The sequence below is a fragment of the Sciurus vulgaris genome (genome assembly GCF_902686455.1).
Source record: "Sciurus vulgaris genome assembly, chromosome: 5".
NCBI lineage: Eukaryota > Metazoa > Chordata > Mammalia > Rodentia > Sciuridae > Sciurus > Sciurus vulgaris.
Window position 1 is genome coordinate 47,913,422 of NC_136465.1, and position 72,089 is coordinate 47,985,510.

The 72,089-nt window shown below is 37.3% G+C and overlaps 1 protein-coding gene across 1 annotated transcript; it reads left to right on the forward strand.

Annotated features, from left to right (window-relative positions):
* Nucleotides 1–24,940: 24,940 nt before the first annotated feature.
* Nucleotides 24,941–59,812, forward strand: LONRF1 (LON peptidase N-terminal domain and ring finger 1). The gene is made up of 12 exons (XM_079142730.1): nucleotides 24,941–27,240; nucleotides 37,878–37,996; nucleotides 39,539–39,661; nucleotides 43,221–43,370; nucleotides 43,864–44,104; nucleotides 44,236–44,299; nucleotides 45,857–45,971; nucleotides 49,244–49,365; nucleotides 51,927–52,085; nucleotides 52,195–52,357; nucleotides 55,850–56,002; nucleotides 58,477–59,812. The coding sequence occupies exons 1-12, from the start codon at nucleotides 26,415–26,417 to the stop codon at nucleotides 58,633–58,635; spliced, it is 2,394 nt and encodes a 797-aa protein (XP_078998856.1). The 5' UTR covers nucleotides 24,941–26,414; the 3' UTR covers nucleotides 58,636–59,812.
* The last annotated feature ends 12,277 nt before the right edge of the window (nucleotides 59,813–72,089 follow it).

The window sequence follows — 72,089 nt, forward strand, 5'->3', positions numbered from 1 at the left end:
CTTATTTCATGAACTTTCCTGCATATATGCAAAACAGCACCTTGCAGCGTTCAGGAATTAAACTCTGTTAAATTCAGCTGCCAGCAGAAAATCTCCCCCTTTATGTTTATTTTTATGATTGAAGGGGCAGCAAAATAATAACTATTGGCATCAGATCTGCTATTTTGCTGCTGCCATTATTCTGCCTCCCACACACCACTATACAACCCAGATTGTTAACCCACGAACTTTCTAGCCAGTAATTGGTCCAGATTGTTAGCCCATGAACATCCTAGCAGCCATTGGTCAGTTGTTATTAGCCTAAGAAATTCCACTATTTAAGAATAGCTACCCCGCCACTCTCTCTCCCCCTTGCTCTTGCTCTTGCATGCGCTCTCTTGATCTCACTTTCTCTCTCTCTCTCTTCCTCCTCTCACTTGCTTTCTCTCTCTCTCTCTCTCTTCTCCTCTCTCTTTCTCTCTCTCTCTCTCTCTCTCTCTCTCTCTCTCTCTCTCACCTTGCAGGCAGACCCTCTGCCTGTCCATTTAATAAAATCTCTTGCGTGAGTTCCCACATCCAAAGTGGTTTTGTGTGCTTTCAATAACTATGTCAGTCTTTTAACTGATAGGATGTATTATCTCCTGGTTAGGACTTGGTTTTTATTCTCTAGCCAAACATGGGAAGATACTAGTATTGGAGATGTTTTTGTATGTTTGTATGTTTTCAGAGACACAAAGAAGTTAAAGGAGCAATACAGAGGATGCCCGCACACCCAACTCCACACAGTTTTTAAAATGTATTATTTCATTGGTGGTTGTTAAATGATTTTTATTCTATTGTTTCTTCAACATATATTAGCTGTCATTCTTTTGAAAAGAAAGTTTCCTTTCACTTAGCAACTGATGATGACTATAATTCCACTTAATAGGATAGGATATTTTCTCTTAAAAAAAAAATCTCAAAGTAAGATGTTAGTATAATAGTTTCCAATGTTGGTCACTTACTGCCTTTTCTTTACTCTCTCTTTTTTTTTTACTTTTCTTTTCTTTGTTGTATCATGTGAACTCATGGATTCCTATTTATTCATTATGTTTTACTCAATTACATTCATATTCTGAACTTCAAATAGGCCCACATTTTTTTGACCAGTAGTTGGAGGTCCTTCAAATTGATTGTTATTTTTATTATTATTTGTCCTCCTTTTTATTTTGAAATAATTTCAAACCTTCACAAAGCTGCAAGAATAATATAAAAGACTTGTTTATTTCCTCACCCAGTCATTAATGTTATGCAACATTTGATTTATCCTTCTCTTTCTTCCTTTGCTGTTCTGGTTTTGGTTTGGTTTTTATTGTAGGTTTTTTTGCTGAGCCGTCTGAGTGCATTGTACATCTGATGCCCATTAACCCTGAACACTTCAGAAAGCATTTTTCAAAAACAAGACATTATCTCATCTAACAGTGGGACAGCTACCAAATCTTGAAATCAGCAATGACACAATGCTGCCGTCATCCTCCAACTCAACTGCTCCATTAGCTACCTCCCTAAGAAAGAAACGTAGTGACCTATTCTTGGTGAGAAAGAGGCAGCCCCGAATGTGACAGTACGCAGGCTACAAATAAAATATGTTTCTTATTCAGTGTCGCAATTCAAACAAATTTCCCTAGAACTGGGACATTATTCCACTGAATATCCTTGGGTGGAGGACTTGCTGAGAAAAATAATTGAGAAAAATTAGCTATAAATCCAGTATATTATTTTTGTTTTTCTCCAGGAAAATGCAATCTTTTTCCATATAAGCATACATATACAAATAATTATTGAGATTTCCTTAACAACAGAGTTAAAAAAAGAAAGAAGATAGGAAGGAAGGAAGGAAGGGAGGGAGGGAGGGAGGGAGGGAGGGAGGGAGGGAGAGAGAGAGAGAGGGAGGGAGAGAGAGAGAGAGAAAGAAAGAAAGAAAAAGAGGGCTGAGGGAGGGAGGGAGGGAGGGAGGGAGGGAGGGAGGGAGGGAGAGAGAGAGAGAGAAAGAAAGAAAGAAAAAGAGGGCTGGGGAGATAGCTCAACTGGTAGAGTGCTTGCCTTACAAGCACAAGGCCCTGAGTTCGATCCCCAGTACTGCAAAAAAGAAAGAAAGAAAGAAAAGGTCAATTAGCATATGCTGGGCCTTGCTGACTTTAAAATTGTCCTTGACAGTACTGGTTGATCTTCAGAGCTGAAAATGTAATAACAACTTTTGTTTAGGTTTTCAGATATCGTAGATGGGGCTCCACACATTGGTCGCAGAGCATAGCTTACTTTACAACATCCTGGAAGTTTTGGTGTTAGAAGTTGTTAGAATAGCCTTTATCTCTCAGAGGTCTGCAAATATATGAATATTGGAATTTGCTTTATTTCCCCTTCCCCTTAATGACAGTTTTATTATTTTATTTATTTTTAACCTCCTACATGTGCAAGTTGTGGAAGGTTTTTTTAATTTAGTTTTTGAAAATAGTATTTTTAAAAGACAAGATTCAATCTTGAACTGAGATGGTTTCATTATTCATTAACATATTCTTACGAACTTCTTAATTTATAAATGAATTGTTGAAATACATGTGGAGTATGATGGTGACTGCTATCAAGTTAAAATCTTCATTCATAGATAAATTAGTTCCACGTCATCAATTCTAGGACTTTATTCCACTTAAAGCCTCTCACATGATTTAGATAGTTGGTGTGAAAAAGACATTTACATTATCCTTAAGATTTAGGGATCTGTTGGGTTTGTGACCAAAAGACATTTGCCTTCTGTTTTTAGTTGCCATAACAAGAATACACCAGAATTTTGAACTACTTCCTCTTCCTTCATACCTTTCTTTTCTTCGTAACTTGCCCAAAGATCAAAAGCACAACAATATCTATCTAATTTCTTGACATCTAAGAAGCAACTACCTGACTAGCTTCTTTTCAGGAGTCTCTCTCTTCATCAGCTTGTGAGTTTAACCTTCCATGAATAGATCCTTAAACCTCCAGACCCTTAAACTCTCAATGGGGATAAGAGAGGCCCAGCTGTCTCTAATGGCTTGTTGGCTGCACCACTTTTAGTGTGAGTTGACTTTGAGCTTTCTCCTTCTGGTTCATAAACCATTACAGATTTTATGACCTTTTCCCAATCTCATACCTGTCAGCTAATTCTTTTCTCTATTTAGAAAGTATAAGATAAGTCAGATTATTTTCCTTTACCAAGACTTTAAATACGTATTTTGAGCACACACATAAACAGCAAATAATACCTTTACTATAAAGGACAAATATTTCCTCAACATATGTGTACATATATGCATTAGTCAGCAATATAATTTATTTGCACTCCACCAATGAGGAAACAAGTTTAGGCCTCTGTTTAGGAAGACTTGCAAATTGTTCCTCCACTGTGAAACCTAATTTTTGTAGGACATACAGACCCATTAAGAAAACAATCTATGTAAATTCTAACCAACCAGCTCAAGTCATTGTGAAGTTAAATGAGTTTGCATCTTGCGAAGTGTATTAGTTTTCACAGGAGACCCTTAGGTCACATGCTTTTTACAGCCCTTGTCATCCCACAGAAGAGGGTGATATATAAGCTGTATATGACCCATGTAACCACAGGGAAGTACCATTAACTCCCAAGTGTATGATTACACCCCAGTCATGCTGTCTTGCACGTATACAATCTTGCTCTTCTCCACTTCCGGGATGAACCAAAGATTATTTTTCCTTATTTATGACCGCCTATCTCCAAAAAGAATTTGAGGCAGTTTACAAAATTGATTAATAGCCATTGGAAAAATAGAGTCTGGGGCCAAAGTCAGGTTTTATCTGGAAGAAAATTTTACCACACTAAGCATAGCAGTTGATTGGTGCCAGGAATAAGCTAAAAATTGCACGGGAAGACTTATTAGTGCTCCTTATGTAGTTTTTGAGCTCTGCAAATACAAATGCACCTTAAAAGCTACATAATATAGCAGGTTACATCAACCTATACAACTTACAATTGTGAAAATGTTGTTGACAACTTCAAAGATGAAGGATATCCGTGTAACAAAATATACAAAGCTTGTCTTTGAGTAGGAGCCACTCCTTGTCCAAATAGAAATGCAGTCCAGCTATAAACAAACTTTTCCTACACAGGAAAATATGAGATTAGTTGATTAGTTTCTTCTGTCAACCCTAAAGAATTTTCATGCCAGGAAAAATTTTTTTGAACATGTATGTAAACCAGCATAGATATCCTAAAATAAGACTTAGAACTTTGGGGTAATATTATGTTTCTCAACTTGGAATCTTTTATTATGGAAACCATGAGCTGTTTTGTATCTTCAGAACAGTATATTTGAAAATATATCCAAAATCTAAACTTCCTAGCGCAGCCCCCACCATTTCTTACTTGGACCATTGCAGTAGTCTTTCCATGGGCCTACTTTCTTCCATGTGATGGCCCTACTGGAAGCAGAGCACTCACTGTTGAAGGAACAATTAGGACAGTTATGCTTTCCCACAAGCTGAGATATGACATTTACTTGCTTTCAACTGACCAAAATTCCACTAATTGTTTTGACTGATGTATTAAAGCATAAAAATATACATAGTAATGAGGTTCCATGTGATGTTTTGAAATATGTACATATTTTGTAATGTTTGGGTCAGGTTAAGCATATCTATCTCAGTCAACTGTTACCATTTCTTTATGGTAAAAACATTCAGAATCTTTCCTTCTAATTTTTCAAAATCTATAGTACTTAATTGTTTTCTGCAGTCATCCTACTTTATAAGAGCACACCAGAATTTCTTGTTCCTATCTAACTGTAATTTATTGATCATCGATCAACCTTTCCCATCCCTCTCCCCCTTACTGTCTTCAGCTTCTGGTAACCACCATTCTACCTTCAACTTCTAGGAGATTCACTTTCTATGCTTCCACATATGAGTGAGCACTTGTCTTTCTGTGCTTGGTTTGTTTCTCTTAGCCTAATGGTCTCCTGTTGTATCCATGTTGTCATGAGTCACAAACGACAGGATCTCATTCTCTCTATGACTAAATATTCCATTGTTCATACAAACCACATTTCCTTTATCTATTTCTCTGCTATTGTGAATAGTGCTGCAATAAACATGTAAATGCAGATGATTTCATTTCCTTCCTTTGGATATGAACACAGTAGTCGGATTACTGAATTCTAGATAGTTCTATCTTAAGTTTTTTGAGGAACTCCTTGCTGTCTCCCATGATGGTCGTATTAATTTACATTCCCACCAACAGTTATAAAGCTTCGCCTTTCCCCACATCCTTGCCAGCATTTATCTTTCGTCTTTGTGATAATTCTGACTGGAGTCGGGTGATATCTCATTGTGGTTTTCATTTGTATTTCCCTCATGTTCCATTATGTTGAGCATTTTCTCATATACCCGTTGGCCATTTGTATGTCTTCTTTTGAGAAATGTCTATTTAGATCTACTGCCTGAGTTTTTAATCTGGTTATTTGGTTTTGTTTGTTTGTCTTGCTACATTTCAGAGTTACTTATCTGTGTCTTACACATGAAAAGAGAAAGATGTTTTCACCAGTTCCACAAGAACTGATTTTTGCACCCATTGAGAATGCATGATCTACAACCGCATTGAGTAGAATTGGGAACACTAATTTATTACTTAAAATACCAGTTAGTCTGATGGAGAAAAGCTTCCTAAATATGGGATGCACAGGAGAAAATTAAGACCCTAATTAATGTTTAAAAATGAAAACCACTTGAATAGCTATTAACTCTCATGGTCACCTTGTTGGGTTATCTTCTTTATACCAATTGTATTCTTTCCTCCAAGCAAAGGACAAACTATGGAAAATGCAGGAAATACACTGAATTGAGAGTCCTTGACTTTATTCTTCAGTCTGCCGAGCTTGCTGGATATATTGGTTTTAATTATAAGCTGGCTCTGTGTGCCTACTTTATATTGCACAAGATATTTAATGCTTTATGATAGTTTCTTCTGTGGCCTACATGAAGGGGTTCAGATCACAACCATGCAAAGAGCAATAGTAAAACAACACAAAGTGAAAATATGAGAAGATACAAGGCTCAGAAAGTATATAATTAAGGGTCAGATGCTTAGTCTCAGTCAATGATTTTTGAAGAGTATCCTAAGGATCCTCCAGAGAGGTGCACCAGGGGCTGCCGCAGAGAGAAGGGGAAGGCTTTAAGGCCATGGGTTGGCCAGTTCAAGTTCCCCCATCTTTTTGTAATCTCAACCAGAACATTTCACTTTCAGATGTGTCTTACTTGGCATTTGTCATGTTTTGCTTTAAGAACAATGAAATGATTTAATCTGTTCTGGAACATTCTTTGGATGTTTGAAATGGTTGAATTTGGAAAAATTGCCTCCAAAGAGATATAATTTTAATACTGTCATAGTTAATATAAAGGTATGCAATCAGAAGATGGTTAAATGTCAGAATCAACCTCTGTTGTGAAAACCAAACATCATACCAGCACTCTCAAGGAAACTCATTGCATTCGTCAGAACCACCTGGAGGGTTTGTTGAAATAAGATTTCTAGTTCAGTGGTTCTGGGTAGGACTCATTGCTGTACTAGGCAGTGGGACTTGACACCGAGATAAATAAAAGTGGTTTAAAACCACTACAATAGAAGTCAAAAAGCCAGGCTTATTCTTCTAAACTCAAGTTTTATCTGGTCCACCTGAGGATCCTTCCTGCTCATGCCTTAATTTTAGCCATGGTATTAAAATTGAAATACAGATATCATATAAGCATCAATAACCACAGTCTATTTTGGGGTTGTGGATCTTAGATTGTGGATAATTCATAGAAGCTCAATAAAGCTGCAAATAAATGTTCTGTTTCAGACACTTTCCTCTGCAAGAATATAGAAAACCTATTGGCGTGGTGGTGAATGCCTGTAATCCCAGAGGCTTGGGAGGCTAAGGCAGGAGAATTGTGAGTTCAAATCCAGCCTCAGCAACTTAGCAAGGCCCTAAGCAACTAAATTTAAAAGGGCTGGGGATGTAGCTCAGTGGCTAAGCACCTCTGGGTTCAATCCCTGATACAAAAAAAAAGTATTTAAAAGGTGTATAAAAAGCCAAACTGCACCAGCCTATGAAGCAATATCTTCCACTTCCATCACTCTTTGTTCCTTAATTTCCTACATGATGTTATCAAATGATGATGTAGGCTCTTATATTCACTTATTATCTTTTTATCCCTCTCTCCAGAGTATGAGACCCAAGAGGGCATTTTGTTCACTACTTTTCTTCCAGAGTCGAACAGTGTCTGGTACCTAGTACACCCTATAAATACTTATTAAATAAATGTAGGATTGTGGCATTGATTTTCCTGGTTTTCTCTTCCTAGAAAATATTGATGAAAGCATTATTTTTACAAAAAATAGAATTTGTTTTATTTTTCTACATATAAGTTCATGTTAGAAATGAAAAAACGAAATTCAGAGAAGCAGGAAGAAAGAAGCTAAGATCACTAGTGAGTCCATGATTATTGGTTTTTAATTTCCAATGTGTTCTCCCTCAACTGTACTCTGTGTGTGTATGTGTTTGTGTGTGTATATTTAAACAGCCGACATTACAATCCATTTTGTGAGCTCCTCTTTTGGAATCTTAATAGATTAGGAATATTCCCTTTGCTGTTTGGTATATTTCTATGATACTGTTTTATTGACTGCATCTTTTACTTGATAAGGATGGAAAAGTTTATTAAATTATAACCCCTGTTTTGCAAATTTAGTTACTCATAATTTTTTATGATAAAAACAATGTTATGAGGAAACACATAGGCAAATTTCACACATCCACAGTAGCAAATATGTGAATTTTAAGAGCCAATCTGAGCTTGCATCAGAGATGATACTAAAGCATTTCAACAAAAGAAGACTGCTATAGTGCATTATTGTGACATATTTGGACACCTGAAGTGAATTCAACATTGGTTGATATGGATTTAGAAAAGTATTTATTTAGTTCCTCGGATTTTTTATTTAAGAACTTCTTGTGTAAACACCTATACATTTTACGAAATTCGTTAAGATGTAATATATTTCTGCTGTCCCATTAATTAATTTCTGATTCTATCTTTATGAGTTCTGATGGAGTAGGGATGAACCATCGCAAAATATGCTGAACTGGCATATTGATTATTTCAAGCAGAAATCAATTGACAACTGTAAATTTAGAAAGGGCTGTTTGGCTTGTCTTTTTCCTACTTGCAGTAAGCCATTATAATTCTTGTAAAAGGGATGTTTTTCACATACCAAAGCCAGGAAGTAGCCTGGATCACCAGACACTGATAAGTGGGCCTGCAATAAACTTGAGTACACAAACTCTGAAGTAACCCTTATCTTCCACTAGCTTCTATACAAATTCCATGTATCTTTTCATAACACCCTAGAATGTATCACCCTGGTGCAGAGATCCGTTTGTACTGTCATTTCTTCACAAATTTATCATTCTTTGTCTAAAAAGTATAAAGGCATCATACTTCGATCATTTCTTTGTACTTTACTCTTATGAGAATCTCCATGTACATGCAAAATTAATAAAAGGCATACTTCTGTTTATTGACTTTTGTATATGTAAATGTTGGATTCCTAGATCTAGTCAAGGAGCCAACATGAGACATAAGGAGGGTAGGCGGGATCTCTCTTCCCTCTACAATTCCATACCTCTGTGTTGCATGATTTTGTTTTGTGACTCTTTTAAACTCTTATTTGCAAGTTTATTTATTGTTTAAAAATAAATTTATTTCAGCATAAGAGGTTATGCTCCTTTCCCAAGTTCAGTTTAGCCACATGCTACAAAATTTAATAAGTAGTATTGACGTTGTCACTATTTTGAACTTAAAAACATAATTGGAAATTTGGTTTCCTTTTAAATTGAAGAAATTTTAGGGTTTTAAGGGCAATTAAAATGACAGATTTACATATATAATTTATAGACACATTACATGTATGCAATGTGTACACACACACATTTAATCTTTCAATTTCTAGTTCTATTGATTGGGATTAGCCTCTGTGGGCTGTGTGATTTCTATTGTGCAAACAGTGGACAGACATAGAATTTCTTAGCATTTAAATATGGGATCAATTTTTACAAATGCTGAAAGCCTGAAAAAGTAGTTTTCTTTTCTCTATATAAGAAATTATGTACACATATACATGATATATATTATCTCACTTTTCTCTGCTCAATGTACAAACTCTAAAGAATAGTGCCTCTTACTGATACATTTCCGCTATGTCTCTTATCAGTTTTTTTTAAGTTGGCAGTGTACTATTCAGTTCAAAAAGATTCATAAATTCCACACCTTCTTTGCCACATGTTTCTTTTAGTACATTTTGCCCATTACTTTGCAATTCCACATTATCTTGTAAATAGTCTTGTAACAGTTGCTTTTTTATTTCATCGTGGAATTCCACCTTCAATCTGTGTATTTTCTACCAGTTCTTGATACTGCGTGATGCAAGTGTTTTAATTTTGGGTATTAGAACAGACACAGTCCACTTTAGAGATGTGCCCCTTCTCCAGGAAATGCCTCTTTGATCCCCAGCAGTCAAAGAAGAATTGAGTGGTTCAAATAAGATGGAAGGAAAAATGTCAACCTTTGATGGTAAAAGAATAATCAATAATTCAGGAACTTTTTTTTTTAGCCAAAGAAATATTGTCTAGAGTACTTTTATTATCTGATATTAAGTGACAGCAATAGAAACAGTTTACCAATGGCATTGTCATAAACTATCTCATTGATCAAAAGAAATCCGTTATATGTTCAGGAAATATACAAAGGAAAAGAAAATTAAAGTGGGATAGAATAGAAAAAAAAAAAACAAGGAAAAATTTTAGTCATATAAAGAATCAAACAAGAACTGATAGATAAAATTTGTATTTAGTTCACCGTAAATGGATCCTTGAAAAATAGTTTTATTTTTAAGTCAACTTGTGTATTTAGAAGAAGGGAAAGGGCTGAAATAGCTTCTACTTGCTTCTACTCTTCCCCCTTCAACCCACTCTCTAAACTGCAGTCACCATGAACTTCCAGAAATGTAAATAGGATCATATAGCAATCTCCTGTTTAAAATTTGCAATGACTTTCATATGATTCCAGTAAAATCCAAATCTCTTTTACCTGGATGATCTGGATCCTGATTCTTCTCCAACTTCTTTTCATTCCACACTCACCTCTGCCCCCTAGATTTCTTCAGCCACTCCGGCCTTCCTTCAGCTGCTCAAACACATTGACTTCTTTCCCACCTCATGTCCTTGGCTCCTGCTAATCCCGTGGCCCAGAACCCCTTCCCTGAATGCTTCAGATGGTGAAACCTGCCTCACATCAGCATCGCTTCTCCAGGGCAGGCCTTCTCTGTGCTGGTCAAACTGCCACTATGGGGTTCTCAGTCACAGCAGTGTATCTTTCATATCCTGTGTCCACATTTGCTGGATTACTTGGTCAGTAGACTAGACTATTCCACTAGATGGCAAGCTCCATGTGGACCTTGATGATATCTGTCTCAGTGCTGTGGCCCCAGCACCAAGCACAGTGCAAGCCCACACAGATGCTCAATGATAGATACTTTTAAATTATGGTAAAACATATAATTTACCATCTGAATTATTTTTAAGTACTTCCCATATTGCTGTGCTGCCGTCACCATCCAGAACTCAGAACTCTTTCTTTCCTTTTGTGGTGCTGGGGATTGAACCCAGGGCAAGGACAAATGCTTTACCACTGAGCTACTTCCCCAGACCTTTTAAAAGTTTTATTTTGAGACAGGATCTAACTAAGTTGCCCAGACTGGTCTCAAACTTTCCACCTTCCTGTCTCAGCCTCCTGAGGAGCTGGGATTTTCGGGCCATGAGCTATCACACCTGGTATAGAACTCTCTCCCTTTGGCAACTGTGCTCAGTAATGTTTATAGAAAGAAGAGATGAGTAGTCCCTTTTGTAAAGTGATGAATTCTTTGTAACATAAAATAATATCTCTCCTGAAATAATCATTAGGGAAATTCAGACTTTTCTGAGTCTGATTTTCTTAAATAAGAATCACCCACAAGGTCACTGATGGATCTAGAAATACCTGGGCTGGGACAAGAAAGTATTGCTGATGAAATTGAGTGAAAAGTCTGGGAGAAAAAAAAAGTGAATAGGAAAGCAGATAAATCAGCATAAATCAGAAATAGAACCTACATTTAAAATCTATTTAGCCTTTAGGTATGGTAAGATCTTTCACCAGTGAATGCTGGCTAAGACATTGTGTTTCCGTTTCCATTTTTAAACATGGATTAGTTTGTAATAAACAAGTAATAGAAAGTGTTTTACTCTAAGAGAAGAAACTACTCAAGAGAGTGCAGGTTCTAGGAAAAGTAACTTTATTCCTATGAGAGACATCCAAAGCTATAATACCGTATTGTTAATTGCCTTGAAACGCACTGTCAGACAAAAATCCTGTTGGGGGTGTGTGTATGCTTAGAAGGTTCAGAGTACTCTACTAAGATTTTTGAGGCTTGTGGAGGCAGAAGACATATCCACCCCCTCAAGTTTCAATGTAATAAAACAGGAACCAAAGCAAATTGGAGGCCACACAATAGATGTGTGTATATGATGGCATGTTTATGTAGTGTGCTAATTACAAAAATGCTGCAGTGGTCAGAGACACCAAAGTAAGCTGGTCTGCCAATGAGCAGGTTTAATGAAAGACGGTGTCTCCAAAGCACAGTGACTTAATGTCAATATAAACACTTTTCCTGAACTAACACAGTTAGCATGAATGGAACTCCAATCAGCTTAATTTACAAGTGAATCTTTGAGACCTAACAGTAAGCTCTATACATGCCATTATAAGTCACTATGTCTAAAATCCCTCAAACAACAGATTCTACAAAGAAATCTTTAGGAAGATCAGCCAGGATTCATTCAGGTTAGTTTTTTGTATTTTGAAATATTTTAAAAACACAATTCCTTAATCAAAACTTAATAAATGAGGATGAAAAACAGGCCACAGTCAAAACAAAACGTGAAGTGAAAAAGTAAATGAACTGATTACAGATCTGCAGGAAGTGCGTTCTCAAGGTGAGTAGCTTCTTATTACTAGATACCATCAGTGCTGTGGTGAAGTGCTGAGCTCTGCAGTATTTTCCTGTTCCCATCAGTTAGCATAACATCATTTGGCTACTGTGCTAGGTAGGTATTGATGTTATGTAACATAAACACGCTTATGTAAGAATAGTGCTGGTTGCTGATCAATACCTTCAGAGCACATGTTTCAGATTGTGCTTTCTAAGTACTGCTGCAATAAGTTTGTACAACCAATTGTGAGCTACCTGGAAAGTGGCATCAAAATGCACAATGTGAATAAGTATTTATTTTATGTTCTTTAACTCTACTGTCACTTCCTATTACATGGATTGTATCACAACCAGGTACTAATGGTTTATATGTATGGAATACCTGGTTGATTTTTTTCTGTGTCTAAAACGAAATAATCTTTTTTTTCTTTATTAGCTTTATACCTGGAACTGATTGTCCTGGGTAACCCCCTTTCTTTTGTCACTTCTCCCCAGAAATACCCAGGCACATCTGGGTTGCTTCTAAGAGCCTTGGATCCAGACTTGAATGCAGGTTCCCCTTCTTATTAGCTTTGCAACTTGATTAAGTTACTTAATACAGTTTCCTCATTTGCAAAATGTAGATAATAGTACCTGTCTTGAAAAATTGTTAAGTGGTTAACAGTCCACTACAACTAGCTTAATATTTATAATTTTACTGCCAGTCTAATATAAGGACAGGCTATAACAAAAAGAAAATATCCAAGTAGATTACTTCACTGATTGTCTTGATATGGGTGAAAAAAAAATATGATTTCTAATAGTTTCTAAAATCACATACAAGCTTAATTTATTTAAACATATAGAAAAGTATTTCAACAAAGATTCTATTTAAATGGGATTGTGTTTGGATCTGGAATGTCCCTCAAAGCTTCGTTTGTTGAAGGTTTGGTCCCCAATGCAGCAATATCAGAGAAGCCATTGGATCATGAGGGCTATAATTTCATTAATGGATCAACCCAGTGGGGATTCATAGTTGCATGGATTATTGGGAGGTGATGGAAACTGTAAGGGCATAGCTCATACCTGACCCCTTACTCACTCTCTGCTTCCCCAGTGCCCTGAGATGAACAATTTTCCTTGCCACATTCTCTTGTTGCCATGATGTTCTGCCTCACCTCAAGCCCAAAGCCATGGAGCCAGCTAACCATGGGCTGAAACCTCTGAAACCTAGAGCCAAAATAAATCTTTCTTCCTTTAAGTTGTTTATGTCAGGTATTTTAATCACAGCAACAAGAAAGCTATCACAAGAGGCTAAAACATATCGATTTCATCACCTATTCATTCCAGCTGTGAATTTGGGATTTCTGCCCTAGGGTTATGGGAATGACTGAAGAATCCACAGCTGGGATGGGACAGAAGAGATACTCATGGATCATGGAAAGAGGACACTACCTGTTGTTTAGGGTGTTACACAGGAACACAGGGAACCACCAGGGCTTTAGAGTATCAACAGGGTAAGGTATCTACTGGTTCCCACAGAGAATGTGACAGGATTATTGCTTGACTAATTCTGCAAGCAGGTGGGGGGAAGGAACTACTTCTGGTGGCCTCGATAAGGAGGGTTATTCATCTAGGGCACCTTATCCATAAGAGCACAGCAGGGAGGGGAAATTGGACTCAGAATGTTCAAGGCCCCATTGATTTCACTATGTCAACGCAGTGTGTAATACTAACACTTAATTTAGGACTTACCCTGGGATGTCAACAGGGTGGACATTTCATTCTCTTGGTATGTAAACCAGAGCACATAAAAGTTCCAAAGGTGACCATAATTTGCTAAAAGCCTTTTTTATTTTTTCACTTCTACGTACTACACAAGGCTAAAGACTAGATACTATTGAGAAAGAAGCAATTATTTGGTATTTTTAAGGCAATGAAAGATCTTATTTCTTTTCATGAAATATGTATTTCTTTCTGCTCCTAAAACCTAGTTCCCAGTCTTGCAGTGTGTCACTATGGTTATGATCACTGATTAAAAAGAGAACAACATAGGTTTGGCTGTTGTTCAATATGAATTCCATCAAAACAGAAAGAGTAGTAATTTTCTTAGGCACTGTGTAGCCACTGCTTCATGACCCGACCCTCCCCCATTATTGAAAAGTACCTTTATTTTCTTATGTTTCATAGAACATTTATCTATATTTTAATTTTTGTCAATATTATAAAGTCTTTGAAAGTTAGTAAAGGCTCTCTAGATTTTAAAGATTATTATCATACCCTCTCCTGTGGGGGTCCTCTCTGCCACATCCCGCATGGAGGAGAAAAGGGTTAACTGCCGGAGGAGGATGTAGGCGGTTTTTCTATTACCCCAAAATTTTATCTACTCAATAAACACACAAGAGCCAATACTCTTTTTATGAGAGAGGGGGTATGATGGGTCTGGCCATACCAGCTCTGGCCTCTTACAACAATAACTCACCCAACTCTCCTTTATTTATAACATACAGATAAAGGGGGCCAGGACTGGGAGGAGCTTCTTCTGTGATGGACAGGATAGGGTGGTTAGGAGAGCCATTCTCTTAGAGAAAAAATTCACAAAGGAGACAGGGAACCACCCCCCTGCAGTGCTACATGCTTCCCGGCAGTTCCTAGAAGCCAGGCCTCTGCATCCCATGGTTCAACCTAGTCTGATTCTGTTAAATAAGGATGATTTCCCACACTCTCCCTTAGAAAGAATGGTCATACGCTACCCCTACAATGTTGTCTTCCTCTGAGGAGACAGTTAAAAAGAATAAGATAAATCTGTAATATTATACGAACCATATTTGCAAGAAGTTGATCCAACTAGCAGAACATCTAAAACAGTGCCTGGCACATAGTAAATACTTATTTCAATATTTGGTAATGAATGTCTACTGCAGGTATGAATAAAATGAACCACCGCATGGTCCAAAGAGATGAACACACTTAAATAAAAACCCACAGGGGGTACTGGCTGACTTGCAAGGTCAGTTCTTCAGTTGGACCACCTCCCAGTGTTAGACTTGAGCCAGATCTTGGATCATCTCCATCAGAATCACTTAAAATGGTCTCACTCGGTGATAACCTGGTTTAGTTTATTCAGGCACAAGAAATGGCATTTCAGAAATGCACCCAGATGTTTCTTAGACCCACTACAGTTTAAGAATCATTAGGCTAAATAATGAAATGTGTAATTTGAAGAAAAAGAAGGTGGGAGACTCTTCAGTGAACCAGCAGAGGACCATTGAGTCTGCTTATACTCAAGGTACGAATGCAGGTGTTGGAGTCTTTGTCTGCCTCAGGCAGCTCCTCTTCCCAACTCGTTTGAAGGTTTCATAATGAGAGACTTAGGCCTTTTGATTGTGCTTTACAGGCTTCTTTTGTTTGGCTTTTCATTCTTAGAATGTATTTTTGTTTTTCTTATATCCAAGTCCAACCGAACTGGAAACACCTGGGTCTCTGTCCATACTTGGACACCATTTTTGGAGTTACTGACCCTTTGATCTCAAATATGGCACCAGCAATCCCCAAGCCCTGCTGACATCATGGTGGCCTTCTGGGGAGACACCAGCAGCTCCTGCTGACACCCTGGGCATATTCTCTGAGAACAAACAAGGACATGCCTGCAAGCACTTGCTCCAACTACATGAAGACTGGTTCCATTTCCTCCTGGATCCTGGAAGGCTGCTCCTGCTAGTGCTGTGTATGTACCCTGAATTGGTAGACTTCCGTACCTCCACATCCACAGCACCTACATGGTGCCAGATATTATCTTGGCTGCTACCATCTCCACTGCTGCCCCTTTGTCTGGAGATGCTGTGATTCCAGACAGAGAGTACTTCCATGAACACACATGTGCTGATGGCATACTCCTTGAACATGTTTAGGAGGCCTAGTGAATTTCTTTTCCCTCAGCATAATCAGAAGAGGCGGCATCATACAACTCAGAAGCCCTGAGGTGACCCCTTCTTCATGGAGTTTGATAGTCAGCAAGTTCAGCCTCGAACATATATATCCATTGTGTTCTTAGCTGGGGTGGTCTGGGTACAAATGTAAGCCTCCACAGGTGGGTGGTCTTCAGGTATAAACTGGTGTGCTCAGAGAGCTAAAAGACCTTAAGTACGTGAAAGGGAAAGAGCAGAGGGTAAAGAGTCACTAACAGTGAGATTCAGGAGGAGTTGTTGTACTAATTACTGAGGGTGGCCATCTTCATAAACTTAGAGGGAAGCAGCCTAGGGAGCTCTACAGTCTTTTGTAGGCTGTGGACCCTTCTCTGGGTGTCTCCACCAGTTTGGAGGGGCCACCAGCATGCCATCAGGTATTGTAAGGCTAGGGCAGGTGGCTACCAGGCCCACAGTTACCATTCACAGGGTATATATACAGGAATCACATCTCCTCTTGCTGACTGTACAAACTCAAAGATCAGTGTGTACTTGACTATGAAATACTTTCCTTAGTACAGTTGTAATTGTGGTTTCTCCACATTTATTGAACATACACGTTGCATGTTTTGCCTGCAGTGTAATATGGTAACACGCTCAGTGCTCATGGCTCTTCATGGCTCTTCCATAAATCATAAATTGAAGGCAGCCTCAATTCCCAGGCCTCTAAAGCACTTGGAGGAGCCAAATGCTTGTTGCTCCAGCGCACAACAAGAATCCCCTAGGAAGCAATGGGAACACCACTTATGGGTCAATCCTTTGTGTAGCTGGAGCGATATCCTGGCACCGGGATTCTGACAGTGACCATCAAAGGAGCAGAGATGTATAGCACATTCAGGTAGACTCCCTAGCCTGTTTGGCAAGACCCTGTTCACCACCGACTCTGCTTGTCCATCCTCAACCTGAGCCACAATCAGAAACTGGCCCTCCATAGCCTCGACCTGAGCATTGTAACCTATCCACCTCACTGCCCTTTGACCACATCATCTAACAATGGCTCCTCAGAGCAGGGACAACAACAGGGATGCTGCCCCAGCAAATTGGCAACCCAACGAAGGGCCTGGGCAAGTAGGAGGCACACATGTGTATTCATGGCCTCTACCGGTTTGGCTCAAGGCTTTGCAGCCTCAGTCAGTAGATTTTCTTTTCTACTTCCTTGCCTGCCCCTCCCCTTCCAGTCTCCCTTCCTTTCTTCTTACTCAAAAATAAAAGATTTCACTTGAGAACCCAAAGGACTTAATTTTCCACTGGGAAAAAATGTATCAAAAGGCAGGAATGTACTCAGATTATTCTCTGAAACAAAAAGGACTTTAGAAATAATCTCTACAGCCCCTGGTCATAAATAGACTTGGAGAAATTTCTCCCTTAGGTGTACAGAACCAAGGTGGCTTACCCTCAGGTAGGACGACTTTTGGCATCACTATATGAACACAGTGTCCAACTCATACCATGGTGGCAGTTGCTAATTTTCCCTGTGTGCTTCAAGGGTCTTTTGGTTTTGTTTTTGTTTTTTTTTAAATCACATAAACACCAAACAAGTTTGGTTTATCATATAAAGAACTCGAAAGCATTTTTAAAAACAAGTTATTTATGTATATAGATAGAGAAGGAAGCTTAGTAAGCTCAGCTATTGCTGGCTCTATTTGAGCTATCTAGTTATATTTGGAGTCAGATAACATGGCGACATCGAATTTAGGAGAAACAAAATTGCAGCTGTTTAGTTACTTAGAATGCCTGGAGCTGCTCAGAAAGGTTGGATCTAAATCTGGAAAGCACTTTCTACCGCAGAGGCCTGAGTTGATGTAATAGGGGACAATGATATGGTGACATGTGGATTAATAAATTCTCTAAGGGCAAAAAGCACTTGAAGTAAAGTTGGCTTGGGAATAAATGCGCTTGTAGGAGGCTCTGGTTCTCCCCACGCTGGGTTAAAAGTACTGTCAGCTAAGAAATAAGGATCAGAGTCTGAGGTCTAGCATTTTCACAAAGACCAGATTCAGAATCAGATTATACTGGTGTCCAGAATTCTGGGGGCTCATATGAACTGGTCACCTTGAATGGGAAGGGTCTTTAAAAAGTGATACCTGTAAAAATCTTGGTTTTCACATATTTCCATTTGATAGTGGTTTTTTACTTTGAAATCTGTGACTGAAGAAATGTAAAGTAATAAAATATTTCTATTAACTGACTAGAAACAAAGTAACAACAAAACCAATACATGTACCAGAACATATTCTTCATATCACATTTTATGCCGACGTCTCATAAGATAATACTGATGGTAAGACATTTTATTCAGTTATCATGTGTTTGTGTTTGGTTTCATAAGGAAATTGATGGGGTTAAACAGAGTTGTGAGAATACGGGAACCAACCTCCAGCCTTAGTTCTCTGGACCACCTACTCTAGTCCTTCCTTATCGACAGAAATGTCAAAGGTTGGATCATCGAAAAATATCATTGTCTTTTGACAAACTTGAAGTTCAGCAGAGTCTGGCTTCCATTAGTAGTGTTTCATTGTATCCATTTATTCTTAAACTTGTTTAGAACCCTATAGTATATTTTATTACTTTTAGTGATAAAAGTTGCTATGGTCTGAATGTTGGTATCCCCTCTCAAATTCATATGTTGGAGGCTATGCATATGACAGTAATAGGGGGTAGGCCTTTTTAGGAGGTGATTGTGTCATGAGGATGGATCCTTCACAAAACCCTCATAAATGGGACTAGTGGTCTATGAAAAGGAAGGGGAAGCTTTCTGCCATGTGAGGACACAGTAACGAGGTGCCATCTATGAAGCAGGAGAGCACGCCCACATCAAATCTGCTGGCACCTGGATTTTGGACTTTCCAGTCTAAATCTGTTGTTTATAAATGATGCAGTTTAGGGGATTTTTGTTATAGCAACTGAATGAACTGAGATGTTAGAGGAAAGAGTTATTTGTGTTGTTTGCTTAATTAATTTCACTTAAGTTTGAAAGTATGTCCTCTCATTTACGTATTTTAGTACTGGAAAAAAGATGTTTGTCCTCTCTTTGGTCCAAGGCTCTAACCAATCCTGACCTAAAGCATGCACTAGATACTGACTGAAACTTACTTGTAATGTTCATTGTTTTGATGTATCCCATATATTCCATTTGCTTGTTATCTTGTCTCTTAACTTTACCAACCACTGACCTACTTGCTTGTTTTATTTATCATGTCCTTGTCTTGACTCTCTGATCTGTACATTTTCATCTCTAGGTTATGAACTGCCAAAGATTTTTTTTTAAGTACCAGGGATTGAACCCAGGGGTTCATTTCACCCTTTTAAAAAATTTTTTAAGACAGCATCTTGTTAAATTGGTTAGGGGGTCTTGCCAAGTTGTTGAGGCTGGCCTTGAACTTATGATCTTCCTGCCTCAGCCTCCTGAGTTGCTGGGATTTTAGACATGAGCCCCCATGCCAGGCTCATAGATTGGATCTTAAATGTTCCCCAAAGGTCCATGTGTTAAAGACTTGTTCCCCAGGGTGGTGTTATTGGGAGTTGGTGAAGTCTTTAAGAGATAGGGCCTAGTTGGAGGTCTTTAGGCCATTGGTGGCATGCCTTTGAAGGGAATTAAGGGACCTGGACACCCTTCCTCATTTCCTTTTGCTTTCTGGCCATGAGGTGAGAGTTTTCGCTCTGACACATGCTCCTGCCATGATGCTCTGCCTTATCACAGGCCTAAGCAACAGAACAACCTACCGAACTCTAGAACCTCCAAAATTGAACTGAATAAACCCTTTTTTCTTTATAAGTTGATTATTGCATGTATTCATTATAGTGACAGAAATCTAACGAATACATGAACTCCTCTATCTGAAGTCATCGTCTCTCCTTTATAGCAGTGAACTTCTGGACCCAGATCATCGAGGATAACCCAGTCACAGGTGTCTTCCTCCTGAACGTGCATGACCTTCTCATTCACTAAACTCTTTCCCCACCCAACTAATCTACTCTAGTCTTTCAGACAAAACTACAGAAATAGTCACCTTATCCATGTCACTCATTTTATGAATTGCAATCCTGAATCCTTTATGATTTATCTAATAACTCAGATTTTTAAAATTTCACACTGAAACTGAAAATATGGCAAGTAAAATTACTGTATGCCTTTATCCTCTACACTAGGAGACAAACTAACCAATTTCTATAACCTTGGGGAATGTATACACCAAACAAAGTCACATGGGAGGAAGATAGTGGCAGGAGATTCTCTATACTGAGGGGCATGAGGGAATTTTTTGAAGGTTTACCTTGTGTTGATCACTAGTACCAGAGATTCCTTTTCAAGTAGGCTGATATTACAACTTTATTTCTACTTATTTCTCTTAGGTATATTTATTATCATGTTAGTTTTTGTCCTAGGAAACCATGTTACAGTTTCCATTTCACATGTTTAATTCCATAGGCTTCACTTTCCCCTCTCATGGCACAAGTGACCACAGCTATCATGAGCAGTTGAGCATCCAAAGAAACCTGTTTCTGTGTGTAGCACGAAGTCCTTTCTCGATCTTTGATTCATCAATATTTTATTGACAACTCGTTATGTGTTCTAGGCACTGAATATAAAGAAGGGAGTAAAGCAGATACAGTCCTCTGTGGCATTTACATTCTTTGGAGAAGACAATAAATAAATAAGATAGAATAAAACATGCCTTACTTTAGAGAGAATTGCTAAAGGTTGAAGAAGTGAGATTGAAGGTGATAAACAGAGCAGGCAAGTCATCACAAGAGAGGTGACATTTACAAAAAAAAAACCTATAAAAAGAGAGGAGGGTAGCCCTGAGGATATCTATGAGAAGAGCATCCCAGGAAGAGGAGTGGAAAGGACAAAGACCCTGAGGAGTCAGTGTGCCTGAAGAAGAGACAGGACTGAAGAATGGGGAGACCAGCAGGAGATGAGGTCAGAGAGCTTGGAGGTAGGGAACCGATCAAGTGCTGACTTGAGTCAGGGCCAGGACTTAAGATTGTCTTTGGAGTGGGTAGGAAGCAAACACTGTGCTTGGAGGAGCTTGAAGTTTATGTTTTAAGAGGGTGTCCCTGGTTGCTGTGTTAATAACAGAAGGAAGGGGTTCGATGACAGAAGCAGAGGCTGAATAAAAGGCTGTGATAGTAATCCAGGTGAGAGAGGCTGGTGGCTGGGGCCAGGGTGGTGGCAGGTGATGGTTGAGAAGGGATCAAATTCCAGATGTATTTGGAAGGTAAACCAAAAGGATTTTAAGGAGAACAGATGGGAAATGAAGGGAAGGGAGGAGTTGAGGATGACTCCAAGATCTTTTGACTTATCTGAGCATCCCATCAAATCTTGACATTCCCAGAAGTTTAGGAAATATTTTAAAATAATCGTGTTGATAACAATACCAAAGTCTCTATTCAAATTGTTATGCTTTGTTTTCTTAATTCATATGTATGTATATGCATATGTATTTTTCACTGAATAAAACTAACTTTATATTTGTCTCCACTTGCAAAATTTTCTTCCAACTAAATAATACCAAACTGTCTTAATTTCAATAAATCAGATGTTGATGGCTTAGGCTAGGGTGGCAGTGAGGGCTGTTGGATAGGGGGGACAGTGAGAAGAATCAATTCAGGATACATCCTTAAGGTAGATACAGAAGAATTGTCTGGCAGACTAAATGGAAAGCATTAAAGAAAAAGAAAATGTCTTAGCCATTTGGGTTGCTATAACCTTGGACTAGGTAACTTATAATCAACAGAATTTATTCCTCACAATTCTGAATGCTGGATATCTGAGATCATGGTCAGGTTCTGGTGAAGACTCTCTTCTTGGTTGCAGACTGTCAACTTCTTGTATCCTCACTTCATGATAAGAGACTAAGTTAGCTCTCTGGCTTTCTCTTATAAAAGTAATAGTCCTGTTCATGAGGGCTCCTCCCTCATGATCTAATTATCCAAACTCCACCTCCTTCTATCATCACATGGAGATTAGATTTCAACATATGAATTTGGGGACAATACATGGAGTCCATAACAGAAAAGAAAGGAAGGGAATAAATTGTTCTAGTGTATTAATGGTGAATGGGTTTGGTCACTCACAGAATCAAAGAATATCAGATGATATCTTTAATTTCTGGGTGAGCTCATTCAACAATGATTATCTAGTGTCTTCTCAAGGCCTTGGAGCTAGAGACACATCAGTGAACAAGATGGACAGAAAGTCCTGATCTCAAGGAGCTTACATACTAGATTTCCATATCTATAAAGATAGTAGTAAATGGTAAAGGGGGGCAAGGAAGAAGAATGGAGAATATAAGGGGAATACATATGTAGTTAATGCTTAGAATGTGTTAACTAATGTATGAAGTTCATTTCTTTTCAATAGCTTGATACTAGAAAATGCCATTGATTTTATCAAATTGACTACCAAGAAAATAGAGTAAGTGTACACATTTTAAGATTTCTGGATTCTTTGGAGTATTAAAAAAAAAAGAGAGAAAGACTCTTGAGCACTTGAAAAATGTTCCTCATAGGGATAACAGGTTATTTTACTGACAGATAGTAAACTGTACTTGGTTAGACAGTAGTCATGGTAGTCATTGCAGCAACTGGGTTTAGACATCTACTTAGGATCACCTCTATTTAACCTACACAGGTTGTCCTCATTAGGGCTTTTTACTTAGAACACTATTATAGCAATCATATACTGTATTTTTAGCATCTTATATAAACTTTCCCACAAATGCCCAAGTTATATAATCAGTCCCCCTCCCCCCACAGGCTTTCCTCCAGCCTCCCCCAGATCTATGGTAGGGGCGAGGAGGTGTGTGTGGGGTAGGGAATCTCTATCTGTGACTGCAAATGTTCATGTCACAAGGTTGGTTCCCCCTCCTCTGAACAGGGCTGAGCGTGCACCATCGAATGTGTTTTTTGATACCCTCTTCTTCTATTCTCAGCCTTCAACTTCTGCTGTTACATTTTCATCAGGTGTCACATTGCTGTGTTCCTGAGCCTGGGAGACTCTTTGCCTTCTCTTTTTGTGTTCAAACAGTCCCTGAGGACTTGGCTCCAGGGGCAGAGGCACCTTAGAGCTAGTTCCAGTTCCCTTTTTACAGAGGCCCAGGGAAGCCAGATGACTTCTTTCCAGGCACATAGGCACAGATCCAGTCAGTACCAGTCTCTGGATTCCCTTTCTAGTATGACTTCTATTAAACCAGCAGCTTCTGGGATCTTTATTTAAAAAAAAAAAAAAATGTAATAAAGTGAGAAATATGAGAAGTGGTCTCTGAATCCTCTTCCATCTTTTTATCATATATAGAAACATTATGGGATATGTGTTGCTTGTGTGAAATTTTATGTTTGACTATTTTCAACGTAGTACTAGAACATTATCAACTAAAATCAGGTAGAGGTCATCATTTTGCTGGATTCTTTATTTAGCTGCTGGGATCGAATCTATGGCCTTGTTAAGCACAAACTCCACCAGTGAACCATACTCTCAACCCCTGCTTGGTTCTTCAATGTTTAAATTCAGTCTCTCTCTCGCTCTCTCTCTCTCTCTCACACACACACACACACACATGCTCCCTCTGATAAGAATGTGAAGAAACAAATGGCAAATTCACTCACAGCAAAAAAAAAAAAAAAAAAAAAAAAAAAAAGGTTCAAATACACATCTTTAGCTGACTTGTATACAATATAAGCACAGTGTTCTGTTATTCTTAAAGAGGAGTTTACCTAACTATATCAGGAAAAGTCTTATGGTGTGGCAGTGGGTGGGAGGATAAGCAGGGAATGATGGTGATAAGCATTTTCCAAATTAGGAAACAGATACGCTTTTCTTCTTACTCTCTTACATAACCGATCTATTTTAGAAGACAACTAAAAAACTGAAGTGAAATACAAATCTCATGATTTTACTACTTTGTTAGCAAAGAATGACACAAGCAAGTAATGCTCGAAGGAAAAAAGAAAAGGAATCATCATATCCCTCCTAGTGCAGGGGCTGTCTGCAGGATTCCCTCTTTTTCCCTCACAGCCTACTGGGTGAGTCAGAGACCAAAGTCTGAATTTTAGAAAATGAATGAAGATACTAATTTCTCTCTCCTTTGAATTTGAAAAGCAGTTGCATCAAAGTGCACATCCCTTTTTGGTGGCACTGAGTGATAGAAGAGTGACCTGTTACAGTGCTGGTGATTGCTATGCCTAGACTTCCTGATTCAGAGGGAAGTTGTGCAGCCTACAAAGGCCACAGTGGCAGTACAACCTCTTACATAAATAAGTTACATAAATGAGAACAAGTTATGTAAATGTATAAACCAGCAAACAAGAATTATAACCATTCACAAATGCCAAGGAGAACAGGGCAAGATTCTTTCTATAGTTCCACTTCTCCCCTCACATTATCATAATTGTGCCATTTTATTTCACATCAGAATCAGATTTCTTTTAACTTTTTAGGGATAGAAACTCCATATTATTTTATGAACCATATACTTTTTGGGGAAATCCCATAATAAAATCTGATTTGATCTCTATTTGAAATTTATGAATGCTTATCAATTTCTTATACTCTTTGGATAATCATGAACAGACTTATGAAATTTTACTGAGGCTGTTGAGGATAAGAATGCATCTCAGGGGCTGGGGAGATAGCTCAATTGGTTGAGTGCTTGTATTGCAAGCACAAGTCCCTGGGTTCGATCCCCAGCACTGCAAAAAAAAAAAAAAAAGGCGTCTCAAAAGTTAATGTGCATGTGCATATGGATATTTGTTATGCTGGTTGATTTTCAGATCTCAAGTACATGGTTCTGTCTGAGGGAAATTTAGGTGGTTAGGGTTAGATTTAAGGTTATGCCCCTGAATTAATCCCAATGTTCACTAGCCCAGATGATTAGGAAGTGCTCCTCAGATCTCCCTGCAGCTTGCTTCAAGTGCAAAGTGAATGATCATGACTTGTCTCTGCACCCTATTAGAACACATAAGCCTTGGATTTTTTTGTCAACTCTTTTTTTCTCAATTCCTTAGGGGTATATGCATCTTTTCTGAAGTTACACAATTTGCTCATTGTGTAATAAAACCACATGTATCTCAAATATTTTTGAGCCTTAATTGCCTGTTCTGTATAAACAGGAATATTAATGAAATGTTAGCCAATTTCATACAGAACTTAACGGTTAATATTCCATTTAACAACTTCCTTTAAAAATCTTGATGTTTAAAGAAATATTACATATTTTATTAAAAATTACATATTATTACTATCACAGTAACATTATAGTGGAAGGTTACATGAGATTAAAATCTCTACATAATATTGGTTGGGTGATTTTGGACAAATAACTTTCCCTGTTTCCAAACATTTGAAAAAGAACCCAAAGTTCTCTTCCTACATTGACAATCTAGTACCCTATAATCAAATCTATAAATATTTTCAACTGAGAGCTTTAAACTCGCTGCTGACAAGTTTAAAGGAAATGAAACCCATTGTATATAAGTCAGATTTTTTTTTTTTTTTTTTTTTCTCTCCCGTAGGCAAAACTGCAGAGCTTGAGCTGTGGTAGTCTGGTGACTGCCATGTGAAAAAGCCTTATTCTTCGTGTTTTCTCTATTAAAATATCAAATGCAGCACCATGGGGCAGTGCTTGTAGTTTGGACAGTATGTGAGGAACTTGGGGCTTCCTCCCTCGAAAAGGGGCGGGGGGAGTGAGTTTTAAACAGGAAAGGCTGCACTGACTTGGCACCAAAAAAACCTCTTGCCCTCTGGAGGAAGTCGGCTCAGGAACAGGGGTTTTTCGATTTGTGCCTGAAGTTGACGGATTCCAGACCTGAGGCGTCACGGGGTCTTCGGATTACGCATTCCTAGTCCGGGTGCCTCTACTTGTCCAACTGTAACCTGGGGCATCCAGTACCCACCTAACACCCGAGACTCGATCCCCGGCCGCTCCCACTTGCCGGGAGGTGGGGGCAGGTCCCACCCGGGTGGTCGGGTACGTCATTTGTGGGTTGACATGACAATGTGGGTTTCACTTCCGCGGGGCGTTTTGGGCAGAAGAGCCCACCTTGAAGAGGCCGGGGAAAAGGCAAAGCCTGGTGAGCGGGGTCCGGCGGTAGGCTACCGGTGGTGGAGGCTCAGGGTTCCTCCGGGCTTTGTTCAGTTGCAAGCCGTGCCCTCCTTTCCCGAGAAGCCAATTAGATCCCTGCTGGGGGATCATCTGACCTCGCGTCCCTTGCCAGGAGGGGCTCGGAGAGGGCGGGGCCGGGCGGTCGGCTCCTCGGGAACTGGGCCGCCGGTGGCGTAGGGGAGTCCGGGGCGCGGTAGCTGAGCTGGGCCCCGCCTCGCGCCCTCCAGGCCCCGCCCCCGGCCCCGCCCCGGGGGCTTCCCGGGCGCGCGCCGCCCTGCCATGTCCGCGCGCCACGCCCCCCTGCTCGCGGGCCGCGTGCGGAGCCGCGCGCCCGGGAGGCTCCGGGACTGTGGCGGCGGGCGGCGGCGACGGCGGCGGAGCAGCCCTCCGCCGGCCATGTCTTCTCCCGCCGTGGCGAGGGGATCCCCGGGAGGGAGTCAAGAGATGGCCCCCAGGCCGCGGAGTCCTGGCCGGTTTTGGGAAGTGGGCGGCGGCAGTGGCGACCGGTTGGAGCGCGCGGCCGCGGAGTCTGAGCGCTGGGAGTTGCTGCTCCGCCGCGGCGAGCTGCTGGCTCTGGGCGGCCACCTGAAGGGAGCGCTGGAGGCGTACGCGGCGGCGTTGCGCCGTGGGGCCCCGGTCAGGCCCGAGTGCCTCGGCACCTTGGTGGACTGCCTGGTGTTCAACTACCGGCTTCGCCACGGGCTAGGCTGGAGCACGGCTCCGGCTGCGGGCGCCGGCGGGCTCCTCAGCTGCCTGGGCTGCCGGGGTTTCTTGAGTGAGCCGGTGACGGTGCCCTGTGGCCACAGCTACTGCCGCCGCTGCCTGCGGAGAGAGCTCCGTGCCCGCTGCCGACTCTGCCGGGACCGGCTTCCGCCCGCCGCAGCTAGTGCCACTGATGCTGAAGGGACCAGCCCGCGGCCGCCGCCTCTGACTGCCGCCATCGCCGCCTCGGACTTCCGAACCAGCGTTGTCCTCAACCACCTGGCTGAGAAGTGGTTCCCGGGCCAGCGCGAGCGGGCCCGGGCGGCTGGCCGGCTTGGGGAGCTGCTGCACCAAGGGCGCTACCGGGAGGCCCTGGCCGCCGCCTGCGAGGCACTGCGAGCAGGTGACCGCCCGGGGATGCGACGCGGGCCGGGCGACTCCACCCTCATCTCCCCGACGGGCCGGGTACCCAGAGCTCGTCTGCGCCCGGAGAGGCATTTCTCCTTCCCGGGGAGCCACTTGGCCCCCGGTGTGTCGGATCTCGGGGTGCTCGATGGTGTGGGAGGGGGCGGCGCCCCGGGGTGCTTCGGTCACAATGGGGATCGCCCTGCGAGCTGACTGTGACGCGGCGCGGGGAGGGGCGCACGGACGCGGGGTTCCCTCGGCCACGGATTGTGGGGGGTGCACGCGTCCGGCGCGGAGCGGGTGACCCCAACCGAGGCCACCAGGGCGCGGGACGCGTGGGAGAGGGGCAAGCCAGAGGGGCGGCTGGCTTCCTGCCGCGATCTTCCCGGTAATCGGCCTGGCCGCCGCGGGGAACAATAGTCAGGTCGGGGAGAGGCTCCCCAGCCGAAGCTAGGTGGGCAACATTTACCTTCCTCTCGCATAAAAGTCACCGGGGCAATTGGAAGCCGCGGGAGGGCAGAATTGCATAAGCTGGGGTGGGGGGAGTGTTGTGTAACGGGTGACGTCCGGTGGGCGTGTCGGGAGCTCGGCGCGGGCACCCAGCACCGGGAGGCCCAGCCGGCCGCCGCTCTTCGAGCGGGTGTCAGGGCGCCCACGGGTGGTCACCTCTTACCAGAAAATGCCTGCAGATTTGATTGTTCTGGTCAGTTTCAGCCTGTTTCAAATCATACTTCACATATACCTATGTGCTAAGTTTCAAATGCAACTAGTTTTTGTAAAGGTGTAGAGGGAGTCTCTGATCCAGAGTTTTTAATGCGCTTCTTTTTTTTTTTTTTTTTTTTTTAAACGTTCCTGATCAAGCTGTGGGGAAAGGCTTTGTAGGTCTTTTATCTGTTTCTTCCTGTAGAAGTCGCAGCAGCTTTGGCCTAACCTTGGTTAGAACTTCTCTTAGTTTTAGCTATGAAAAATGGCAATGTCAAACTTCAGTAAAATGAAGAATTGTTCTTTAAACCGGTAGTTCTCTACCAGATGGGGAGTGGATTTTACCTTCCCGTTCTCAGGGACATTATATAGAGACATTTTGGGTTGCCACCCCTTGTGGGAGTGGTGCTGATAGCAACATTTGGTGAAAGGTCCAGGGGTCCTGCTAAACTCAAAACGCACAGGACAGCCTCCTACAACAAAGAATGATCAGGCCACAAATGTCAATCGTGTCACTATTGGTAAGCCTTATGTTAAGCATATTTCAAGATTTTAGTATCTGTATTGTCATGAAATAATTCCCAAGAAAATGGACATTGAAAATATAAACACTGTAAGTATTGTTTTTGAACTGTGTAATTGAAAATATCATCCCGTGGGTCTTTTACCTCTTAGTGCTTAGTCATATTGAAGTAGTCACAGTATTTTGGAAAAATACCTTTAGAGTTCAAAACACAAACCTGGCATATTTTCATATTCTTTTGCTGTCTTTATGAGGAGTAGTCAGTTTAAAATAAAATGATAGACCCAAAACAAAAGAAGACTATTTAGTCTTCTGGATGAGTAAAGTCAGTGTGGAGAAGCTGGACTTGGTGGTAAACCATCCAGTAACTGACCAGTCTCATCTTCCTCTTTAGAGGAAGCAGAAGCCAGGACGGGAAAATGACTTGTACCTAATCACCCCTCTGGCTGTTTGTACAGTCAGCTCTCTATATCCTCTTCTTCTATATGTTGATCCAGAGTTCATTCTGTCTTTATGTTTAATCTAAGAGGATTGTTCAGGGAAGTTTTGTTATTGTGTATGTGTGTGTTTTATTGTTTAAAGTATAGAAGATGACAATGCTATCAATGTTAACTTCTACAATATAGTTCTTTTACCTCTTAAAGTCAGGTCCTAGTCCATGGAAGGATAGTGAGCCCATTTACAATTAAGATCTAGCTTAACATTCTATGACCAGTATTTTAATTGAGGAAATACTGGGTCTTAGATTGGAGATAATTATTTTTAACAGAAAAAGAATCTGAAAGATTGACTCTTCTTTTTTTACAAATGGCTTAGACAGCACATGGGAATTTTACCCACTTTAACCCTACTTTTTCAGGACTAGAACTCATGTCTCTTCACTTTTACCCCATTAGCTTATTTTTTCCTTTGTCTTTTAAAAAAACATTAATTCTGTACTTGAAAATGTGTTTCAATGGCACTAAGATACAATATTTAGTTTTGTTAAGATGTTTTGTTTTTAATGTGAGGTAGAGAAAAAATTTTAAACCAAATTTTAGTTGATAAAAGATGGTTTATGTTTCATAATTTTGGGGCATAAATACTGGGTTGGTGGTATAGTTTAGTGGTAGAGCACTTCCTTTGCAAGGACCTGGGTTGGATCCCCAGTGCTGCAAACAAAACCCACAATAAACAAATGTTATTAAAATAACATAAAAATATTAACTAATAGAGTCCTAAATGTCTTTGTACAGTTGTTAGATTTTAACTTCTTGGGAGCTGGCAAGTTAGCTACAAAAGAATCAAGTGTATTTATATAATTGTACAGTTGTAGTTATTAATGACATTGTCATGTTAATAATGAAAGAGATCGTCACTATTTCTTCATATATTTCTTATAATGAAACAAATACTATTAAATAGAAAAAATAATCTAGTCTACAGTTAGCCCACACACATCTAAACTTATCCTTGTCAACAGAAAAGGAAAGCTTGAAAACCTTTGCCAAAATCAGAAGTTTCCCATTGAGATTACATAAGTTTCTGTTGCATTGAATATATTTAGATAACATTTAATCCATTGATCTTTTGATATTAACTCTCAGATGTTTCATAACTTTCCTTTTACTATTCAAGGATATTATGTAAAAGTCTCTTCTGCTGGAGTCTTTATACTTGAGTCTGTTAAAATGATCTCACTATATAATGCAGTCTTTTTGTTCTTAATGGAGTGTTACACTGACTTGCCTGTTTCCTGTGTTCACCCTTCTCCCTCAAAAGGAGTCAACAGATCAGTATAATTTACAGTTTGAACTGATTTTAAAATAAAAAGGTCATGGGGGGCATTAAAATATTGGGGAAAGGAAAATTTTGTCTTTAATATTAATTCTGTAGTCCTTGACTGTTACCCAGTACTTTTATATTTTATAAATCATTTGATCCTCATAGAGAATCACTGGAGAGTGCTATTATCCTGAGAAGGAAATTGAGGCAGCTAGAGACGGAGATGCAGTATAGGATGAGGAAATCTCTGCATGCTGGAAGCAGATTACCTGAGTGCTGCGCTCCCCTTACTTTTTGACCTTGGGCATGTTGCCTGACCACTCTGTTTTGGTTCCCTTATCTGAGAAGGGAGCACAACCCTCATAGGGTTGTTGTGAGAATTAAATGAGAGAAAAGATGTAGGGTTTCAAAAAAGTGCTTCACAGTGAATTCCCAGAAAACAATAAGATATTTTTAGGATGTAGAATGTAGAAGTTGTATTATGGTTAGGTGATACAGTACAAATTGAAATCTAAACCTTGTGATTTTAGAACTATTCTGTTCTAGCTACCAAATTAATTTCAGAATCAAGGTTAAATTCTCATTCCAGTTTGCACATGTTAATTAGTGGTAACATTTTAGCATATATTAATTAGTCACATCATAGATAAATACCGAATACATTTAAAGAGAATGTGAAGGATTTTTAGTATTTTTAGCGACTAGGGTAAAATGAAAATATTTGAATTTAATCAGTTTTATATCCTTACTGTGCAAAGGACTTGAAACATTGACATTTATATGGGGCTTTATGGTTTACAAAATATTGTTACTTCCACTATCTTAATTAATCCTCACAAAAGATTGTGTGAGATAAAAGGGCAGATACTAGTATTTGTAATTCACAGATTGAGGGGGAAAAAATTCAAGAATTTTAGGTGACTTTCTTATGTAAGTCACCAAATTAGAAAGAAAATTGATAAGTGGTTGTTACTTCTGAGCATAAAATGGATTAAAAAATAGAATGTATGAAAGAAATCTTAAGTACACTTATTATTCATTAAGCAAATACTATACTGTATGCCAGGTATTGTTTCATGCTCTAGAAATACAGATGTGAGCAAAATAAAGTCCTTGTCCTTGTAGAGTTTGTATTTTTTTGTTTTTTTATGATTGTAGCAAATTGATACTTCATGAAAATCTCCAGAAAATGGGGTTTATTGCTTAATTGACTTCTACTTAACTGAGCCTATATGCAGAATATCTGGTTCATTTCTTTCATTCATAAGTCACCTAAGGATCTTTGCAGTGCCTCAGGGTTACTAAAAAGGTCCCTTATAATGGCATGTTCTTATTGAGGTAAGAGATAAAAAAACTGGTTAGATAAAAAACTATGAAGTGACCTGTTTTAAATGAGTAAGTTCCATGTTTTACCTGTTTTTTGTTCATCAAATAATACAAAGTATATCCAAACTTATTTTAGATTTTTAGGTACTTGTACATTGACTTTTTGTTTATTCAGAAACTTTTTTCTTTTTTTATTATTTTTATTCATTCTTTTTACAAAAGCACAGAATACAGTTTGCTCTAATTCAGCCCCAGTACTTCTCCTTTTCCTCCCCCGTTCCCTTCCCTCTACTGATCTTTTTGCTATGTATAGTTTTTTAATTACTGCCTTGTAGATACACATAATGGTGAAATGTACTGTGATATATTCACACATGTACATAGAAAAGTTAGGTCAGATTCTTTCCACTGTTCTTCCCTTATGCCATTCTTCCTCCCTCCCCCTCAATTCCCTTCCTCTACTCTATTGATTTTTCTTCTATTTTGATGGAATTCAGAATCATTTTTCTAAGCAGCTTGGAAATAATTCAAGTAAAATTTGAGATTAATTTGTATAGTAATTTACTTTTTTCATTGCAGAGGTATTTTTCAAAATTGGAACTGTGTTTTATTATAGAAGATGAGTGATTTCAGAGAACTCTAAAATGCAAGACAAAAAGCTTCTGTTCATTTTTTTTTCCTTCAGTAAGATAGTATTGTCTCTTGTTTCCCCTCCTTCTATGGCCCATTCTGGTCCTGCTAATCCCTAAAGATGTTTCTCCTCTAGTCTAAGGTTTATGTGGTTACAAGGTAGAACATACTCCTGTATGCCTTGTCTCAAGAGGTAATCTTTTTTTTTTTTTTTTTAATGGATATACTCTAAAATATTTTGTAATGTTTTCAGCAACAGTTACTATTACAAATTGAGCATTTGTGTGTCAGGCAGTATATTGACTTTACATGCATTATTTTAATCAGTCTTTACAGCAGTCTTAAGATGTATTTTTTTAGGTGAGCATTTTATAGGTGAGAGACTGAGATTCATCTAAGAGTTATATAAACTACACAAAGGGAATCCGAATCCAGATTTTTAACCTAGTGTTTATGATCTTAATTATTATGCCAAACCTACTATTCTTGTAGTATAAATCATTAATAACATCAGTTGACATCTTTCAGCTTAACTGATAACCAAGTTCTACCCTACTGAACTTTTTTTTTCAGGGCGAGGGGAGTGCGAGGGGACTGAGAGAGACATCTCCAGCATCTCCTTTTGAGACAGGGTCTCACTAAGTTGCCAAGACTGGCTTTGAACTTGCTGCTTCAGTCTCTTGAGTAGTTGGTTACAGGTGTGTACCACCACACCTGGCTCTCTGTCCTTTTTTGCCTATTAAGCCAAATTCTGCCCTGCACATCAGAACACTCACTCAGTGTTGCCTGATTCTAGAATTATAAATAAAAGCCATTTAGCTCTTTAAACTAATTGTGATAATTTTGTCTTTTGATAATACCAGCATTGCTTATTTCTTTGTGATGGGGAAAAATGCTTTTTAATTAATTTCTTATATTTTAAAATTTTGTGAATAAATATTTTAGAACTTCTGCAACGTGAAAAAAATTCTGAAAAGATAGGCCAAAGAAACAACTTTAGAACTCCTATTACTCTAGTCATGGATTCCTAAGGATTGGCACAAAGATGGGGAACAATGACTCTAGAAAACTCTCTTCAGCCCATGAAGAGTTCTGGGCAGCTCAGGACTAGTTTTCTTCAGTTGTACAACAGAGCTTTTTTTGCCTACTGATATACATAAAATACTGGGTCTAAGAGAAAAGAAAATGGGAATATGACTTGAGGATCTTAAAGGAGTCAGATTTTAATATGTTTCTCCTAGTTTAAGATACATGGTCAGAGCCATTATCAGAGGATACAAAGACAGGAAATAATGGAACTCAAAGCAGATATTCAAACTACTCAAAAGTGCTGTGCATGTGCAGTGAAGAAATATAATAGCAAACAAATAGTGCTTTCCATGTATTAAACCCTATTCTAAGTACCTTACATATGTGAACTGGCTCTTGTGAATAACTCTGAGGTAAATATTGTACATAGCATAAATATTAACATAACATAGAAGTAAACAGAACTCTCCAGTTGAGTCTTGAATCCATCACCAGCTGATCCCAGGCAAGCTACGTGAACTCAGTGCTGTTTCCTTACTCTTTAAAAATGTCTATAATGCTGGATCCACGTAGGACTGTTCTGAAGATTGTTAAGTCATTTAGAATAGTACTTGGTGGTATTTCTTAAAAGTAAGTTTTTTTAATACATTAAGTTTTATAGCTAAGGAAACTGTTAAGATGATTTGTAATTTGCCTCAGCTTATAGTCAGTGGAGGGACCAGAAATTGAAACCAAGGCTCATACTCTTGATCTTTAGGAGATCTGTGTTAAAGGAAAGCATTTTGGGAAAAGATTGGTGAGCTGAGTCTTCTTGGATAGAAAAGTTATCCAAAGATGAGGAAGTCTGGGTTAGGAATGGTATAACTATAGAGATCTGTGAACAAAGGAAGGAGGCTTGAAATACGGCCTACCTGGAGCAGGATGAGTGGTAATGTATTATTTGAGACTTGGAAGTGGGAGGTTGATAATGATAGGAAGTAAGGCTGGAAAGAGAGGCAGGAGGCAGACGTGAAAGAACTTGTATGCTGAACTAAATAAGACCTATTTTATCTTGTAGGTGGTGAAGATGTAGGTAAAACTGGAGGCAGGAGATAGTTAACAAGCTATTACCATAGTACTAAAGAGAGATTTGGGAGCCTAGTTTCAGGTAGCTACTAGCAGGAGGATTGGAAAGGCAAATTTGAGAAGTATAGGAGGTGAGACTAACAAAGTTGAGGATGATTTTGATTTGGGGAGTCAGTGATGTCACAAAAAGATTACAGTGAAAAAAAATTTTTCAGAACATACTGAGTTTTAGGAAAAGTACAGCAGAGCAGTTAGAAATTTGAGGACTTTGGAGTTAGGGTAAAAAAAATCAAGATTGAAGATGAAGGTCGGAGATAAATCATGACCCAGAACTAGAACATCTGTCCCTAGTCCTGGTAGACAGGAAACAAAACTAGAGCTATTGAGTGATTTGGAGTAAGATCACAGAGTTAAGAACAATAATCATCATATTTAGTACATTAGCCCCAATCATGTCATCTTTCTATATACCAGGCCTTTGTTGGTACTGTAGACACTTACAACAGTGGACTGAAAGGATCTTCCCAGATGATGTGGGCAAGTGAAGTGACCTGTTTACTGTCCTCAAGTTCAGGTGGAGAGCAGAGACTGAGTAGTTACTGACTCCTTCAAACTTGAGATAATGACAAAGTCAGAGTTGATTGGTCTTTTTGCCTTTCATGAAAGTTTTCACATGGAAGACAGACATTCTGTATGCTTTGATTGTTTAAAGGGGCTCAATTAGTGCATTTTGGGTCTTTTTTTAGAATTAAGGATTTGAAATAAGTGAGGTGAGTATATTTGCCAGCTTTTAGTATCTGAGACCAAAATATATAACATAAACAATTTAAAGGAGGAAAAATTCATTTTGGCTCATAGTTTCAGAGGTTTCAGTCTGTGATTGACTGACTCCATTACTCTGGGCCTGAAGTGAGGCAGAACATCATGGTGGAAGAAAGCTGTTTAGCTCATGGCTGCTGGAAGCAGAGAGAGAAAACGACTGGGGACAAGAAACCTAGGGCATGATCACAGTGACCCACTTATTCCAATTGGTCCCCTCCTTCTGACAGCTTCCTCTACCGCCCAGCAGTCCATTCAGCTGTCAATGAATTAATCCACTAGTGAGGTCAAGTCTTCATGATCCAGTCACTTCCCATAAGCTGAACTTTGCTTCAGTGGCAGTCAAGCCTCCAACACAGTTGTTGAGGGTCACTTCCAAACCATATCAGTGATTCTGATCTCCTAAAAAAGTAATGGAGCTAGGTGTGGTGGAACATGCATTAATCCCACCTGTGCAGGTGGAGAAGGCAGAAGGATAGTAAGTTCAAGTCCAACCTGGGCAATAGCAAAACCCTGTCTCAAAATAAAAAATTAAAAGGATTGAGAATGTAGCTCAGTAGAAGAGCATCCCTGGGTTTGAGCCCCAGTAATGCAAAGATTAAAAATTAAAAATTTTGGGAAATTTAAATTCATCTAATGGGGTTTTCTTATTTTTCTATTAGAGTTATCTAGGATAATTATTCAGTTGACATTTGAAATTATCAGTGAAAACATTCCCTATAAGGAGTTTTAAAATATGGTTCTCTTTTCAGCATATACCTTTTCATCCCAATACACACTAACTTCTTAGGACCCTTTTTAAGGGGGCGTTTAAGCCTGAATGTTTCTGTGTGGAGTGGAGATTTGTTTTGCCATGTATTTTTTAATTGATACAATAATTGTACCTATTTATGGACTGCATTGTGATATTTTGATACATGTATACATTATGTAATGATCAGAGTAACATATCCATCAGCTTTATAGATGGGTTTAATTGGGTTTTTCCAAAGATGGGTCTTCTCAGTCACTTTCAGTACTACCCTAGAGAAGCTGTATAAAGGTGAGGGGCAGATGTTCCACAGTTCTGATTGTGCATTGCCCCAAGTGTAGAGCAGTGAGAACTTGCTGTACAAGAAAAAAATTGAAATAAAAAGCCTAGAAAAGGGCCTAAACAGGGAATGGGCTGCTTGTTTCTGGAGTGAGCTCCCTCTTGGTGAAGAGTCTGTCTCAAGAATATCATTGGAAGCCCTGGAGCTGTGGATGGAAAACTGCACTTCTTATGCTGAGTTTTTGATGAAGTTTTTCTACACATCCTTAGACTATGTTGGCATGCACTGCTTTGTTTTCTCATCTCCAGTTGTGCTCGTCAGATCTGTTAAGTGATGCCATTTCAATTACACAAAATTCTCTAGTTAGATTGTAAGCTCTGTAAAGACAGGAATAATAAAAGATAATTTTGAGCACCTACAGGGTCTTGCTTTATGCTGGGAACTCTTAATTTTTGATTGCTTAGTCATGTGGAATTTTCAATTTCTGTATGTTTTTGTTTATAGAGGATGATTTTCTATATATTGCCTCGAGAAGTAAAAAACAAAATAATCTAGGCATGTCTTATTTAGGAAGCAAAACATCTCATGAAATATTAATTCTTTTAAATTTTTTCATTGGTATAAATTTGAGGGAACATTATAGTTCCAGTTCTCAAGCACCAGCAATTGAAAAAACTGTCTAATGGTAAAGCAAGAGTTATCTGTAGAAAAACAGTCATTTAAAAACTGGAGTGTACCATGGGGCTGTTAAAGGGTTTTATTAATTATATTTTTTAGAGGCATTAAGGGTCTTTATGTCCTCTCATGATGAATACTTTATTTTTTAAGCCTAAAGTTTTTGAAGACTTAAAAGATAAAAAGCCTTAAAAGAAGATTCAAGTTAAAATCTATAGGTATAGCAAAGATAATTTTTTGCTTAGCCTTCAATTTTAGGTTCTATGTACTATTAATTGATTGCAGTAAGATAGGTGAACCTGCTCATTGTCTGAAATTCCTTTGTCGTTGGACAATAATTGGTCTCAAGTAGAGATGGAGAGGATAGTGAAATTAACAACAGTTTGGTTTCCCAGGAATATATGAAATTAACTATGTTTTCAGATGGTCTAATACCATTCTTGTTAATGGCAGGTGTTAAAATCTTGACCTTAAAAGCTCACTCTTAACCCATTTCCTCTAGAATCAGGGCTACTGTAAAAACTCAAAAGATGAACCCTTGTCTAACAGAATGTCCATGTGTCATAGGGGTTTTTATAGCTGAAGGTTTAGAAATTAGGGTGCAAAACCTAAGATTTACTTTTTATAAAAGGCAAGTCTTCACAGTAGGCTTTAAAATCTATATTATTCTTTTTTTTTTTTTTTAAATGCTATTAGGGGTAATTGTTCATGTTATAAAAATATTTCCGTATTCTTAAGAATAATAATTTTCTTGGGCTGGGAAGATAGCTCAGTCGGTAGAGTGCTTCCCTTACAAGCACAAGGCCCTGGGTTCGATCCCCAGCATCACAAAAAAAAAAAAAAAAAAGAAGAAGAATTTTCTTTACTAAAATAATCTGTTTTGTAATGATTCAGTAAAACTTCTAGGTAAGATTCAACATGTAAAGTAGCTTACCCTGTACTGTACTTTAGCTTGATGGTTGTTGACCCTGAAATCATAAGTCATCGCTTAGGCTAGCATGATTAATATTTTGTGGATTATGCAGTAATCTTTCTAAAATAATCATATTCTTATAAAATATTTTATTTCAGAGCCTAGTGACCTGACTCTCAAAATTTACAGAGCGGAATCCTATGCTGGTCTCCAGGAGTTCAAAGCAGCCATAGAAGATTTAAATGCAGTTCTCTTTCAACTTCCAAATTGGCCTGAGGTAAGATTGCTTTTTTATATTTACATTTAATTCAAGATTTAACAAAACCAGTGGAGGCTTCAAATTAAATATATAGTTTTCTAGAGATTTAGGGTCAATATTTTGAGTGGATGTCATCTGGCAGTTTTTACATCATCAAATCCTTTGTTTCATAATGAAAGAATGAATTGCATTCCTGATGCAGCGAAAAAAACCCAAAGATGTTATTAATAAAACTTTTGCAAAGAAATATACCTTGCCATATCGTGAAGGTACATTCAAAGTGAACTTCACTAGAGGAGATTTATTAATTGAAAGAGGATTAGGTCCTTGAGGCTAAAAAATTGTTCGAGGCGTTATAGTGGCACTGAGGTGATTAGGCAGTGAATTTAGAGAGTAGATGTGGGCAGAGGAGGTTGGCCTGCCTATATGATTTCAGAATAACATATGGTTTGACTACTGAGGAATAATATATAACAGCCTATAATCAGTTTACTAATTCTCCTTTTCATCAAATTCTGAAGACAAATCAGTCTGTCTCCCATAAGTATTCTTTAGGCTAGAAATTAAAAATGCTACATTTTGCTCTCCATTCAAAACCATGCCTTTGAGGATAGTGTAGTAAGTATGCTCTAAAAATTATATAATAGTAAGTAAAATAATAAAAACTCCCATGATGGCATAACTGGTTAGTACAAACAAATGTGTATATTAAGAATAAGCAGAAAATGGTTGGTAGGGTTAACTTTAAAACTGTTAAGAAGGAAAGAACCCTTTGGACTTAACATTAAAGTAGTCTATTCAGAAATGTGGTTCTTCTTCTTCAGCCACTTAAATGATAGCCAAAAAACTTTGAGTAGAACATTCTTTAGGTTCCTCTGAAGTTATTTAATACTGTTCATTCTGTGGCTTATTCAACCTCTTTTCATGCCATTTCCATGAACCAGGCACATTTAAAACTTACAGTTGACACTTTTCTTGGTACACCAACCCACAAATTAAATTTTGGCTTATCAGTAGCAATTAGTAGGGTTCAGCTGTTGTCATAGAACTTGATGAATTCCTGTCATGAAGGACAGAAGACAAGGGTTAATGGAAAGTGTTATGTCTCTCTAAGTACTTTCTTAAGAAACAGTATAGCAAAGATTAGTAATTTAGTAATCTAGAAGACATTTACCATATTGCCCTGATTGTAAAGTGAACTTTTTTTCACATCTTAGTGTTTCTTTAATGTTGATGCATCTTAAGGTCTGTATAATTTTACTGTTTCCTCTTTCCTTCAAAAAAATGTTGTTAAATCAGTAATCCTTAAATCAGCACTTTCTTGATAGTGAGATAACATGGTATTTCCGGTCTTGCCACGCTCTGACTGGCTGTGAATTTTGGTCAAGGCATTGTCTGGGCCTCAGTTCCCTAACAGTGCTTTTTAGGGTGGGTAGATACACTTTGGCCTCCTTGGAGTCATTCATTTTCACATTCACATTTCTGAGCCAACTGTTGTTTTTGTTTACTTGATTTTGTTAAAAACTGTATAAAGGTTTCATACATGTGCTTTTGTTGAAGGTTCACTTCAGGAAAGGAAAAGTACTTCAGGATGCTGGCTTTTTAGGAGATGCCTTACAACTCTTTCTTCAGTGCTTGGCCCTTGATGAAGATTTTGCACCTGCAAAGTTACAAGTAGAAAAGGTAATCAGTTTACCAATTCGAATAGTTTAACACAAGTCTAAGACACAGGTCTTTTTTAAAATGACAATCAGAAAGTTGAAATAAAAACCGAATAAGTAACTGTGGAACCATTTGACAAGCAGTTTTCAGTTTCACATACTTAGTATATTGAATTCTTAGTAAAATCAAAATATTTCATTCACAGATACTTCAATGCAGTATTTTTGTTTAATTAATTTAAATATTTCTTATCATGGTAGAACATCCCTAATTTGAAAATCCAAAATCTGAAATGCTTCAAAATCTGAACCTTTTTTATCATGATATGATGCCATTTAGAAAATTTCATACCTAACCTCACATGACAGGTCACACTTAAAACCCAAAAGCACTAAAAATACTGTAGAAGATTGCTTTGGGTTACACGTGTAAGCTGTATGTGAAACATAAATGAATTTCATGTTTAAACTTAGGTCCCATCCCCAAGATACTGCATTATGAATTCGCAAATATTTCAGCATCAAAAAAAAAAAAATATGAAACTTTTCTGGTTCCAAGTGTTTTGGAAAAGGGATTCTAACTGTAGTTTGTTCAATTGAAACCAGATTGACAGTCCTTAATTAAACATTGCTTTCATGATGTTACTGCTCAGGGATCTTGATTGACCTGCCTTTTGCCTTCACTTCAGGTCTATACTTTGCTTAGTTCTCATGATTGCCAGTAATACTGTCCCAGTCAGCATGTTTTGCCTTTGTTTTGCCTTAGTTATCTAATCTGTATCGATATATGTATATATATTATACATACATATTATACATATATATGTCTAGTAACACATCATAGAACAAACTATGGAAAGGGGTTATATTATACATGGAAAGTGATTATATATGTATATATATGTATTAATAGTTACTAACATCATAGAACAAACTATGGAAAGTGATAATATATTTTCATAGTTTGTTCTTTACTGTGTTAACAGCTTTATTTACAAAAGAGAGGAAAGAAGGGAGAAGAGAGAAAAGAGGATTCCCTGATAGATGACTTTGGAGGAAACATTGGGTTAAACCAAGTTAAACAGGTTTCTCCATAATTTATCAGAATTTTTAATATGCCATCATGAAAAGATTAGCTTTCACTCTTGTCAAATTTATTCACTGAGCATCTGGAAAGAGTAGGGTCTTTGAAAAATTCTTTAAGAAAATCTACCCCAATAAAAATTCAGAGTCTTGGTCATAATGTTCTCAGTATCCTCAAAGCATGCCTCATTATTTGTCACCTTCCAATGTGGCTTTTTGTAAAAATTACCTCAGGTGAAGGTTCAAAATAAAAATTTGGGGACTCCATCCATCACAGGCCTTTGGCATCAGAATCTTTAGAAATTGGGGCAATAGTTTTAACAGGCATCTTGGGAGATTCTTTTGTACCCTGAAATATGAGAACTTTGACATTTTTGTCAGATTCCCATCCTTTAAGAACCCAGTTAATGTTGATTCAACCTCTGAGATTTCTTTGCACATATATTCTGGCCTGTTGTTTTAACAAAAAAATAGTTTATTATGTGTTTTCTGACTGTTGCATGTTTGTTAGCCTTATATATCTCCCTAGTGCAAACTTTTAATAAGCTTATAATTTTGCTTTTTCTTTGGGTTTTTTTTTTTTTTTTTTTTTTTTTGATACTGGAGATTGAACCCAGACACATTTTGCAACTGAGCTACATTCCTCAGCCCTTTAATTTTTTATTTTGAGACAAACTCTCACTAAGTGCTTAAGGGCTTGCTGAGTTACTGAGGCTGGCCTCGAACTTGAAGTCATCCTGTCTCAGCCTGTCTTTCTGGTGTGTATTGCTGCACCCAGCTTAATTTTGCAATTTCCAGGCTGCTGGATATCCTCTTATGACTCAACTACTCATTTAATAAGATTGGGTGAATGCAAAACAAGTGATGCTTTAACATATCTTATTTTTCATCAGTATGCTTTTTTAAAATTGTGGTACATGTAATAAAATAATGTACATAAAATAAAATGCATGACTTTTATAGTTCATTGAGTTCTGAGAAGTACATATAGCAGTGTGACAATACCCTCTCAGAACAGAGAATATTTCCATCACTCTAGAAAATTCCTTCATCTCCTCTCCATTAAGTCCTCCCGGAGGCACCTATTGTTCAGATTTCTATCACCATAGAGCAGTTTTTCTTATTCTAAAACTTTATATGAATTGTATCCTACAGTGTATACTCTGGCTTTTTGGTGTTCAACATACCATTTTTGAGATTCAGCCAGGAATTTTTTTTCATTATAGAACAAGTATTCCATTTTGTGAACATACTACAGTTTTTGGTATTCAGTTAATATTGATTTTTTCATTTGGATTATTTCCAGTTTTGGTGGGGTATTTTTGTTTTTGTTTTGTTTTGTTTTACTGTTATGAATAAAGCTGCTATGAACATTTTTGTACAAGTCATTTCATGGACATTGGTTTTTATATCTATTTGGTAAATACCTAGGAGTGGAATTACTGGGTACGTGTTTATATTTTTTATATCAGGGAAGATGTAAAAATGTATAAAGATTTTTAAACCTTTTTTTTCTCTTTATTTTTTGTGGTCGTGTGGATCAAATCCAGTGGCTCACATGTGCCAGGCTACCACTGAATGACATCCCCAGCCCCTAACTATTTCTTCATTAAGTGAGGTGTTGGTTAAGGCATTGGTTGAACATCTACCAAATATATGCACTTTCATTTGCATTGTGCATGTTTCTATATAATGATGTGTGGATAATTCTAATTTCTGAGTATTTGAGAGATAGGGCAGCTGAAAAACAGAACCTCCCAATTTAGGTTTTAAGAAATGGTCTGCTATACTTACAAATACAGTTTATTGGGCAACCAAAAAAATCAGAATCCCTATAATTATTTTCCAACTGGGTTGTTCCTCTATTTTAACTTTCCCTGTTTCTTTAAGAGTTTTATATATACTCCTGGTACAAGCTATCTCCAAGTTTAATTCCCATTTGGTACAGGGCAGCTGCCATCTGGTGCTCCCAGCTAAATGCTGGGCATTAGTGGCTGCCCACACAGGTTAGTTGTTCAGTGATAAGTTAAATTCAGTGTAAATTCAAGGAATTTTAAAATGTTTTTGTTAGAGGTCCAAGTTCTTTCATTCATATAAATACCCAGCACACTGTCTAACTTGAAAATGCATGTAGGTGTGAACCATGAGCTATTTTGACAGGATAGATGCATTAATATTCAGATATAAATATTTTCTACTGTCTTGAGATCTCTTTATAATCCTTATGTTAAAAATTGGTACCCTGGGTACCTTCTCAGGTCATTCTATGCCTTCCTATCAAAGCTTTGAATTATTTTTTTGTTTTGAGGGTGATTTGACCCATTGAATCACACATTGGTTTTGTATGATTTTTTATTGTATTAGCTAACCTGTTTTTCTCATTACTAATAATGTTTGCTATAAACTTTCTAAAGATTCTTCAATATGAGGTTAACTTAGTGTTATTCTTAATGAAACATTATGTATTCTTCATTATTTTTATAATATTTCTCCTACAGATCTTATGTGATTTATTATCACCTGAAAACTTAAAAGAAGACCTGAAGGAATCTTCCTGGAATTCATTACCGTGCATTAAAAACAAACCTTTAGGTTTTCCTACAGTAATGGAAGAGTCTCACGCTCCCAGTGAGCTTAGCCCAAAGCAGGTAAGGGGTAAGAAGAGAATATCATGGGTTTAGCACGTGTGATTTTTTACATGTTAAAATCTTTACTTACCTGGTTTCAAGCTCTGGAACCCATTCAAGTACTTGCAGCTTGTCTAGTTATCTTAATAGAATTTTGTCTTTAGTCTTTGATTTATATGAAAAGTTTTGTGTAAAATATTTACTAATCACAATCTTAGGTTACTTAAATGTCAGAAAACTGTTAGTTTCTTAGAATATGTGAACATTATATTTATTTTAGTACTTTGTGTACAAACAACTACATTAGCATGACTGCTTTAAATCTCATAAGTCAACTTATATTAGTACTCGCAAGTCATTTACTTGAGAGGGGTTAGGAATTAAAAGTGGGTGCTATTAGTGAACATTATAAGGCTAAATTAAATTAAATTAATGTCATTTAGTTTAATTTTTGGCTAGAAGAATAATGGATAGTAAAGAAATAGGATTACCTTTGTTTGTTGTATTTCCATAGACCGAAGAACTACCAGAGGATACGTCAGAAACTGTCAGAGGAAGCTTAAACCGTGCTCAGTCAGCACAAGCTATCAATTTAAAAGATACGTCTGCTAGAGAGGATTGTTTAAAAAGGGTATCCTCGGAACCTTTACTCTCTGTTCAGGAAAAAGGTGTTCTGCTGAAAAGAAAGTTGTCTCTCTTGGAACAGGATGTGGTTGTAAATGAAGATGGAAGAAATAAGCTTAAAAAACAAGGAGGTAAAAATTTCACTGTACTCATATGAAAAAATTTGTTTATTCAGAATGGCCTTTAAACTTTTTTATAAAGAAGAAAACCCTGTTGTTTGTTTGGATAGAAATGCCTAGTGAAGTCTGTGTGTTTTCATTAGATTATGGCGACATCCCAGAAGAATTAATAGATGTCTCAGACTTTGAATGTTCTCTCTGCATGAGGTCAGTATATAAAATTTTCTAGATAAATGTTTTGTTTTAATGTAAATATAATGTAAATAATGCTACTAATAGGCAATATAAAGTAACAGAATTCTGGACTAAATATCAAAAGATACAAATTTTTAATCCTGGGTTTACCTTCATAATTTGGGCAAATAACCAAATCTCTGACATTTAGTTTTCCTTGTTTAAGAAGTAGGGTCGGGGCAGGGGATATAGCTCAGTTGGTAGAGTGCTTGCCTTGCAAGCACAAGGCCCTGGGTTCAATCCCCAGCACTGCAAGAAAAAAAAAAAAAAAAGAAGAAGTAGGGTCAGTATTGGCATTGACTATATCCCAGCATTGTGAGAATCCAGTAGTTTAAGTGTCAAAGAAGAATCTGGGAAGTTGTAAAGTTCTATGAAAGTTATAGATATTATTGTGAAACCTAGATATAGCCATGGTTTTAGATTTGGATAAGAATTCTAATTGTATATTTTATGTTTATAATTTTAATTTGTTTACGTTAATCATAAAATCCTTTTAAAGTAACATTGAATAAGGATATCCATTATGCAGAATATATTGGATAAGAATATCCATTATATAGGATACTTTTAATTCTAAAAGACCAAATGTTTTGAAAGAATATTTCTTATTTATAAATTGTAGCAAAATCAAGGATTATTGAAGAGTCAAGAGCCCTGAAACTAGTTACACTAAGCTGGAAGTAATTAGCTGTATTCCTGAGCAAGTCTTTTAATTCTCAGCCTTAGTTTTTTCATGGGGTGAAGGGATTAGACCAGGTGATTTCTAAAGTACCTATAAATCTGACAGTATTTCTAGGGAATATATCATGTTTCGGTATCATGTTACATGAAATAATTATAAAGTTAGTAAAATCAGTTTTTCTGCATTGAATATTGCATCAAGTATTAAACCTAACAGTTATTTAGAATTCAACAGTAATATTTATTAGATTATTCTTTTAGTGAATTTTATATAGTAAGGTCTAAGAGAATAGTTTTTTTTAATATTTTAGGTGTTGATAGACCTTTATTTTATTCATTTATTTATATATGGTGCTAAGACTCAAATTCAGTACCTCATACATGCTAGACAAGCATTCTACCACTGAGCCACAACCCCAGCCCCTAGAGAACCATTTGTAAGTTGATAATAAAATGGGAATCTAAAGACTATACAAAAACCAATAATTATTAATGATATATTTTACACTATTTTTCACTAAGTCTTTGAAATCTTGTGTGTATTTTATATTTGCTATATGTCTCAGTTTGGACTAGTAACATTTCAAGTTCTTAGTAGCTTCGTGTGTCCTATAGCTGTCATATTAGTCAGCACAGGTGTTGGCCCCAAGTGGCCTTTGTTGATTGAGAACTTTTACAAAGTTCAGGAAGGTATATTTGCACTTATCACTGCCCCTTCCCTCCTCTCTTGCCCATCAGGCCCTCCTCCTTCCTCTAAGTAGAGGTTAGCATTGTGGTCTATTATTTAGTGTAAACTTTTCAAATTGATTGTTTAATTTGAAAACTAATGTGTATTTTGATTGATTTCAGGTTGTTTTTTGAGCCAGTAACAACCCCTTGTGGACATTCGTTCTGTAAGAATTGTCTTGAGCGTTGTTTAGATCATGCACCATATTGTCCCCTTTGCAAAGAAAGCTTAAAAGAGGTAAATATTTGTATTATCATCTGTTTATTGGTCTTAATTTGACTACATGGTCTGATTTCTGTTCAGACATAGAAATAGTGGTTATAGTGTTCAGAATGAGGTATGTTAAATATGCTAAGTGACTAAAAAGGAAAATGTTTTATTACCCATATGCTAATGTTGGAGAAAAATGAAGTTGAGAGTGTAGAGGAAAGAAGATAGGTACAAAGACAAAGCCCCTTATAGTTAATTTTTTTTTAACAGAAGGAATTATGGTTAGTTACTTGATCATGGATAAGTTCAATTTTAATGTTGACAATATTGGAGATATTAAACTGCATTGCCTCTCACCCTTGATAGTAAGCCAGATTTTAAGCCTATTCCAGCTCCCTTAACATGTAGAACAATAATTCTGAACAGTAGAGCCTTCTGCATTGATTAAAAATACTATGTATCTTCACTATGCAGTATGGTAGCCACTAGCCACTCATGACTATTTAAGTACTTGAATTGTGGCTTATGGGACTTAGGAACGCTGTGGTTTTAATTTTCTTTAAATAGCTTAAATTTGAGTAGGCATATGTGTCTCATGGCTATCACACTACCTAATGCCGTTCTGAAAAGTGGTGAACTAGAAGGAAAGAAATGGGCCTAGCTTTCTGCAGCCATTCTCTGAGAGTCAGTGATCACTGCCAGTGACCTGTGAAATCAGTAGATCTCAGTGGAGTCTCCTGGCCCAAGGGGAGGACCGCACCCTCTTGGTCATGCTTGAATGATCAGCTAAGGTACAGCCCAAGCCTTGTGATGCTGAGCATTGATGGGGAAAGTGAGTCGTCTGCTCTGACAGATGGGATTGTGTACAGAAAAAAAAAGGAGTCTTCAAATATGAATAAAAAAATTTATAGAAGCATTTTGAATATAGTTCTTTCCTATATAGAAAACAGAACTATTTACAGATAGCATAAAAGTCTATGCATATTGTTATATTGATATATGTCTCACATACATAGCAAGCTGATATGTAAAGCAAAACCATATACAGGATGTTTGCAAAGTCAGGAAACACAAGATAAAGTTATTCTTAAGTTTGTGCATTACTTGTTCAACTAATATGCTCAGTGTTTTCAGATAAAGTATTCTAAACCTGCTGTTTTTCTAGACTTTTTAGATACTCTGTAGTATAATTATGCTTCTTTTCAAATTAGCTTTTTGATCCATTGATTTCATTTAGAGATAGTTTTTTCCTAAAAAACATTAGAATTCAAAGAAAACATTGAGCATGTTATTTGAAAACACAGCTAAACATTACTGTTTTAAAATGTTTATCCACTCCAACTTTGAAGATACTTTGTATGATATATTTGTAAAATCTAAATATATATAATATGTAATTTAAAAATAATATAATATTGACATGCTCTACAGTTTTACATTTTTCCTAATTGTCATTCTAATTTGCTTATTTTTACATTTAAATACACACACACACACACACACACACACACACACACACACACACACATATATTTGGGTGGTGGATGGGTACCAGGGATTGAACTCAGGGGCACGCCACATCCCCAGCCTGGCTCACTTTAAATATATTTTAATGACATGATTTTTAGAATTGTATAATAGTAAAATAATTTAGCATTTCTCTATTGTTCAGTGTAGAAGTTTTTTTTCTTTTTTTTAATACACCATGCTTTGTGAAAAGCATCTTAAATTAATGATCTTATGCATCATTGACTGTTCCTTAGGTTAAATTCCTGGGAGGTGAATTACTGGATCAAAGGCTTTGTAAAACTCTTAAAACCAATTGCCAGATTGCCTAGCCCCTAGAAATGTTACACAGATTTAGAATTCTTATCAGTAATGTAAAAGAGGCCATTTCCCCACAACTTAATTACATGGGCATTAAATTTTCAAGCATCTTTATCAATTTAATCAATTAAATAGAGAACTGCTTTTTTAGTGTCTATATTCTGGTTAATCTTATCATAAACTCTTAAATTATCACTCTATACATTTTCTACTCAACGTTACTTTTCTAGATTTATAACCCAATGGTTCTTAAAATATGTTCCCCTCACCAGTAGTATCTGTATCACCTGAGAACTTGTTAGAAATACACATCCTCAAACTCCACTCTATATCCACTAATCAGAATCTCTGAGGTAGAGCTCAGCAATCCATATTTTAACACGTCCTGATTTATATCCAGATTTGAAAAACACTTCTGTAACCACTTTCCCACAGTCTCACATTTCCTATTTGTCATTGGATATTGACACACACACACATACACACACACACACACACACACACACACCCCTTTTTTTTTAAGTTGACTCTACAGATTAAAGGATAACTTCTCTTTGTCTTCTGATTATCTCCCAAGAGTTTTTCCTATGTATATTTAATAAATTTATATTGGCATTTTCTGTATACCTACTCTTACCTGGTCCCTGGCCCTAAGCAATTTTTAATTTAATTACAGAGGTAATTATAATTATCCATATTAATATAATACAATACAGGGAATGGTAAGTGCCTAGTATATGGTAAAGTCAGTAAAATATGGGGATTTAGGGTGACAGAAATAATTAATGAAGTCTTTAAGGATAGTTTTTTTTAAAAGCAGAAGTGAAATAGATGGCTTTTTATCAGTTTAAATAGAATGACAGAAAATTACACAAGCACTACAGTTCAGTGTTTAAGGAGTAACATAAATGTACCATTTTGTGTAGGGGGTGGTGGGTCACACAGGAATAGCTGTGTCTTCATATAAGGTCTGAGTGATAGTGACAGTGAAAGAAAAACCTGAAAGAAAAATTATCTAGAGACTTTGCCTCTCAGAGTGGTAACCAAAAAGAGGAATTGGTTTGTTTTTCTTAAATAAGGCAAATGCATTATATTCTTCAGCCTTATCTTCTTTTTGTTTCTCAGTTAAAAATGATAGTTTCAGTAAGTACCATGAGCCGTCAGGCGGAAAGTGGCCCGTGTTGTGGGAGATGGCAGGGCAGGGCTCACCACTGCTAATGAAGGATTTGTGATTATAACCAGAAGCATTCTTAAACGCAGTGCTTGGTTCAGGTTGCAGCCTTGTATCTTGAATGCTTTTGAGCAAAGCCTCAGACAGGTTTACTTGTGTAGCATCATCCATCACTATATCCCCCTCACTAATCAAACTTACTCAGAATTAACTGTATATGTAATAAAAGCTTTAATATATCAGTTAAACTGTTTTATACTGTAGGAAAACAACTGGAATGTAAAATAATATTGTCTTTTAGTATCTAGCAGATAGGAGGTACTGTGTCACACAGCTGTTGGAAGAATTAATAGTGAAGTATCTGCCTGATGAACTGTCTGAGAGAAAAAAAATATATGATGAAGAAACTGCTGAACTCTCACAGTAAGTTTCTTCTCATAAAATTAACTTAATCAAATCATAAACTACTACCCTGAAAATAGTAATGAAAAATCTTCCCACAGTAAACTGGATCCTGTCCTTATTTCAAGTCAATTTAGCCAAGGCATATTTTTTTAAAAATAGTGGTCAATTTCCCCTTTCCTCAGCAGACAGAGCTTTAAGAGTTCATGTGGTAGCATCCAGAAGTTCTAATAGGGAGTTTCTGACTCAGTTCTTTGGGCTGAGGTATTATTGAGGTGGGGGAGGAATTTTCCTGAGTGACATCAGGCAATGGAATGGTGGTAGAGAGATGGAGCCTGTTAACAGTAACATGGATGGTAACAGCAGCCCTCTTATCTCATGGCAGTGTAGAAGGTAGACAGAATAGATGACGTTAGTTAGCAGGGGATTTTTAGCCATTTAGAGTTTTGGAAGGGGATCAAAGACTGAAATTTGAAGGAATGACTTAGCAGTCAAATTATCAGAAAAGATACTGACTGGGGGCAGAACTAAGTTAGGATCAGACAAGTAAAAATATCCCAAATTGGTGATACTTAGTATAAACACACCACTATTAGGGGCACAAACAACTGATTGGAGTGGGTAGGTTGGGCCTGACTTTGCTTGTACTATATTTCTTTCCTGTACTTTTCTCCTCTTCTTTTCCTTTAATGTCTTTCCTTTTACTAGTCATTTGGGTCTCTCTGAATTCCTTTCACAGGTTTTTAATTTGTTAACTCTGCTTTTTTCACATTGCTTTAACTGAACCCCCTAAAGAACAACATTGCAATCTTATATGCTGTTTTTATTTAACAACTTTTTACTTCAATCATTTTTCAAAACATAAATGGAAAATTTTCTATTTCTATTTAAAGTGAAATCAGTTGTACTTGTAGACTTTTCTTTTTTCAATATGTGCCTATCAAATGTTTTCAGTAGGCCATTGAACATCAGTAGAAGAGTTCTAGTATTTTCTTTATAGAAATTGATAGTAATTTGTCTTTCCACAGAATTAGCATTTTATTGTGTGGTTTTATGACAGAAAATATTTCTGTGTGAGAGCTATGAATCTTTTTGATCAGCACTGAAAAATCTAGATTTAAGAAAGCTGCAGTTTGACCTTTGAAATCGTAAACATAGTGATATAACCAGACTGCTGACAAAGGAGAGGTAAAAGCAAGGGAAGGAGAAGCCCTAGCATGAGGAGATCTGAGGGCTGTAGAAAGAAGCTAAAGGGACTTGCTTGTTACTGGTGGGCTATTTTAAGATACGTTTTAAACATGTTTTTAATAACTATTATATTTACATAAGTAATTTATGGTCATTTTGACAAAAATGAAAAAAATGAGCAGAAACACTGTATGTGGTAACCCAAAAAAGAATCACAAATGACATTTTGGCATGCCTTCCCAGACTTTACTATAGATAAATGTATTTTAAAGAAAGATGAGATTATATTATTCATAGTGTTCTATAACCTCCTCATCACATTAACAGTTTTTCTAAGTCAATGTTGGACATGTTGTCTTTCAGTGGAAAGTATATAATATTTCATTTTAGAGATAAACCATACTTCACTACTCTCTGCTTCCAAGTTTTAGCTACTATACACTGCTAAAGTGAGCATTTGTATAGTAATTATAGGATTATTTCTGAAAGACAGCCTGTTGGTTCCAAGGACAGGGACATTTCCTATCAAAAAAGAAGATTTATGATGTACAGAGCCAAGTACTTATTTGGCACGCTTGTACTATTTAAAACCACCCCATGGTACTAGTTTTTTTTTTTTTTTTTTGCCAAAACTTTGCATAACCTTTATCCTTCTTTTACTCTATCAGTCTGGTAGTGAAAAATATTATACCACTCTAGGGTTATCTGGAAAAAATGTTATATAGTTGAGTTTTTTTTTTTTTTTTTTTTTTTTTTTTTTGTAGCAGGGATTGAACTCAGAGTTGCTTAACCACTGAGCCACATCCCCAGTCCTTTTTTGTATTTCATTTAGAGACAGGGGCTTGCTAAATTGATTATGGCCTCTTTAAGCTCCTCCTGCCTCAGCCTCCTGAGCTGCTGGGATTACAGGTTTGCGCCACTGTGCGTAGCTGAATTATGTTTTTTGATAATTTGAAAATACCTCAATGCCTGAGAACTTTTAATTGTTTTTTGTCTGTTGTGGGAACTCAACTTTTGTTATCTAGGAATTGCTGAATGTTTTGTGGATAAATGAAATTAATACTGTCCTTTGTTACAAATATTTTAAACAGATTTTTCATATAAACTAATGGTTATAATAAATTGCTTTTTGATTCATATATACTTATCTCTGTGTGATAACCTAGTATTTCAAAATTTAAACTTATAAATAAGAGGATCACAAACAGATTTTTAGAGTTCATACAGCATCAGTGTAAGTTTAATGAAGGTAATGCTGGTTCTTATTCTTGCCAGGAATTAAAATCATATTTTTTAGAACTGATTTTGCTTTTCATCAGTTTAATTCCATTATAAACATCACTCACTTTTGTCATATGTTTTGATCTGTAATATTGAAACCTCTTTTCCTTCAGCTTGACCAAGAATGTTCCAATATTTGTTTGCACTATGGCCTACCCCACTGTGCCTTGCCCTCTTCATGTATTTGAGCCAAGATACAGATTGATGATTCGAAGAAGTATACAGACTGGAACCAAACAGTTTGGGATGTGTGTCAGTGATACACAAAAGAGGTATGCTTTTTGTGAACTTAAATGTTTGTATTTATACTAGGACTTTCTTTGAATGAGAACTTGTATGCTTATGCTTGAACTTTGACACTAATCAGAGTTTTTCTTTCAGTTTTGCAGACTATGGTTGTATGTTACAAATTCGAAATGTACATTTCTTACCTGATGGAAGGTCTGTGGTTGATACAGTTGGAGGAAAGCGGTTTAGGGTTCTAAAAAGAGGAATGAAAGATGGATATTGCACTGCAGACATTGAATACCTGGAAGATGTTAAGGTATTTAAAATGTTATTTTCTAGCACACCCTGGTCTACTCTGTTCCAGTGATTGTGATGCAGGCATACAGGCTATATTTTCTAGATACATAAATCAGTTCTTCCTGTTCCTATGAAAATTAGCTCCAGTTACCTTTTTCTTATCTTGCATTTGAATTGTTATACATTCAGGAGAACTTGAGAGCCTAGAACCTACATCCTCTTCATTTCTGCAGGCTTGCCAGCCAGCACAGTGCCTAGATTGTATGTGTTGATATGCACACCTATGCATGTGTGTATACGTTTGATAGTTATTTAACAGTAGCATTTGACAAAGTTGATCTGCCAACCCATCCTAAGTTCTGAAAGGTTGCTAATCTCTGTCTTGTTTTATTGAATTTGTTAGTAATCAAAGCTGATATAATTAATAGGTTGAAAGGTAAACACATAAAAATCTTCATGTATTAAAATTGTTCCTGTTCCTAAGATCACCTTGATGATAAAATAAATACAGTTGAATGCTGTGTTAAAACTGTCAGGCATCACAGATAAAGCACTGTCAGTACATGTATTGATGATATCTCATCTGGGAAGGGTATGGAGGTACCTTCTTGGATAGGATTAATGTGGAGCTTTTGATGTTTCCAGAACTTAGTTCACCAACTTCAGTTAATTGAGGTACTGGAAAAATGACTTGTGATGTTATAAATATCAAATTGAAGGTATTTTTTCTTTGGGAAAGGAATTATAAAAACATTTTATATTCATCACTTGTTCATTGATCTATTTAAGCCTTTCATTTCAGTCAACATTTATTGAATATTGGTGTTAGACATTTTTATAAGCATTATTTCATTGAATTTTCACAACTCTATGAAATAACAGATGAGGAAAGTATAATTCAGAGGTGTTAATTAATTTGCCCAAGCTTTTGTATGCCATGTAACAAAATGATTCAGAGCCAACTATCTGCCTCAAAGTTATGTGCTTTTTGATACCATGTAGCCTCTCTGATGATAAACTTGATCAGTTTGATATCACCTGTCTTATTATATACGTGCCATCAAGACACTTTGCTTTGTGCAGCAGACCAAAAGTACTGGGTAGTTGAAATTTTGAGTTGAAGATACAGGAAGAGAAAGGAGCAACCACAGATGCAAACTTGAGGTGTCTGAGGTCCAGAAAGCCAGGCATGCAGCCTAGACTGGAGAGTAAATCTGAGCAGAGAGTTACTAGAGGTGCCAAGAGATGTATAGAAAACCTAAAGAAGGATAAAGACACTGTATGCACCAAGAAAATAAGAAGCAGAAGTCGTGGGGACAGTGAAGATATTTAGCAAAGAAATTTAAGAGGGAAAAAATATAATAAAGTTAGTTTAGTGATAAATTTTTAGTATAATTTTTGATACCAGTATAAAAGTGAATTCTGTAAGTAATGATAAGGGTGTGTTTAAGGGAAGAAAGCTTAGAATTTCAGGCTCTGGTTTGTCTTTAGAACCCTGCATGGGATCCACAAGGGGCATTGCTGGCCTATTCCTGAGTCAGCAATTTATGTCTGGGGCAGGTGGGAAAGTAGGTTTCCTCCGTGTTGCAGAATAAAGCCCTGCTTCCTGCAAAAAAAAAAAAAAAAAAAAGATACAGTTTGTACTTTGGCATTGGTTAGTGGAATCTTTGTAAAAGGTAGTACTCTATGTAAAACTAATAACCTATTTTAATTTTATGTAAATTTATGTTTTTGTATATTGCATTTGATGTCAAAATCCCTTGAGTATATAGCTAAACACACATACACACACCATAGGGTAGTGTACTGAAAACATGTTTAGAAAGTTAACTTCTTTATCTCTTTGTGGTCTTAGGAATTTATTTTTTCTCATCTTAGTAGTATTTAAATAGTGATTTTCGGGCTGGAGAGATAGCTCAGTTGGTAGAGTACTTGCCTTGCGTGCACAAGGCCCTGGGTTCAATCCACAGCACCGCAAATAAATAGATAGATAGATAGATAGATATCTAGATAGATAGATAGATAGATAGATAGATAGTGATTTTTCTTGTCCATCCCAGAAAAGCTTCTCAAATTTGTCTTTATATCGAAGTATTTTTTCCTATTGTAGTTAATTATTTTTGTGAACTTCTAATGAAAGTTTAAGTTCTATTATATTATTGCATTAAGTTCTCAATCTTGCTTTTAAAATTCCTGTATACTTCCTGGCTTCTCCTTCCATCTGAGACTCATGGGCTTATTCCACAGCCCATGGTTTGTTTCCTTCAATTTTTAAGGGTATTAAAGCAGATGATTTTTTATCTTTTTTATAATTTGATAAGTCACAAGTTTTTTACTCATCAAGTCCTTTGTGTGTTAGCAGGTGACTAAATCTTGTATAGTCATTGCAAGACCACAATTGTTCCATCATAAGGTCTTCTGCTTTCCTTTTTTTTTTTAATTTTAGTAAAATACACATAAGATTTACCATTTTAGCCATTTTTAAGTGTACAGTTCAGTGACATTAAATACATTCATGCTGTTATGCAAAATAGATACTTTTAAAAGTTTTAGTTCTAATTTTCATTTCAATTTTTTAAAAAGGAAGAAGTATATTCTCTTGTCTCTTGTGTGCTATAGTCTTACCTTTTATATTTTAAAATCTTTTCAGAGTCCCTTTGTTGTTTTTATGTTAGTCATCCTTGAGATATGAAAGGCTGAGTCAGCCTGCTATTTGTTCAGTTGAGTTAATATATATGAACCAGAGGGTGAGCTGGCAGTGTAGCAAGTAGGATGTAGGATGTGTGTCAGAGGAATGGATGTAAGATAGGAATTAACCTAGATCTTCCACCTGTGCTCGGTTGGACTCCTCTTCAGACTGGAAGACTAATGGACCTATTTTACATATGCAGCTTGGTAATTCAGTAATCTCAAGGATACAATGAGGTGTTGTAGAGGTTGCCATAGCCTTGTGATGTTAGAGCAGAAGTCAAACATTGTATAAATTATTCTCAAAATTTTTTATTTACTGGGATTGTATAACATAGTTATTTATTGCTGTTTATTGTTTGGTTTTGTGTTTTGACCCAGTTTCCTGGTAAAAGATGTATTTTTGTCCTCTCGTTTCTACTTGCTGCTATGTGGTCTGCACTCTAACCCCTATTTTTCCTTTTATTGTAGTAGCTATCTTTTACTTTTGTGTTCTACTTGCTTCAAAGGTCAAAAGGCATTTCAAATTCCTGTAGATCTTTGAGCCAGAACTTACTCCCAGCCTTATTCTTCCCCTTTGGGGCCTGTCTTTCGGGTTCAGCAAGCTTAGGTGGAGGACAGACTTTGCTGTCTTTATTCAGTCTATGAAGAAAGCACTATGTGAGGCAGAAATACATGATATTACAGCTAAAGACCAATACTCTTATAATCTAACACTAAGGTAAGTAATCCCTGTTTTCTGATACTGTTTTGCATTTCGGTAGGGTTGGTGCTGTGGATAGGGAAATGAAACACAGGATCTTACTGACCATTGTCTTTCTAGGTTGAGAATGAAGAAGAGATAAAGAATCTGAGAGAACTTCATGATTTGGTATACTCTCAAGCCTGCAACTGGTTTCAGAATTTAAGAGACAGATTTCGAAGTCAGATTCTTCAGCACTTTGGATCAATGCCTGAGAGGGAGGAAAACCTTCAGGTATGATGGCTTTGATATTGCTTCCGAAAGTCTCACCTTTTTTTAATAAACAAAAATGAGTAGCTTTTTTTTTAATTTTATTTTTTTATAGCATTTCTTTTGTTCCCTCTCCCCCATCTTTAGAATTATGACTGCATTCTTAAGAGCAGGGATATCTAGTGCATTTTACATAGCACAGGATTGAAGTAGCTATCAGATGAGATGCCTATAGGAGAGAGTGCCAGAAAGGGAGAAAGTGAATACCTGAGGATTTTCAGGAGGGATAAGGAATTTAAAATGGGATGTTACCATCCCTTAAACTGTGACTATGAGACAGCTGTGTCTTTGAGCCCATCAGCTGTTGCTCTTATTCTTTGACAGTGAAGAGATTATCTGTACTTGTTAAAAGTCTTTTCTTACCTTTTCTTTTATTCCCAACATCTTACCCACTACTTCAATCCATTTTTGTCCATTCGTTTAATATTTCACTGCTCATGAAACTATTATTCTTAAAGTCTTGTTCAGGTATTTGGAGTTTATACATATGCTTAATCTGATTAATGTATATCAGGCACATACATGTGTGCAGATCTGTGTAGTAGGTACTGCAGGGGGCATAAAGAAGGGTCACACTCCTGGGAAATCTGATTATAGACTCATCCACTGCCAACTTTTAGCTACAAACATTTTAAATTGAATGAAGTATGATAGATTTCACAAAGGAATGACTAAACAATTATACAAAGATGGAGATCTACAATGATTCATACTGCTTCTCATTCACTTTTTCAAGGGTTGGTCTAAGTCTGTCTGAATCCCAATTGAATCCTTCACCTGATTGAAATTTCAACATCAGACCACCTCCAAATTAAGAATAGTACTCATTCTCTGTCTCTCATGTTATGTTTGTTTTATTCTGGCTACCTGAATTTAATTAAATGTGACCAAAATGGGCTCTAATAAAAACAAAATTGAACAAATAAATTTTAAATCTTAAAAAAAACTTAAATAAAATATAGCATTACTTTTTCCTTATCTTCACCACTCTACTAGTTTATTTTCAGTCCTTTACCACTGTGTTCTGTTAATAATAGTGTGAGTCAGGATTCAATCAGGAAAACAGAAGCAGCCATTTTGCATATTCTAGGAATGAAGGGTTTACTATAGGACACCGAGTATATACAATAGTTGGAGAGCTGGAAGAGTGAAGGTCAGGGGTATTCTCCATCAGAGGTCAGGGAATCTGTTGCCACAGATCACCTGGAACAGTGAAGCAGGGTGCTTTTGGAAGAAATTGTGGGGAAGCTGCTACAATTCTTAGGAATCCCAGGGAGGCCCTACCAGTATATCAGTCTATACCAGTGGATCAGGTGGTTTTCAAGAATTCTTTGTAAAGCTGCTGCCCACACTTTGTAACAGTCTCCATAGAAAAACAACCTCTTTGCCAGTTTTCCACATCTCTCAAGAGTGCCTCTAACCTGGAGCCATATGGAGGAGGAGTTTCTGGGAAATGTAGTTTCTGACGTTTGAAAAGCAGAAGGAGGTGGTGGTGAGGCTGGGTTGCAAACAGGCAATAAATACACAGTTGTAGAAATCTAAGTTGGTTCTAAAGGAAGCTTATGGAGATCAACACTGTGGTTGTTCCTTTTGTCATTCTGAAACTTCACATTTCAGGTCCAATGAAAAGCAATGGTATGTGCAGTAAGAGGCTTACAAATACTTTTATGTAAATTCCTAGTTCTTTCAGTAGCCACTGGTTAACCCTTGAAACAGAGGGACTTCTTTGCTGGAGATATGTTTCTTTTTCAAAACCAAGATTTTTTTCTTATATCTTCTTTAGGATTCCATAGAAAAAAGAAAATTTTAAATATCAATTAACTTTTTAATGCTTTAAATATTTATTTTAAGGAAACAGTTCTCAACTAGGACTAGGTTTTCTCCCATGGGATATTTGACACTATCCAGAGACATTTATATATATATATATATATATATACATAATATATATATATATATTTTTTTTTTTTTTTTGCGGTGCTGAGGATCAGAGACATTTTTAGATGTCATAACTGGAGAGGTAGGTGCTATTGGCATTTAATGAATAGAGGTCAGAGGTGCTGATAAATGTACTATAGTGTACAGCCTCCCACACAAAGGATTATCTGGCCCAAATTATCAGTAGCCTAAGGTGAAGAAACCATGCCTTATGGCAGTGTAGTACAGAAAAAAGAGGGTTGACTGTGGAGCCAGGTCTGGATTGAAATATTGATTCTGCTTCATACAAGCTGAGAGATCTTGGACAATTGAATTATGTTTCTAAGCTTCAGTTTCCCCATTTATTTGTTCTTCATATAGTAGTCTACCTTTGTAATTATTAAGGACATTCAAGATGGCACTGTGCACATAGTAAAATGCTCAGTCCATAGTAGCTTTTTAGTTATTATTGCATAAATAAACTTGTTTTCTTAATACTATAAACTGTTGATTAATTTCAGGCAACCCCTAATGGACCTGCATGGTGTTGGTGGCTTCTTGCAGTTCTTCCCGTAGATCCTCGATATCAGTTGTCAGTCTTGTCAATGAAGTCTTTGGAAGAACGACTGACAAAGATACAGCATATACTGACCTATTTTTCTAGAGACCAATCTAAATAACTGCTTGGATCTTACTTTAATGTTACCCTAATCTGACTGCTTTAACAGCCAGATTGTCCGCTGCCTTTGCACATCCAGTGCTGGTTTGAGAAATGTAATGAAACTTTTTTTTCCTTCAACCTCCTGAATCATGTGGATCTTCAAATGAATACCTTCAACTAGGATTTAGACCACTAAGAACTCGCACAGAAAAACACGCACTGAATGTGTGTTAAACCTCTACATTGTGATGAAGTTGCACTATGTACCATATTCTAAAATGAATTAAGAACTCTGTGTATGTATGTAGTATGTATGTGTGTGTGTGAGTGGGTACACCTGTGTGAGTAGTATGTGTGTATTTTCTCTGGCTTTAAAATTTTAAAAGAAAAAAAAAAAAGCCATAGAGAGCAGAACTTGCCGAGGGTCATTTATTGCCCAAGTTTACAACAGTAGTGATAGAAATTTTTGCAAATTGAATTTGCCTCAGATTTATTTGTCCTAATGCTTATATTTGCACAAGTATGTAAAATATGGTACTGAGTATCATTCTTTGTTGGAAATACTGCTCTTACTGAACTGTCTTGACCATTAACTATGACACAGTTTCTTTCTTATTTATGTAAATACTTGCATCTCAGTGACCGACAGGCATTGGATGCAGAACCTAGAGCCAGTTTTCAGGAACAATTGCAAACCTGACATGGTACTGTGCATCTATTCATAAAATACTTAAAACTGTGAAAATATGGTTTACATTTAATTGTACATAAAGGTAAATGGAGAACTCAATTCAGTACCAGTTAGTTTGTACATTTTAGGGGGGCTTTTCACATTAACTGCCCATCTATGTAATTTATAGTTTGACATGATGTGTTTGTTTAAAAAGTTACATAGTATAAACGCATTAAGGATCTGAGGGGAGAGAAGAAGCTTAATGTAGAACTAAGCTTTTAAAGTTTGTTTTGTTTTTAATTCTGGTCTTGGTGCGAATGTTAGTTATGCCTTATTCATACCACAGTTAGGTCACCATGCTATGACATGGTTTCTATTCATGCTGCCCTAGATACTTTTGTAATTATTTGTTGCAAACTTGTGACTGTCCCTATTAACTTTCTTTTATGTAAGTAATTTGTAAAAGTTTCTTAAAATTTTTGCTTTTGCTTATTTAATTTTGAATAAAAGCTTAATTCATATAGTTTTTCTCTTAAATGTTAGATCAGTGTCAAAAAAAAAAAGATCAGTAGAGGAACCAAACTGCATATAGTAAAGAACACATGGGTTTTGCTAAATGTTTTATGTCAAGACATGAGCTATGGTTTTCAAAATACTTTTTTTTATTTACTTTTTTGAGCAAAGAATGAAGTGTCTTTAAGAGGCTTCTTATCCTAGAACCATCATTTAAAACACTGTTTCAATCTTTTAAAAAATCCACTTGGGTGGGGGTGGGGTGCAGCTGGGGCTATAGCTCCGTTTGTAGCGTGCTTGCCTAGTATGCCCTAAGGCCCTGGGTTCAATCCCCAGTACCACCACCAAAAAAAAAAAAAAAAGTTCCTTTAGATAAATTTTTTTCTCATTGCTATTCCATTTGAGAGTGTGTTAGACTTGACCATTTCTGCCCTCAGTTCCCCAGCTAAGATTTTCCAGATATAAGTAAATCATATTTTAATATTTAGTATTTTTATAAAAAAGAGTAAAGACATGACTCCCTAGAAGGCCATCCTCACACCCACAGTTATACCAATTAAGAATCTGTTCAGTAGTTCTGCAGAAGACATAGAAGGGATAAGCCATTCCTTGTGGTTCTCTGTAGTATCAGTTGTTTCTGAAGTTTTCAACTTCAGAAAAAGTGCCTATTAAGCCGGGCGCAGTGGCACAAGTAATCCTAGAGGCTTGGGAGACTGAGACAGGAGGATTGCGAGTTCAAAGCCAGCCTCAGCAAAAAGCGAGGCACTAATAAGCAACTCAGTAGGTCCTGTTCTAAATAAAATACAAAACAGGGCTGGGGATGTGGCTCAGTGGTTGAGTGCCCCTGAGTTTAATCCCTGGTTACCCCCCCCCCAAAAAAATGCCTATTAAGAAGGGATTTGTTAGCATAAGTAAAGACTTTACCTATATATTTCTCAAAATAAATGGCAAAAGGAATTACCTGGTATTGAATCCACATCTTTAGTATATAATGGATATGTATGTGCACACACTCAAATGGGCATTAAACGGTTTCCGTATATATACACATTTACACATGCCAATAGAAATTTGTGGGCCTTATGTATTCTTTGAGCCTAATTTTGTGACAAAGGATCTCTGACAATTACTCTAGATTTTTTTAGACCATGATAACTTTTAATTTTTTTCTATTGCATCTTCCAGAGTTTATCAGAAAAGAGCAAATGAATGAAATTGTTTTTCCCTTATCACTTTGTGTGCCTAACTTCTGTCATGAATTCAACATTTTAAGCCAAAGTAGCTAGCTGCCACTCTTTATACACCTGTCTGCATGTCCAGTTCTTCCTGTTCTTCAAGGTCCAACTCAGGTGCCTTCTCTCAGGTAGGAGAACTCTGAACTTCATAGTACTCTCTATGTACTTTGCTATGTACTGAGGGGGTAACTGAAGCAAATACAGAAACCAAGCTCTTCTAAGTAGTATGACTAGCATTCAGACAGATTTAGGATTTAAGTAGTCATTGGTTGATCACTAAACGTATTTGAAAAAAGTGCCAGTTAAGAAGAGAGATTAAGATAAAATGGTAGACTGCACAAATACTTTCACCTCCTTACTAAATTAAAGAAAATGAAATGTAAAAGGCATTATGAAACTAAAATTTCATGAAGTAACTAATGATTTCTAGGGAATATCTGAGATATGTACTTGCAATCTGATACTATAAGACAAGAGGAAAGCATAACTTTGCAGAAATGGAGTAACTACAGGGAAGCCCTAAGCTAGAAAGGGTCTTGGCAAATTCCCCTGTGGAGGCTATGATTGAAACAGCTGGATCATTTGCCCCACTTGAACTGGGCAATAGACAACAACAGCAGTTCTCAGGCCAAAGTATTGAATGTGGGCCTTGGGCCAGAGAAGGTCCATAAAACTTTCCATAGCTTCAGATCCAAGTAGAATGAGGAGCCCTCATGCACAGAAAAGCCACTGACCTACCTCTAAACTGTCTCTGTGGTCTAGTGTTTTCCATGATCAAAATAGGTAAGCTACCTTTCACTGAACCAACAACCCTAAATCGTTGATCTCAAACAACAAAGACGAGTACACAATCAAATCCTAGAAATTTGGGGAAAATGAGTAAGACAACAAACTCAATATACTTAGATTTGAGGATGTTGCAATCACCCCAAAAATCTAAGAATCTTAAAAAATGTCCTGGTCACCATTAGAAGACTTCACCAACAAATGTTTGTTGAAACAATTAATTATGAAAATAATGTCTATAGATAACTAAGTAGAAAAATGAAGACAGAACAAGGCAGGATTAAGTTGGGGGCCTTTCCAGACAACACAATGCATAGTGTTCAGAAGAGTAAAAGTAAGAGGAAGAAATTGAGACATGAATAATAGATTCAAAGTTTGAACATCCATCTAATAGAAGTTTCTTAAGGAATATAGAAAAGAAATAATACAGGTCATTTTCTAGAGTCAAGACTAATGAAACATTCTGTATGCATTCCAAGGGACCAAATGTATCCATGCTTAGGAAAATATGTCCAAAAAAAAAAAAAAATTAGACCTAGTACAAACAAGATAGTAATAATTCAGTTGTCTGGCTTTGATCAGTAATGAAATGACAGATTCAAAGAATTTAAGGACATGTTTTGTTTTTTCTTCCTAAGCCAATGGTTAAATGCCAACATTTTAAAATGGTTAAACATTTTTTATAGACATTTAGGATGCAGCCTAATAAATGAGCTTTCGTGTAGACCTGCCTCTAAATGGATTTTGGCTCTCCACCAAAATTAAATCTCCTTAAAGTTTTTTTTTTTTTTTGGAGGGAGGGTTTTTTTTTTTTTCATATTTGTGGGTTTTGAAAAGAATAGTCTTTTAAAGAATATATGCTTAATTTAAGGAAATAATTTGAGGAAATAATAAAAAATAAAATACACATGCATGACAATAGATACTACATTTTTCCCCAATATCTCTAGAACAGCAAAAACTTAGAAACTCCCAATGCCTACTATAGGTGACAAATATCAGAAACTCAAATAGGTATTATTCAGTCATTTAAAATAAGAGACTAACCAGATATGGTGGCACATACCTGTAATCCCAGCAACTCGAGAGACTGAGACAAGAAAATTTACAAGTTTGAGGCTAGCCTTGGCAACTCAGCGAGGCTCTAAGCAACTTGGTGAGACCCTGTCTGAAAAAATAAGAAAAATAGGGTTGGGAATGTGGCTTAGTGGTAAAGCACCCCTGGGTTCCATCCCTGGTACAAATAAATGAATTAATTCATCAATAATGAATGTGCGTGGAAATGCATAATTCAGGGTTATAGTTATACTGTGATTACCATGTTGTATTCCATACAATTAAAGATTAGAAGATAAGCAAAAATGAAATTGGTAGGATTAATAAGAATTTATTTTTCTTTAGAAATCCTATATGTCTTCCTGCCGGGAAAGCCAGCTATCTAAAGCTAATCTGCACAATTTATAATCATATTACACTTGGGTTTTAGAATCTGAGATTGTGACTATATAACTACACTTTTAGGCATTGTGTTATATTGATACATTTTCTTATTTGGAGATACACAAAAACCTGATGGCTTAAAATTAGAAGCAACAAAGTGGTAAAGAATTACTGAGTAGGCATATACCTTTAAAAATACCTTCAGTATGTTAGGTGTCATCCTTTCACTGTTCAGTAATAGGAAATACGAAGTGAAGCCGATATGAAAACCTATTATGGCAATTAAAAATATTAAACCACGGGAATAGAATCTTCTTAAAGTTAAAAGTTTTTTGTAATGGATGAATGTAGAAAATAAAGTGAACTGAGTCATAGGGATGGCATGTTTATAACCAAACTGTCATCAGCATCGTAGAGTACAGCACATTTTCATTTCAAGTAACTGAATTTCAGAGGATATCATTTTATGTGATTGGTGCACAGAAACAATGAGGTTTAAGTCCTGGCTTCCTTACTAACTAGTTGTTTGGGCTTAGGTGGACCTCTTAATATATATAAGCCTCAATCTTCTTCAAAATGGGAATTGAAAACAACATATATAAATATCTAGCAGAATAGTCCATACTCAAATGAGAACCATTATTACTATAAATTATAGCAAGGAAGCTCTTAAGAGGGAGTTCTTTTGAATCATTAAACAAGTATGCTCTGCGAGAGTAGGGATACGGAGAAACTTTCCACTTAAGTGGAGAGAGTTCTATGCTATGCAACCTGGGATTTACAAAATACTTCTACATTAAATAAATACATGCTGACTTGACATTACCTAATGACACTCTGCTCTCTTTTGCATTCACTGGATAAATTAAGAACTTATCCTCAACAGGTTGCAAGAAAAACAGGCAAGTTTCAATAGCTATTACATAATATAGTCACAACTCTTGTTTACAAGACGTATGAGGGAATTGTCATTGCTTGTAGGGTTAGTCACAAATTGGCCTGCAGCAATTATTAAAGTACTTGCAGATGAAATCTTTGTCTATGAATTGAATAAAGAGGAGTGGAAAAATTTGATGCTGGAATTTGAGTTTGCTTTTCACTTATGTGTCTCAGAAATAACACTTGCTGTCTCAGAACTTTATATTCAGGATGTAAAATAACAACATCTAACACCATTGCCTTGCTCAAAATTAGAATATATGGTTGAATTAATTACTTTTGCCACATAAATGATCTTATGTAGGATAAACTTTGTTTATATATAGATATATGGCCAAATTTTTACACAAATTGAATGTATGACAGAATATATTGGAATGTTTGTATTCTCTTTATTTACCTACAGCTATTAAGAGTTCTTCAAGTAAGTGACTCAGTTTTACATTTCTGGCTTCAAGGGAGGTGGCCTGACATAAAGCAGAAGTAGCCTGAAGTTCAGTGCTCGTCTTGTCTCTGGTTAAAATCTGAACCATTGAAGGGTTTATGTGAAGTTCTAGGAATATAAGAAGAGAAGCAATGGCTTGAAACTTAGTGATAGAGAAAAGATGTCTGGTATTGAGGTTTGTAGTTTTAAGAGAAAATTGGGTGTTTTGGTCAGCTTTTTCACTACTGTGACCAAAAGACCTGACAAGAACCATTAGAGGAGGAAGAGTTTATCTCTGGGCTCACAGTTTCAGAGGTCTCAGTCCATAGATGGCCAACTGCAATCCTCAGACCATGAGGTGAGAAAGAGCATCATGACAGATGTGTGTGGCAGAGGAAATTGGCTCAGAATATTGAAACAGGGAAGCAGAGAGAGCAAACTCCGTCCAACAAGGACAAAATATATACCCCAAAGGCATGTCCCCAGGGACCCCCCTCCTGCAGCCACACCCTGCCTGCCTACAGTTAACACCCAGTTAATCCCTATGGGGATTGGTACATTGGTTAGGTCAAGGCTCTCTCAACCCAGTCATTTCACCTCTAAACCCTCTTGCATTGTCTCACACATGAGCCTTTGGGGGACACCACATTAAGCCCTAAGAATAAGGGGGAACCCTTATTATTCTCAATAGCATTCCTTGATTAGTTAGCAAGATCTTGGGGGGAGGTAGCTTTCTGGTGCAACTAGGGAGGTAGGGACCCTAGGCTATAGTATTCCAGATTGCCACGATTCCTTGTGCCTAAAGGATGGTGTAGAAGCTACAGAGTCCCCAGACCTGCAAGGGGAATCATAATCAAACAGTTTTTTTTTTTTTTTTTTTTTTTTTCTTCACTGCAGGGAATCAAACCCAAGTCCTGGCATACGTGAGGCAAGTATTCTGCCACTGAACTACGCTTGCAGCCCGTGATGCTTTTTGATTTTTAAAAGCCTGGGACATTTGTACAATTTAGTTGTGGGAGAGAATAAACTATTCAAAATGATAGAGGTTGAGTTTTTTAGCATCCTATCAGAGTGTAAATTCAGAGTTAGAATTTGCTTTATTTAAAGAAAATGAAGGGCTAGGGTTATCACTCAGTGGTAGAATGCTTGCCTACCACATGTGAGGCACTGGGTTCGATCCTCAGCACCACATAAAAATCAATAAAGGTGTTGTGTACATCTACCAACTAAAAAAATTTAAAAAAAAAGAAAAGAAAATGAAGGAGTACATTTTTTGCACACCTGAATTTGCAAACTGAGAAATTCAGTCTCTCTGAAGTTATGCTCGGGATCCAAGAAAAATAGACAAGGGGCAATGGAAATGAAAAATTAGTTCAAGAGATTGTATTATAATAGAACTCAGTATACTTCCCAGTTGACTGAGATATATAAGAGGTCACAGGGAATAAGGATTCAAAGATGAGCCTGAGATTTCAAATCATTAAACCTAATAGAAAAAAAGATGGATAAAATAAAAGAGGGTAGCCATTTCCTAGGTTAAAGTGAGTTTTTTTCAAAGGCAAAAATATTTTGGAGTTGAGAGGGTACATCTTGGATCTTGCCATCCTCTCATAGGGGGAAGAAATCAGGAGAGGCTGTGTGGCAGCCCAAGCCTGTAATCCCACTCACTCAGGAGGCTGAGTCAAGAAGATCATAAGTTTGAGGCCAGTCTTAACAACTTAGTGAGACCCTGTTTCAAAATAAAAAAATGAATAAAAAGATCTGGGAATGTAACTCAGTGGCAAATCATCCCTGGGTTCAATCACCAGGATAGAAAAAATAAGAGAGAGAAAATACTGCTCCGAAGATTCAAGAGCTGCTGAGACATAAATCCTTAGTAGGGGTCTTGGAGAAACTTCCACTATGTATCTCCCCAGTGTAATTGAACAAGGGAGTTCTCTCATGTTGGCCATAAAAATAAAAGCAAGTAAGTGAATTAAATCAAGTCCCTCTGCCCTTTCTCTTGGTTCTAGAAGCTATCAGCTGTTGTTAGTGATCAAGAATTATCCAGGTCTCTATGAGTCTTAAGGAGAGCTGCTGGGTGTACGGGCTTACATAAGGCACAGCTGTCATCGTTCACCCTTCTTTACTAGTTATGCAGGTGATATTTACTCATTCACATTTCCCAAACACCCTGTGCTTGGAACTCTGGGAAAATCAAAGGTATAAATTAGAACTAGATTCTTGAAGTGGTAGGGAAGAAGATGCTTAAAAATTCTTCCCACTTTTAATGTTCTCTTTTGGGGAATCAAAAAGAGAACATTAAATTTAATGCTTCAATTCACAGGCTGATTCTCCTACCTCAGTAGAGTGAAGCAGGGGTTGAACTGAAAGGCCCCAAAGCCAGCGGCCTCTGCTTGAGATAAGTGGTGCCTAGAGAGCTGCCTTGGGCAATCTGTAGGGACCACTGGACTGGCTTGTGCTCAGTTCAGGGTGGAATTAGGGACTACTTATTTCAAGTTTCCTTCTCAGAGATTAAAAAAAAAAAAAGATTATTTTGGCAGCAATGTGAAGGATGGATGGAAGGACCCAAATTGAGTCTGCTATCGAAAAGAAACTGATAGTTTGTGAAATAGCTGAAGTTAGAAGGAACCATACTGGGCCACCAGGAGAGAATAGAAAAGGACCCACAGAATTGGGAGGGATGATATCGATACAAACAGCAACAACTCCAGCTTCAAAGAAGAGGTGCAGACAAAGTTCAGCCACCAGGAGGTGGAGTGGAGATAAGCTTACAGCAGAAAAACTTCAGGTCGCTGATTGGAACTTCTCTGACCCTTCAAAGTGTGAGCTTGTCCACCATTGTCAAAGCTTTCTCTTTACTTCTATTAATGAGAAAAAAATAGACGGGAATTACCGAAGGAGTTTCATTGAGAAATTTGTCAAGATTTCCCAACCCTTGTGTGAAGTGCAACGCCTTGCCAAGGAAGTGTGGATCCAAGATGGCGGACTAGTGGGTGACGGCATCTCCCATTGCTCCGGAACTCAGGATTCAAGAAGGGGAGGTATTGAGAGACTTGGACCAACATAGAGCCCCAGGGTGAGTCTCTCCCACCAGGTGAAGCTCCGCCGGGCGGCAGGCCCGGACAGGGGGCAGTTTCTCCGAGCAGGGCAGGGCAGCTAGGGTCTTCCCCAAGCAGCCCTGCTCCCTCTGCGGCGGCAGGCATGATCCACAGCCAGCTTCTAGAAGCAGGCCCGCCCAATGAGAGCTTTTCCACACAGAGTCAACACAAATCCCTGGACCCAGTGGCAGGCCTGGCCCGCAGGCCACTTCTGGGACCAAGGCAGGACAGGGAGAGGCTTTCTCCCAGCAGCCTGGCTCCCTCAGGTGGGGGCAGGCCCTGTCTATAGCCAGCTTCTAGGAGCAGGACCACCCAGTGAGAGGATTTCCACACAGAACCAGCCCCCAGCCCTGGACTCAGTAGCAGGCTAGGGGCAGCTTTCTTTGGAAGCACTGCATTATCAAGTTCCTCCAAGACTTCAGGCTACTGAAGACAGGGAGGTGATATACTGGAAATCTACAGGAACACTATAAGCCAATAGAGGAAATCTGCAACATCTCAGAGTCCCACTGATATCTGACCAATATGAGAAAACAAGGGAAGAAAATGTCCCAAACAAACCTAGATACTATATCAATAAAACTCAATGACAGCACAGCAGAAGAAATGTCAGAAAGGGAGTTCAGAATGTACATAATTAAAACAATCTGTGAAGCAAACGAGGAGATGAAAGAGCAAATAAATGCAGGCAATGAAGGAGGAGATGAAAGAACAAATGCAGGCATTAAATGATCCCACCAATCAACAGTTAAAAGAGCAAATACGAGAAGCAAGAGATCATTTCAATAAAGAGTTAGAGATACTAAAAAAAAAAAATCCTTGAAATGAAGGAAACAATAAACCAAGTTAAAAACTCCATAGAAAGCATAACCAATAGGATAGAACACCTGGAAGACAGAACCTCAGACATTGAAGACAAAATATTTAATCTTGAAAACAAAATTGACCAAACAGAGAAGATGAGAAGAAATCATGAACGGAATCTAAAAGAATTATGAGAGATCATGAAAAGGCCAAATTTAAGAATTATTGGGATTGAGGAAGGCTTAGAGAAACAAACCAAAGGAATGAACAATCTATTCAATGAAATCATATCAGAAAATTTCCCAAATCTGAAGAATGAAATGGAAAATCAGGTACAAGAGGCTTATAGGACTCCAAATATATAAAATTACAACAGACCCACACCAAGGCACATTTAATAAAAATACCTAACATACAAAATAAAGATATGATTTTAAAGGCCATGAGAGAAAAGAATCAAATTACATTCAGGGGGAAACCAATAAGAATATCAGCAGATTTTTTAATACAGACCCTAAAATCTAGAAGGGCCTGGAACAACATTCACCAAGCCCTGAAAGAAAACGGATGCCAACCAAGAATCTTATACCCAGTAAAATTTACTTTCAGATTTGACGACGAAACAAAATCCTTCCATGATAAACAAAAGCTAAAGGAATTTACAAAAAGAAAGCCGGCATTACAGAACATTCTCAGCAAAATATTCCATGAGGAAGAGATGAAAAACAACGATGCAAATCAGCAACGGGAGGGACTTGCCTAAAGGAATAGTCAAATAAAGGAAAAACCAAATCATGTCAAAAAACAAAAATGAGTCAAATGACTGGGAATACAAATCATATCACAATAATAACCCTGAATGTTATTGGCCTGAACTCATCAATGAAAAGACATAGACTAGCAGAATAGATTAAAAAGAAAAATCCAACAATATGCTGCCTGCAAGAGACTCATCTCATAGAAAGAGATACCCACAGACTAAAGGTGAAAGGATGGGAAAAAACATACCATACAAACGGACACAGCAAAAAAGCTGGAGTATCCATCCTCATTTCAGATAATGAGGACTTCAAGCCAAAACTAGTCAGAAGGTATAAAGAAGGACATTACAAACTGCTTAAGGGGGGAAGCATAAATCAACAAGACATAATAATCATAAATATCTATGCCCCAAACATTGGCTCATCATGTACGGCAAACAAATCCTTCTCAATTCCAGAAATCAAATAAACCACAACACAATAATACTAGGGATTTTAACACACCTCTCCCACCACTGGATAGATCTTCCAAACAAAAATTGAATAAAGAAACCATAGATCTCAATAACACAATCAACAATTTAGACTTAATGGACATATATAGAGTATACCATCCAACAAAGAACGAATACACTTTCTTCTCAGCAGCACATGGATCCTTCTCTAAAATAGATCATGTTTTATGCCACAAAGCTACTGTTAGCAAATACAAGAAGATAGAGATACTACCTTGTATTCTATAAGACCATAATGGATTGAAATTAGAAGTAAATGACAGAATAAAAAACAGAAATTCCTCCAATACCTGGAGATTAAATAATACGCTATTATATGATGAATGGATAACAGAAGACATCAGGAGGGAAATAAAAAAATTCTTAGAGGTAAACGAGAACAAAGACACATCATATCAAAATCTCTGGGACAGTATGAAAGCAGTACTTAAAGAAAGATTTATTTCATGGAGCACATTCAACAAAAGAAGTAAAAATCAACAAATAAATGACTTAACACTACAGCTCAAAGCCCTAGAAAAAGAAGAGCAGACCAACACCAAAAGTAGTAGAAGACAGGAAATAGTTAAAATCAGAGATGAAATTGAAACAAAAAAAAAATCGAAAAAATTAACAAAATAAATAGTTGGTTCTTTGAAAAAATAAACAAAATTGATAAACCCTTGGCCACACTAACAAAGAGAAAGAGGGAGAAACTGAAATTACTAAAATTCGGAATGAACAAGGAAATATCACTACAGACACGAGTGAAATACAAAACATAATTAGAAGCTATTTTGAAAATCTATACTCCAACAAAACAGAAAACCTCAAAGACATCAACAAGTTTCTAGAGACATATGAATTACCTAAACTGAACCAGGAGGACATACACAACTTAAATAAATCAATTTCCAGCAATGAAATAGAAGAGGTCATCAAAAGCCTACCAACAAAGAAATGTCCGGGACCAGATGGGTTCTCAGCCGAGTTCTTCAAAACCTTTAAAGAAGAGCTCATTCCAATACTTCTCAAAGTATTCCATAAAATAGAAGAGGAGGGAACCCTCCCAAACTCATTCTATGAAGCCAATATCACCCTGATACCTAAACTAGACAGAGACACATCGAAGAAAGAAAATTTCAGACCAATACCCTTAATGAACATCGATGCAAAAATTGTCAACAAAACTTTAGCAAACACATACAAAAATATATTAAAAAGATAGTGCACCACAATCAAGTGGGTTTTATCCCAGGGATGCAAGGTTGGTTCAACATCTGGAAATCAATAAATGTCATTCACCATATCAACAGATTTAAAGTTAAGAATCACATGATTATTTCAATAGATGCAGAAAAAGCATTTGATAAAATACAGCATCCCTTCATGCTCAAAACACTAGAAAAAATAGGGATCGTGGGAACATTCCTTAACATTGTAAAGGCCATCTATGCTAAGCCCATGGCCAATATCATCCTAAATGGAGAAAAACTGAAAGCATTACCCCTAAAAACTGGAACAAGGCAGGGATGCCCTCTTTCACCACTTCTATTCAACATCATCCTTGAAACTTTAGCCAGAGCAATTAGACAAACCAAAGAAATTAAAGGGATACGAATAGGAAAAGAAGAACTAAAACTATCCCTGTTCACTGATGACATGATTATATATTTAGAGGAACACGGAAATTCCACCAGAAAACTTTTAGAACTCATAAGTGAATTCAGTAAAGTAGCAGGTTACAAGATCAATGCTCATAAATCCAATGCATTTTTATACATAAGTGATGAATCTTCAGAGAGAGAAGTTAGGAAAACTACCCCATTCACAATAGCCTCGAAAAAAATAAAATACTTGGGAATCAATCTCACAAAAGAGATGAAAGACCTCTACAATGAGAACTACAGAACACTAAAGAGAGAAATAAAAGAAAATCTTAGAAGACGGAAAGATCTCCCTTGTTCTTGGATAGGCAGAATTAACATTGTCAAAATGGCCATACTACCAAAAGTGCTATATAGATTCAATGCAATTCCAATTAAAATCCCAATGATGTACCTTACAGAAATAGAGTAAGCAATCATGAAATTCATCTGGAAGAATAAAAAACCCAGAATAGCTAAAGCAATCCTTAGCAGAAAGAGCGAAGCAGGGGGTATCACAATACCAGATCTTCAACTCTATTACGAATCAATAGTAACAAAAACGGCATGGTATTGGTACCAAAATAGACAGGTAGATCAATGGTACAGAATAGAGGACATGGACACAAACCCAAATAAATACAATATTCTCATACT

Excerpts from the sequence above, each read along its gene's own strand:
- LONRF1 (XM_079142730.1), top strand. The coding sequence starts at position 26,415 with ATGTCCGCGCGCCACGCCCCCCTGCTCGCGGGCCGCGTGCGGAGCCGC. Across the intron at positions 37,997-39,538 it reads AACTTCCAAATTGGCCTGAG|GTTCACTTCAGGAAAGGAAA; the intron begins GTAAGATTGCTT and ends CTTTTGTTGAAG. Across the intron at positions 56,003-58,476 it reads AGAGGGAGGAAAACCTTCAG|GCAACCCCTAATGGACCTGC; the intron begins GTATGATGGCTT and ends GATTAATTTCAG.